Raw genomic sequence first — 72,089 nt, 5'->3', positions numbered from 1 at the left:
GTCCAGAAGGTCCACGACGCCGAGAAGATGACGCAGAGCGCCCCGCTTGATACGCCCGTCAAGAAGCAGATCGAGCTGGTTATGTCGGAATCCACCAGCTCCTCCATCCCCTGCCTGTTGAAAAGCCCCCACGTGCTCTGCGATGCCGCAACGAACCCTTTCCCGTACGCCGCAATCTAGCACAATCAAGCATCAAGAAAGGAAGAATAACCCCATTTCGTTGAAGATAATTATAAAAAAAGAAGCTTTTGTGATGGAAGAGATGATGATATATATATATGGCTTACATGGACGAACGCCCAGCTGTTGCCGTAGCGGAAAATGGACTCCATGACGCGGAGGCAGCAGTGGGCGCAGGAGAAGAGGAATTCGTCTTCGCCTTCGAGGAGGTTAAGGCCGCGGGCGATGATGCGGAGAGCCTCGATAGTGGGGACGAAGAGGGAGCCGAGGCATGCGCTGCCGAGATTTATTGATGCCGCTCGCTGGAAGGAGAACTGGATGTTGCACTGCATACCTCTCAGGTAGTAGAGCGCGATTACGCGGCTAACTGTTAGATTAGCCACGTTGCGCAACACCTCCGCCGTCCACATGAGGCTCAGCACAAGGGCGAAAATTGTGAGCGGCGGATAGTAGAACTCGAGGGCGCCGATCACCGCGAAGCACCAGAGCGAGATCCACAGGAAGCCGAGTCCCATCATGAGGTAGGCAGGGCCGTTGACGCCGGGGAATTTTTGAACGGGTTGGAGGGATTTGGCGAAGACGCGGCCGGAGAAGGTGGCGCGGCGAGGGACCCAGCAAGCGTAGATACCGGTGCCGATGGAAAAGAGAAGAAGGAAGACGCCGCCGACGTCGGTGTCCGGCATCGAGAAGCAAAGCAGGAGGATACCGGCGGCCATGGTGATGAGGAAACATGCCCAGAGGGCGAAGCTGACCATGAAGACCGGCCAGGCTCGGAACGACGTCTGCCACACGAAGGCTAGGATGATACCGAGCAAGGAGGCTCCCTCGATGGGAGGGAGCCAGAACTTGAGCGCCCGACGCTCCCTCCGCGATTTGCCGGTCTCATGTTCAAGAACACCCTGCACGGCCTTGAAACTGAAGAAACCGGCTGCCGCCACTGCTATAGCGAGGTGGAGGAGGAAGATTAAGAAGGTGATGCGGTTGGTGTACTTCCTCGAGTTCAATGAAGCGATTGAGGTCTGCAGCTATTCGGCTTAGAAATAGCCATGGACAGCATACAAGAATAAAAAAGAAAATTTTCTTACCTGCAGAGGAGGGGTTTGCACGGGCTGGGGAAAGGGAGGAGTGACAGGCGGAGGAGCGGCGGCGTCATGGGAAACGACTTGGATTGGGGGAACTTGAAGCTGTGCGCGCAACCTGGACACCGTTGTGTCTCTCTGTACTGAATCCACCACTACCTCTCCTCCTCTCATAACTTCTCCGGCGGGCACCGCTTGGTTCTCCATCTTCTCGTCCTCTGTTGCTCCTCTTGCTGTTCTTGCCTGCAATCGTTTGTTGTTGGGGACGATCACCAAAAACGCGAAACACGAGGTTCACGTTAAAATAAACAACTTTAAAAATAAAAAAACGAACTGTGCGTGCGTTGTCTTCAGCCGTGAGGTTATCCAAGCCGCCCATCGGGAATGCTCACGGCGGTGGTGGCGGTCTTGTTCTCCGGATGTCGTCGTGTTCGCCGGCAAGTAGATTCCCTTATTTAATTCAAGAAAGGGTTCACGAGGCGTGAAGGCACTGAATTGAAAAGCTTTCGGGAGCCGAAAAGGAAATTGCTTGTAACTGCTGATCTCTTCTCCTGTTTCGTTTTGGCTTAATTTCTCTTCTTTACTGTTACTCTTCTGCGTTTACCAAGTGGCCTTCTTGACTCGCTGACGCACTCGATCTCCACTGTCACCAAAATTGGAGCCATTATTGATTGTTTATTGTTTCTTTTAGATCCGCATGCGTTAATCTGAGGTTCTGGAAAAGAAGATCAAGAGATGGACGGCTGAGACGTTGAGATGGTTGAAAGTCATTGGTGCAAAGGAGAAAAGACCAGAGGGTACGTGAGGTCACATCAATGGTGGCGACACGTCAGCATCTGTTCGTGGTGTACCTCTTATCCTCTTTGGAACGATCTGGGATTTCCGGTGGCCAGCACCACCGAGGATGAATATCCTATGGGTTTCTTTTACACCGCATCGTACAACTCGACTCCTTATTTATATGAATCAATTAAAATAAAATGATGATACTCTCATTCACTTTAATCAAAATTAATAAAATCTATTATTTATTTATTTTTAAATATACTTAATATATAATTTTGAACTAAAATATTTAACTTATGATCTGAATAAATATATTATTCAATGAGTGTTTAAATTTTGTTTGAATCATATTCGAACATTATTTAAATGTTGTTTAAAAAATATTTTAATAAGGTACTACTAATGTTTGAATGATAGTAGAACGTGATTTGAACAAGTTTCAAACATGTCTAATAGTCATGGATATAGTAGGCTGTGTTCTACTAACTATAATAGTTGTTGATTCGATAGAATGCAATTACAGCAGTTTTGACAAAATTAAGTATAACATAAATACAACAAAATAATTCAAAAATAATATGGATTTTAGAAACTAGGCACAATAGGGGAATATATGGATTTCAGAGAGCTATAATAACATATATGTCACACCAAATTTTTTATGATAGTTATTGTATAAAACCAAAGCTATAATGCATTACAAAGTCAATCAATATATCATTCATGTTATTATAGAAGTATTTATAATACTATTATTAGAATGATAAGAATAAAATATAGTTTTTTTTAAGATGCTAATGTTGTTCATACCAACCCATTTTAAAGATCCTTTATGAATATCTCCTAATAATATCTCAATAGTTTGATTTTTTCTTCTCTTTAAAATCTATGCATACATGTTGATAATTTGCCTAAAGTGATATTTGGGCTAGGTTTACAAAGTACGATGAATTCATGCTAGTCCTCACATATTAGAAAATTTTCTTCTTGAGATTCAGAAGTTATTATATAATCAAATAATAATGTTTGTTCAAAATAAATTTACCCTTTTTTTCACTCTTGATAAAGAATTCCATTGAAGTCCAACTGTGGCTCACCATCTATGCTTGGATGCTGCCTTATAATGTGCTTGTAATATTATTAAGTCTCATATAAATGTTTTGTAAACCAACTAAATATTGAGTTATCTTGATAAACTTGTTATATATTGTCAACCTCACTTTTAGTTGAGGTCACTTGATCCATATCTACCTGATCACCTTGATCTATAGTCACTTCATTTACATCTCTTTGATCACAATCAATCAATCTACATCCAATCAATCAAACAACCAACACTCAATTATAATCATCAATAAAATCCACCTAAACCCATGCAAATGGCTCTTAGGAGCTCCCAACAGCCCATCCTAGGTGGCTTGGCCACTTTGACTATTCAACATGGCCAAAATTACCAAAATGCCCTTCCATGGTCAAAATAGTCAACTTCATGCAACTCCTAAAACCTCTCTACATCAGCCCTAAAGGCCTTCCTAAACTCGTTTAGGATGTTTCACAAGCCTCCCTAAACTTGACTCAAAGCTTTGGCTTAACCAAATTGAGCACCCAAATATCCACCAATGAAAAGTGATCAATGGTTTTCCTAACTTTCCAATAACTCTCCCTACCCAAAGCTGAGCTATGTCCAATTGGCAACCAACCATAATGTGAGCCAATCAATCCCAACCCTTCCTTGGGATGGAGGGACTTAGAATAGGGAAAAACTTGGGAAAACCCCTCACATCCATTCCAACCCAAGTTTCAGTCTACCTTCAGTTTCCCTTACTGAAGAGAAGTTTCTCTTAGAGCTCTAAGGAGGAGAAATAGCCATCCCATACATTATGGTGTCCATTTTATAGAGATAAAACTTAAACCCTAGCTCCTAGATCTATGATTGAATGTTCTCTGTGTGTGATGTGTTTTTGAACCTTAAAATAGGCTCCCCTATCTTCTTTAGCCAAGTTTTAAAGTTTTCTAAAGTTTTATGACATTTAACCTACATGCATTAAGTTTTAAGAAGATTTTTTAGTTTAGGTTTTCAGTCATTATTGGGTAAAAGACAAAATCACAGCCGTCAATTTCTTCTGCTTTGATCAAATAGCCATTATTTCATTTTAGATTGTGTAAAATCATACTATATGATCACCAGTACAATTCCCACTCAAAGTGCATGTTGTTTGCCTCAACTGATGATTAAGGTTTCATGCAGTACAATCTTTAACTTTAAAAAAATGACTAAAACTTTGCAAAATAACCAAAAAATCATTTCTCATCCAACTTTGATGTTTTTGGGTTCGTTGGAATCGTCTTGAGCCCAAGTTTACTTTAAGTTTAATTTAATTAGATTTAGATAATGAGAATGTGAGAAATTCAATTTTGAGATTAAATTTACACAGGGTATAATTGGGGATATTCCTAACATACCTCAATTTTCTTGTCCCCTGATGAAGGTTGGATTTTCATAGATGGAATTTGCAATAATCCGTATTTTAACTTTGCTAAATTTTTTTTGGAGTCATTATAACTCCAAATCACAAATGGTCTCCTCCTTATTTTTATTATAATATTTTACTTACACGATTTGTTTCTTAATTTTTGGGCACCAGTGAAAATCCTTAAGAAATTTGTACCTATCGGTACAAGCAGTGGCATAGCCAGAAAATATATTTAGGTGGGGCCTAATATATATATATACTAGATTATAATGGCTATAGAGAGAGAGAGAGAGAGATGGTGGAGTTCCTTAACATGCATTTTTTTTAGGGGGGGGGCACGTGTCCCCCTTGCCCCCCTCCCTCCGCCAATGGGTACAAGTGAGAATTTCAGGATCGTTAAGTGTTAGTTTTACAAACCAATTTTATTGATATTCTTTAAATATTATGCTTTATTTTATAGATATTTTTTGTAATTTTTGTTGTCCTAAAATCAATTATTTGAATTTTATACTAAAGAATTGATTTCATTAAATATTAAATGAATATTATATCATTATATTATTACAAATATCTTCATGCATTAGTTAAGGTTCCTTTCCCTTAAGTAAACGGTTAACAGAGAGTTGATTTGAGAAAAATGAGAGAAAAGAGAAGAGAGAGAAAAGAAAAAGTTTGGATTTGGAGATCGGAGTGTGATTTTCGTCCATCGGGCTAGTTGGGAAATTTGCTCATCTCGATGTAAGGAACCTTTACCCTAATTTTGATTTTAAGGATTTTGTGTTTTTAATATTTTTTCACTCAAATTTGTGTTTTAATTATCAAAAAATGTGAATAACTTTGTATTGGTAAAACTTTCACCACACAACTTTTATGTTATAGAGATCATGATTAAGAACATTTTGAGTATTTATTTGAGATTTTTCACTGGATGATTTTAAAAATATAGTAATTTTTATATATCTCAAAATTTATTTTGATGTCTAAAAATAGTAGTGTAGTACAATAAATGTCTTAAAACATCATTTTATATAATTTATGGTATTTTGATAATTTTCTAAAAATGTACATTTTTAGAAAATTATCAAAATACCATAAATTATATTTTCTAAAAATGTACATTTTTGCCTAATAAGATTTTTTTTATATAGTTTTGACATTTTGACACATTCTTAATTAAGCTAAAGTATGCTTTATTTATTGCAATATATTAAAAATGGATGTGGATACGTGCATGAGTAATAGCTAGTCGAAATTACTATTATAGTAATAATATGCGTGTGTGAAGTAAATAAGTAAAGACTAGTTGACCCGTTGGTTGGAGACTGATTGTCCTGTACATGATGGTGGGCCGACAAACTTTCCTTTAAATATTATTATTTGGTGTTATCCTCTACTAATTCACATTATACACTGATTGGGAGTTATAAGGGGATTATTACTGTATAAATGTGTAAAGAGTGAAGACTCTATTTACTGAGCCAACAGTTTACTAACACTAAAAAATACCATAATAATCAGGACTTCTTACTTGTTTGGTCTGACTACTAAAATACAGGTTATTAAGTCATTGTTCTTATTTTTGTATAGATTTATTATGACTATATAGATTTACTATTATTGCATTATTCGACTACTCCTACCACTAGATTGTTACCATTACTAATATAGACATTGATACCACTAATTCACTATACTGATATTAAGCATGTGATATAGAATGTATGGATAACATGTGTATATTCATATATGATTATAATATATTTATTTAATTTTTACAGTCTTTATTTTTTATTTGATATTTTATTTGATTATAAAGACATAATTAATTTATAGATTTAACACTCGTATTGGTTTACTAGATTTTGTAATGTAGTATTTTATTGTTTGTAGATTCTACTACTACTACATTTGAGTTTTATTATTATTGCACTGATTCAATGATCACATGAATGCAACTGTCATAATTTAACTGTTGACATATATATTGCTCCTTTTATGTGCTTTGAATTTAGTTATAGGTTTTGGTGACATGTTGTGCTTTTAAAGTTCATTATATATAGTTAAATGATTTCAGGATAGGACATGAGAACAGAAGTGTGAGGCTGGTCCAGATTCTTCAAGTTCTGTTTGTTTTTATTATAGTCCTGAGTAGTGTATATAATTTTTTGGAATAAATATAGATGTGTTGATTGATGTTTTAAATTATAGAATATATTGCATAGTTTATTACTAATAGATGATATTAGATAGCTCTTATTGTTATTTATTTAAAGGACTAATGAATAACTCTTTTAATTTAGATTCTAGGGCATCACCGAATTTCCAATGTTCTGGGTCAAATTTTAATCGAAAACTTCAAAAATTCATTTTTCTTAAAATACATAGAATTTAGTTTTGAAAATTTTATGGCTTGTGTGTTTAGTTGTAAGGGTTAGACAAGTTGATTTTAAAACCCAATTGAACCTTAATGACATCTAGGTAAAATAATTAAGGTTTTTATCTATTAAACTTAGAAAAACCTAACAAATTCATATACATATCCAACATAAATAAAACTTTAAACTAATAAACTTAGACATATTACACAAAAAAGGAATTAAATTCACCTTTATTTGACATTAATTGACCATATAACAAAATTACTCAAAATCAACCCTTAATTTAAGGGCTTATTTTTACAAAAAATATAATAAATAATAAAAATTCATAAAAATGCAAAATCACCTTTAATCAACTCTAAATCAATCATACAATAATTAAAAAATAAATCTAAGATCTAAATTTAATTAAATTTGTATTAATAATTAATTAACTCTTAATTAAATATTAATGAAATAAAATCTTTAAAAAATAAAATATAAATCTAATTAATTTTAAACTTGCTGATATTGATACATTGGTCATATCATTATTTGATGTTATCAATTTCATAAAGTTTAGAGTTAATTTGAGATCAAAATCAAATAACTCCTCTTATTGATAATAATAAATTTATTTAAATAATTCATCGAAGGCCTTAATTTTTTATATAATTAAATAAATATAATAAATGTAAATCAAATATACATAGCATATTGAAATAAAATAAAATTCAGATATCAATAAGTTGAATTTAAATAAAATTGTTCAAAAAATAATCATAATTCATTAATAATTAATTAAGATTCATAAAAATTCTATAATTCATTAAAATTTTCCAAATAATTCAATTAAAATTTTTAAGAATTCAACAAAATTCAAAACATAAAAATAAAGTTAATATGATGATTTATTTGATTAAAATTTATTTTTAATCAAATAGATTTGATAATTAATCTCAATTAAAATAATAAAGTCCTTCATGCTTAATATTTGCTTCCCTTTGGAGGGCATTTAGCATTAATTTCCAAGGTCCTTAATCATTAATCACCCAATAATCCTTTTATGTGGTGCATGATTCCTTCTAGGAGGGTGCACAAATATTCTTGTAAGGTATTTATAAAATTTTAAAAATAAATTAAGGGTTTATGCACCATGCTGGCCTCCACTTATGGAAGGCATGGTTGTATAAAATTTACAACCCTTAATCCAACCTTAATAATACATTGACCTTATACATCATGCTTGATTTCACTAGGAGGGCATGTACATTGATTTGAAAGGTCCCTCATTTATCCCTTAATGAATCATTAATAAATCTTTAAAGGGTTCATGTGATTATCTATCCAATCATTCACTAATCTACCCAATAAGCGCTTTTACCTTTTCTTTTGTCGTCTTCTACATGTGTAGGATGTTGACCTCGATTTTGCCCAGACTCCTGGTCAAAGAGGCTAACTTCGTCAAATTGACCAAGCCAGACCACATGACCCTCTCCAATGGGTTCAGTGAGTCGAGTCGAGTCTGTTGAACCCTGACTTGGACCCTGGGTCAACCCAGTTGACCAAGTCAACCAGGGTTGACCAATTTGCACACTTTAAGCCTAAAATCAATTCTAAAATTAATTTCATGGATTTTATGACTCAATCTCTCATTCTCCTTGACTCTCTTGACTGATTTGACCAAGTCAATCGTTGACTTGGTCAAACCAAGTCTTTAATAGGTTAAAATAACTTATTTAGAGCCCATTAAGATCTCATTCAATGAAATTGATACCTCCTTAATGGCTTAAATTCAAAATCCCGTGGGTTTAAACCTATTTTCCCTCCTAATTTCATCTGGATTCGATCCTAGCCGTCCCTTGGTCGTTTAGGAGTTTAAATAGGGAGAAAATTAGGTTTAAAATGATATTTTTACTCTTGCTCGATCGAGAGACCACCTCAGGCTCTGAGATTCTGTGAGAGTGCTCCTACATCCTTCTTCCACCTTCCCCCATCGAATCCCGACGGCCAAACCTCGCCGGCGGCGAGATTCCGGCAACCCGAAGGCTTGGACGTTCAAGGCTTTGATCCCACCAATCCAGAGCTCGTTTGTTCGTGATTTCAACTAGGAAAACTTACGAGGACAGTCTAATAACCGAATCATATGATAAAACAGAAAACAGTCAAGACAGCCAAAATCAAGGGCTGGAAATGGTTCCAAATTAAAATAAGCACTTTTCTGAAAAGATCAAGGGGTTACACGTCAAAATCCGACTTAAAACGGCGAAGATACGAATTTCCGAAGTTAAAACATAATAAAAATATTATTTTAAAATAGCCCTATTTCACTGGTTTTTAAATAACAGAAAATACAGACATAATTTTTATCTGAAAATAATTTCAAACTATGCAGAATTCACAGTACATCCAAAACAAGGTGCTGTGCGTCGACAGCGGACTTAAAACGACAAAGTTATGTAATTTCAAAGTTTAAACATAATAAAACAAATATTTGAAAATAATACAGTTTACTGTTTTTCAAAATAAGTACAGAAATAATAAAAATATTTGTGCAATGCAGACTCCAGGATGTGCAGAATCAAAATACGCTCGAAACAAGGGGTTGTGCGCAAAAATCCGATCTAAAACGAATTAGATACGGATTTTACAAGTTTAAAAATAATAAAATAATATTTTAAAATAAAGCAGTTTTACTGTTTTTGAAATAACAGAAAATATGAATATAATTTTTATCTGAAAATAGTTTTAAACAATGCAGAATTCAAAGTACATCCAAAATAAGGTGCTGTGCGTCGACAGCGGGCTTAAAACGACAAAGTTATGTAATTTCAAAGTTTTCTGTCACACTAGATCGTACTGTACGAAATAAATTCGTACAGTACGATGAACAGAAAGATAAAACACACAAAAAAAGTGTTTTTATTCTTTCTTATTATAATAGATCGTACTGTACGAAAAAAATTCGTACAGTACGACTATATCGTACGGTACGAACCAATTCGTACAGTACGATGAACAGAAACTTCATCTTCCTCTGCGCATGCACAGGGAACCGAAACCCTAAAAAGAAAATCGTCTCGTTCTCTCGATTGGGTGGACGAAATTGCACGAAATTTTAGATCTATGTTCTAAAAGTGAAGAGCATTCATGGGGAATAAGTTTTACAAAAAAAATATGCACTCTATATGAAGTTAAATAACTTTGTGTGATCTAACTAGGGTTTGAGATATACCTCAATCCACACGGTGGATTCGGGAGATCTTGGGCTCGTTGGACTCGTGGACTCTCCAGGAACAATTTCCTAGTTGACGTTGAGATCCAACTCACGCTCGATCGACCGGGATTCTTTCTGGAACGCGAAACGTCTCGGATTCGCCGGAGGATCGCCGCCGGCGGGGTCTGGACGTCGGGATTTGGTTCGAGAAAGTAGGGGGAGTATGTGGGAGCTCTCACCGAAAACCTCAAGGCCTCAGGAGGTCTAGAGCAAGAGCAAAATAAAAAAAGATCCTTCCTAACCCTAATTTTCTCCTATTTAAATCTCTAAGCTCTAGGCTAACGGTCCAGATCTCATCAAGGTCGAATTAGGAGGGAATTTAGAGGGAATTGGCCGTGGTTTTGAATTCAAAACGAAGGGGAGGCTTTAATTGCAATTATTGGCCATTAATTTCATTAAAATAGGCTAATTTGACCTATTTAAGACTTGATTTGACCAAGTCAAACTTTGACCTGGTCAAATCAGTCAAGGGAGTCAAAGGGGGGGTGAGATCAAGCCATGGAATCTATGAGATAGATTTAAAATTGATTTTAGGCTTAAAGGGTCCAAACTGGTCAACCCGGGTTGACTCAGTCAACTGGGTTGACTCGGGGTCCAAGTCAGGGCTCGACAGAGTCGACTCGACTCACTGAACCCACTGGAGGGGGTCTCGAGGTCTGACTTGGTCAATTCGACCAAGTCAACCTTTTGACCAAGGTTCTGGGCAAAATCGAGGTCAACAGTGTGTTTACTGCTTTTATATATTTCCCATGCATTATTACCTTGATGGTTAGTGTAAAACTCCATTTAAACACATATAACGTAGTGACACCTTAAGCACAAAAATTAAGGTCTCGTCTAACAAACTTAGAAATTTTCTAGGGGCTAGGATAGACCCCATATTGACATGAAAAATTTTACACTTGAACTTAGTTACATCTTAAACCTCCCAGAATTTTCTAGGAATTTTTAGGAGTCTTTAGACCCCTTAATTAACCAATCCTAATCAACATGTTAAATAAGGCCCCGAGACATTCCGAAAATTACAATAAATACATCTTAGGTCAGAAAATTACCCATAATACCTCAAAATGACTAGAATCTGATCCTTGACTTATGATAAATAGGGCTCCCTAGTTTCACTTCAGGTTGACCCCTAATTTGACTATAGGTGGAAATTATCGTTTTGCCCCTAATAAATTATTAAATATTATTAAAAATCTCAAATTTTCCCCAAACATTTGGGATCACTTTCTCAGGTCATCCATGACCTTTGGGAGTGATTCCAATTAACTTGGAGCTGATTTGGATCAAAATGATAAAATCAGCCCTTTATTAGGAAATTTAGAAAATTTCTTTAAATACCCTGAACTTAGAAAGTTCATAACTAATTGTAGAAAATTCCAAATTAGGCAAACTCACTTGAATTAGACTCAAATTAGGGTCTAGTATTTATTAAAAAATTTAGATCACCAGAAAATGGCATAGATTAGAAAGTCAACTTTTTGGTCAACCGTAGTTCATTTAGGACCCGAAACTTAGAAAATTCATAACTTTGCCTAGAAAACTCCAATTTCAGTGTACTACCTGTCTAACTACTCCTCTTAAGGTATAGTATTTTTATAAAATATTAGGATACCTAGAATTAGCCTATTTCTTATAGTGACTTTTTCGACCCTTAGCTTAGTTCCTAGGAGGACCTAGAACTTTCCAAAATTAGTTAATACCACTTTAACTTTAAATATCATTACCCTAAGCTTTTAAAATTTATCAACCAACTAAATTAACTAAAATGGATCCTAATTCACTAATATTTAAATTTTAGTTAAAATTTCCCTTTCTGGCCTATAACAAATCTGAACTGTATGCAATTTTAACTAACAACCCTGCTTAGGATCTATCCAACAGGTGAAGTTGCTTAGCCCTCATAATTAAGAGCATGGCTTGGCAGAGGTTCAATGGGATGTATTTTATTTTATATATATAATTGCTTGCGAATGATTTTTATTAGGATAAGCATGCATGGCGTCTAGAATTTTTTTTTTCATTTTCATTTGATGTAAAATTTGTAATAATAGTTAAGAGTTGTGAAAATGCACTCTTAGTGAGATATTTTTATCCAACTCGAATTCCAAAAGAAGAAGGCATCCTTAAAGAGGAGAGTCTTCTTCCATTTGGAAGATCGAGTTGGATGGCTTTAGATATCCAAAGAGAAAAGACAATCATCCCCAAAGGGGAGAATTGTCTCTTCGTTTGGATATTCAAGCCACGACGGATACAGGGAGTCCAAGGAGGAGAGATCCAAGAAGTCCAAGGAGGAGAGATCCAAGAAGTCAAAGGAGGAGAGTTCCAAGGAGTCCAAGGAGAAGAAGACACCCAGAAGACTGAAGACCAATATCCCACTCAAAGTCATTTGCGTTTATCATAGGCTTAGAAATTCGGGTTGTTGGCAGTGGTGCTCGGCCACTTTAATTTCTGCATATCTGGGTTGTAATAAGGGCAATTTGCCTATGGCCATTTAGTTGATTATTTTTGGATTTATATTGATGTGTTTACCTGATTGCGCAGTAGAAATTGTCTGTTTTTCTTAGGTTTCTTTCTTGCATGCCGCTTTTGTTTTCGCTTGGATTCTGTTAGGCTCTCTAAGGACTATAAAAATTTTTCTACTCATAACCAAAATTTAATATTTAAGTTTTAAATAATTAGAAACTTAACAAACTTAGGGAATTGTTGGAACCGTCCGGGGTCGCATGCATATTACTGCATTCTTCTTTCCTTGCTATAAGACATCTCCCTGCCTGCGGGTAGAGTCCGGATAATCTGGCCTATGAGGATGAAGTGTCGGACCTAAGGAAACTCTGTCTTTTCTAAAAATTTATTTTCTATAAGCTTATTTTTAAAATTTTGTAGCATTCATGAGCTGATATTTCACCTAGCATGCATTGCATTAGTAACCAACTAAATAAAATTTAATTGCATTAGCTAAGAGCATCTGACCCACTTAAGTCTAGAACCACTTAGGAAATTCTTTAGATGTCGGTCCTACTTCTAGTAACTGTACCACCCACTCATCTCTCATAACTGACTTGATAGCATGATTTTGATTCGATTAGATGGTTAGCTGGCTCCTCAATCCAAACCAAGGTAAGTCTAAGTTTTGCACTGCATTAGGTAGGACATGAGTCTTTGTGTTCGCAGAACACTAAACCCAACCTAAATTTAGGATTCGAGGCTACTACATTCGGTCTCATAGTATGCCTTAAATAGTATGTATGTCCCTTCCTTTCAGGGACTATAAATCATACTTATCCGCGTCACAGGATGACGCCACCTCCATCTCTTTTCTCACGCATGTGATTGATTGCCTGATTTTTTTTTCCAGTTTCTCTCTAGTGCCCTAGAGCTTCCAAATGTTGGTATGAGCCACGCATGTTGATTGAGCCTCTTTGAGACCTTTCTTCCCTTTGAATAGGATTTCCTATTCTCACCCCTGTGCCAATCCCACTTTAGGAGGGGATAATGAATGATCCTTAATCAAGAGTTTTCTTGGGCTCTGGCCTAGGATGTAATTAACAACCACTACAGGAAAACAGCTCATTTCCGGCAAAATTTCCGGCGGAATTAAATTCGTCAGAAATTCCGGCAGATTTTCCGGCGGATTTCCGACGGAAAATTTTCAACCAATTTCCGACATATTTTTTGATTTAATTTTTTTTCTTGAACTTCCGGCGAAAAAAATATCCGCCGGAAATATGTTTCCTGCGAAAAATTCGCCGGAAATCTGCCGGAAATGTTTCCGTCAAATTATTAAGCGCCGGAAGACCTTTTTCAACGCGCATCAAACCGGCGGAAATATTTCCGCCGGAAATCCGTCGGAAATGCTAATTTCCGACGGTTTTTGGGCAATTTTCCGGCGAAAATGTCTGCCGGAAAATGACGTTTTTCCTGTAGTGAACGGGGGCTTGCGCCTGTGAGAAACTCAGTCCCACATCTACTAAACCCCACTCGAGCTCTTACATAAGGTGGGGAAAACCCTTGATTAGGTCGTGTATATTACTACCCATTGAGGTGTGTTGGAGACAGCCTCTATCCTCAATGGTTAGTTGTATGTACGATCCAACCTGTCCCTTCCAATTGACCTGTTCGCACGGTGTTCTTTCGGAGGTCCACATAGGATACACGAGCACTTAGCTTAGGCCATCCTAAATCCTAGGAATTTGTTTGTTTACTATTTTTATGCACTCTTTGCATGATATCTTAAAGGTTAGTGATTGACTTTAATTTTAAATCAACTTAACATAGTGACACCCTAAAGACAATAATTAAGCACCCATCTACCAAACTTAAAAAAATTCTATGATCTAGGGTATATCCTCAAATGACTTGAAACTTCAAATAATTAAACTTAGTGAAATCATAAACCTCCCAAAATTTTTTATGATTTTATAGGACCCTTTAAACCCCTTAATTAAACAACCCTAATTTAACCCATTAATTCTTTCAAAAATTCTAATAAATTCATTTCAACTCCGAAAATTTCCCATAAGACCTCAAACTCTTCAAAATTAAAACCTTAACCTTATATAATTAGGGGCCCTTAATTGGTCTTTAATGTGAGCCTTAATTTAATTTTAATTAAAATTTACCTTTTTGCTTAATTAAATAATAAAAATTATTAAAAATTCCAAATTTTCTTCAAACCCTTGGGAACACTTTTTTAGATCATTTCTAACCTTTGGGTGTGATTCCAAGTAGTTTGGAGATGATTTGAATCAAAATCTCTAAAACACCCATAATTCAATAATTTTGATAATTTAATAATTGCCCTGAATCTTCTAAAATCCATAACTTTATCTAAAAAATTCAAAATCTAGCAAACGGAAAACCTAACTACTCTCATTTAGACCTAATATTTAACTAAAATACTAGAACCCCAAACCTAGCTTATTTCTAATAGTAATCGTTTAGACCTTCCAAAATTGGCTAATATAATTTGAACTTTGAAGATCACTACCCTAAGCATTAAAATGGATCAAAAAACTAAAATTAACTAAAATGGACCATAATCCATTAATATTTAAACTTTAAATAAATGTTCCTTTTTTTAGACCTTCAACAAATTTGAACTCTAGACAACTTGAACTAATTATCCTACATAAGACCAATCCAAAGCCACACAAATATACTACACACACATATAACTGTTTGTTAAGGCACCACTTCTAGCTCTAGGGTTAGGGCCGTTATTTTCCTTTTTCTGCTTTAGTGATGTGATGATTTTACATACGACACGTGTGTTGCTTGAGTTGATTTGATTTAGTTTGACTTGTTGTGATTGCTGTGATGTTTCATTTTATTACTGTACTTTTCTTTGCTTATAATATGATGTGTGTGTTAGACTAATCATGGGCTAGGGTTGCTTTTATACTAATTCAGTCTTATGAAGGTGGCCACGCTCATGCAACGCTAAAATAAAGGGGGCAGTAATAATTAAAAGCTTTAAGACTAACATTGTTTTTTGCAGATGCTCCAGAGACTGCTTAATCCCCTTAAAATTAAAAGAACATGGACAACCATGTTTACTTTCTTTGCACATATATAATTGCTTGTGATGTGGTATATTGAATTACATGTGATTCTTTTATTAGGATAACCATACATGATAGTTTAATTTTTTTTTTTAATTTTCAAATGTAATGTAATTTGTTATATTGAGTTGTGAAAGTATTTAAAGGCATGATATTTCAAATATAAGCTATCCAGAGATAAAAAGAAAGACCTCCTCTCGGGGAATTTCTTACTCATTAGGGTACCCTCTTAGAGGACGGACCATACAGAGCCCAAAAGAGATGATCCGAAGGAAGATGAGCCAGAGAAGGATGATCCACTCAAAGACTGAGACTTAAAGAGAAAATGTCTGGCTTTTAAGACTTATATCATTCATTAAGGTTAGAATACAGGTTGTTATCGGTAGGGCCTGGCCATCATTTTTTTCTGCAGACCTTGGATTGTACTTATACGATACTTGCGTGGACTTTAGGCTTTACTTTACTGTGTTGGTTATTTATATTGATGTGTTTATTTTGTATGCGCAGTAGAACTTGCATGTTTTTTCTAGGTTTCTTTCTTATATGTGCTTGGCCTATTTTCACTAGGCTCTCTAGGATAAAATTATTTTTCTACTCATAATAAAATTCTAAAATTTTAAGAATTAAATAACTTAGAAACTTAACGACCTAGGAAATAGCCGGAATCGTCCGGATCACATGCATATTATTGCATCTCTCTCCCTCCCTTTAATAAGACACCTCTCTGCTTGCGGGTAGAGTCCGAATAATCTGGCCTATGAGGATGAAGTGTCAGATCTGGGGAGGTCAGCCTTTTCTAAAAATTATTTTTATGTACGCCTATTTTTAAAATATTATGCATACTTGATTTGAAACCTTTTAACTAGTATGTATTGAATTAGAAACCAATTAAATTAAATTTTAATTGTATTAGCTCTAGGATAATTCACTCTACATAAGTCTAGGTCAATTAGGAAATTCTCTAGATGTCTCCCCTACTTTCAAAAACTGATCTACCTACCTATCTTTCATAAAGACTGGACAACATGGATTATACGTGCTTAGGAGGTTAGCTGACATTCTTTTTCAAGCAGAATATAAGCCCAGGTGCATTAGTTAGGATATGTGTGTTAATATTGGGTAGAACACTAAACCCACCTTAGATTTAAGGTTCAAGGCTACTATATTCGGGTCTCGTAGTTTGCCCCATCGGTAGGTAAGTTTCTTTTCTTCGAGGACTATAAATCATGTCTATCTGTGACACATGGATGACACCAGTTTCATCTTTCCTCTCTGTGTATTTTGAGTGGATGAGTTTCTCTCTCTCCTCAAATGGCTTAGTCCCTCTGGATGTCAGTGTGAGTCGTTCATGTTGACTAAGCCCACTTGAGCCTTTCTTCCCTTTGAGTAGGAATTTCTTAGTCCCCCTTTGTGTTCCAATCCCCTTTTTGGGAAGAATAATATTGGATCCTTAATCTAGAGTTTTCTCAAGCTTTATGCGTGAGATGTAATTAACCACTGGGGCTTACGCCCATGGGAAACAGATCCACCATCTAATAAATCCCACTCGAGCAAATTTATCAGGTGGGAAAAATTCGTTGTTACGATTAGGTCATATATATATATATTACTACCCATCGGGGTGTACTGGCGAGAACCGCGATCCTCAATGATTAGTCGTATGTACGATCTAATCTGCCCTCCCATTGGGCGCTTGCAAAGAGTGTGGAAGCCTGCAATTGTCTCTATCCCTCGGGATGGAGCGGTCGAATACCCTATGCACTCTGTAACCGTCAATGTCCTTTCGGAGGTTCACATGCTATGTATGTTAGAGCCTAGGAATTTTATGCCAACCGTGGGCAAGGTAGTGGGGCACAAATATATTTTTTACAAATGTATATATAAAAGGAATACAAATGCATTTTTTACAAAATAAAAAAAAATTAAGGAATGATTGGTATTTTCAAAATATAAATAGCAACTTTCTTATGTTTTAAATTCAAAATGAGTATAGTATCCACTTTAATTAAAAGTTTTATCTTCGGAGATGTAATTGACTATAGAGACTTGCCTCTACAGGAACCCAAGATCTCAATACAAAATAAAACATGTCTTAGTTTGCTAAGAGAAAGGAAAAATCTTCTCAACGTTGATTTAAGCTAATCTTTGGTTAATTTCATATTTAATATGATAGGTAAATGTCAATTTTATCCTTCAGGGTAATTGTTACATTCTCTATGCCAAGTTTTAATACAAAAAAAATTATTTCTTTCCTCAAATAGATAATCCAGTGCTAGTTTATCTTTTGGGATAATTAACATTAACTAAACAAATTTATCTAAAGAAATATTAAATATCAAATCGGTTGTACAATCCTTAAATAATTAATTTTGTCCACATATACCAATATGCAACCTAAATTAACTACAAATTTACCACTTGAATCATGTTTGAGAGTAAAGCCTCTACTTGCAACTATAACAATAACTTATCATGCTCCCATATTTAGGAGTGTAAGTGAGCCGAGAAGGTTTATTAGCTAATTTGAGCTAGACTCATTAACGAGCTCATAAGTCAAGCCTATCGAGTTACTCGTGAAGTGTAAGTGAACTATTTTTTTATGCTTATGTGCATTGCATTCATTTTGTGACACACTATACTCTCTTTATGTATGTTGAAAGTTCTACTATCTCTTTGCCTATGTTTTTGAAATTATGTGTGATATGAAAGAGGAATGAAATGCTAATGGCTATTGGTGGATGTTTCACATGTAAGCAAATTGAAGTATAAGAGCCTACATGTTTATGTAATTACCTTGATTTTCATTGATATGCTCAAACAAATGTGATATAATCAATTGTGGGTATAAAGAGGCATTGAGAAATGTGAAATGTGAAATATATATACAACTGGAGGAATAAGTGAAAGTGAAGGTATGAGAATGTATTGAGAAATGTGAAATATGAAGTGTGAAGGTATATATATATATATATATATACACACACACACACACACAAGTGAAGGTATAAGAAGGAATCATGAAATGTGAATGTTATGTTATATGTTATTTCATATTGTACTACATTCTGATATCATGCTCAAGTATATGTTTATGTTATGAAGTTTTTTTGTTCATGTTATGTTACATAATACTACTTATGTTATGAAGTTATGCTTGAGCACTATATATGTTGATACTCTTGGTATGTATATGCTTTTAACGCCTATTTCATTTTGGTATAAAATAGTTATAGTAAATGTGAAAAATGAAATGTGAAATAACAAAGGTGATATGTGAAATGTGCAATGTAAATAAGAAAACATATTTTGCTTCATATGTTGCATATTATGTTTCATCAGGTGTTGTGTTATGATAACAAGTTTATGTTCTTATCACGTTCAAGTTCAAAAAATGTTTTTGTTATTGCTTTTGACATATGCATACTACTAATAATACTATTGTAATCATGTTAGTAATAAAACATTACGTAAATACTATACTGCTTTGTGGATAAACGAAAGCAGAGAGAGGAAGAAGAAAAGATGAAAGTAAAGATAGATTTTCATTAAACAGTTCTTGTTACAGAGGCTATATTTATAAGTAAAATATTACATGGTTTGGCTGAAACAGAATTAATAAGCCAGTGACTGACTGCCACGTGAGCATAGCTAATATGCTTTAGTTGAACTACTTAAATTCTTATTTATCTAATATTTAGCTCTTATATAATTTATTTTAAATTTTGATTTTTGAATTCTTCAATAGGTCAAAATCTAAATCATATACATATTCGAGCCTAGCTTTCCAATGATAGTATCATGTGGAATGGTTGAATTTGCACTCTACTTGATCGCGCTTGCCTGAGATGCAGCAACAACTTTATTTGAATTAAGGATCATACTTTACTTCTCATTTTTTTTATACTCATCGTAATGATCAAATTCTTGTTCATCAAATGTATTTAAATATTTAAAAATAAAATAAAAATTAAATTAGCAAAAAAGATTAAGGCTTTGTTTGGGATGACTTTTTTGTTGCTTCTTAAAGCAGTTTTTTGTATAAAAATTAAAATTTTTATACTTGAAAGCTAATTTAAGAAGCAACAAGAAAGTCATCCCAAACGAAGCCTTATTCTCATGGCTGAGACCCTAAACTCTATAATATTTATCGTCTTGCTGCCTTATATATTTTATATGGAGCTAAAGAGAAGTTGTCGTTTTATATGGGCCAGATTACTACTACTGATGGGCATTTTACCAATTTTAGTGACATTTCTAATGCTATTGTTAAACATTTTGAGGGCTTGTTTAACACTACCCACTCCAATCTTGTTTTGCCTTTGGAAATTCCTCTTGGAAATTTGGTTCCTTCTCATTTTAATGACATATTGGTGGCTCCTTTAACTTTTGGGGAAGTGAAAACAACGGTTTTTGATGGGAATGAGAACACAACACCTGGTCATGACGGGTTTACCTATGCGTTTTATAGAAAATCTTGGCATCTTCTTGGGATGCAAGCCTTCAATGCGGTAAACAATTTTTTTACTACTGGTTCTCTTCCTAAAGGGGTTAAGGCGACGTCTATTGCTTTAATCCCTAAGTGCTCTCATGCTTCAAACATCAATGATTTTAGGCCATTATCACTTTGCAAGCAAAATAGTGGCTAAAATCATTGCTAATATAATGAAACTGGTTCTTCCCTTTATTGTTCATGAAAGCCAATCTGATTTTATTGCAAATAGATGCTCTACGAATAACATCATCATTGCATCCGAAATTCTTAGAGATTTCAAGGGTTCCAATAAAAAATTATGTGCTAAGTTGGACATTAAAAAGGCATTTGACTCTGTTTCTAGGGATTTCCTTATTGATAGATTGCTTCAAAAGGGATTCCCGAAAGTTTTTGTGGCTTGGATCAAAGGTTGCATTACTAATGTTTATTTCTCTGTTTGTCTTAATGGTTCTCTTAAGGGCTTCTTTAAATCTACTACTGGTCTACGACAAGGTTGCCCCCTTTCTCCTTTGTTATTCTGCATTGTTATGGATGGCTTATCCAATATTCTCACCAACAATTCTGACTCCTTCAGCTTTCAAGGTATCAATTGCAAAGACTTTTACATCAATCATTTGATGTATGCTGATGATCTTTTGATAGTTGGAGATTCTTCTAGAGATAATGTGTTCATCTTAAAAGATATTTACACTTTTTTGGCTCTTTATCTGGCCTCCACATTAATGCCAATAAAAGTGCAATTATTTTATCTAAAAGTGGTAATGAAAATCAATCTATTTGTGATGAGCTTGGAATCCAACATGTCAACCATTATCTCACATATTTGGGTCTTCCCATCTCCTCAAAAAGACATAAATCCTCACACTTCCAACCACTACTAAGCAAAATTATTGATCTACTCGCTGGTACTATGGGAGATCGATTTCTGAGGCTTTTAATTACCAAGGATTTGATGATATGTTGGTTAGAGATTTCATTATTAATGGCATTTGGCATTTACCATTGACTATTCCCACGGTTATCTCTAACTCCATTGAGGCTGTGAACATTATGGTTAAAAATGAGATTCTTTGTAATGGCAGTTCTAACTAGAATTTTAAAAACTTTATTGAGTTTTTTTACTCTACTACTACTATGGTAGATTGGCATTCCTCTATCTGGCACAAAAATCACACGCTCAAATTTGCTTCTATCCTATTACTAAAATGAGTAGAATTATTTGATGTGGTCTCAATTTTTGAAGACCTATTTGAAAGGAAATGAAAAGATAAATCACCTCCTTGGGATAGGACCAAAAGAGGAAGATCATAATTTTTGGGCATGGGGTGAAGAAGACTCCATGATCATGTTATGGTTGTGGAATTCCATAACTCTAGAAATTATCGATACTTTCATGTTCTTATCTATTGCAAAGACACATGGGATGCCGCCAGACAAACCTTCTCAAAAGTTCAGGATGCTGCATAAATCTTTGAAATTAAAGTCAATGTGGTAAGCACAAAATAAGGAAGCAAGACCGTGATTGAATATGCCAATCTATATATATATAATCTAGACACTTTACATTTACATTTGACTCTTGCACATACATTTGCACCTAGGTACATTTTACTTTGAATCTTTTTTTACAAGCATCCTAGGTACAGTCTACTTTACACCTCTTTTTTTTACATTAAAGAAAATAACATGAAAATTCATATGTTATGTATATATGGTACACTCTATAAATACCCTTAAAACTATAGAAGAAGGGTTATATGTTTTAATTCAAATAGACTCACCTTAAGTTCCTTTTTTAGTCCAAAACTCCCTACAGGTCTAGACTCCTTTCCAATTCAATTTGACCAAGCTCTATCCATTCTTTCTGACCAAAGATCCAACATTTTATCCATTGCTCTACAGTCTTTGACATCAGATGGTGGGTTTCTCTTTAGGACAAGACAACATTACCTACACAAAAATCCCCATTAATTCCCCTCTAAATCAAGCATTTTTCAATTTTGAGCTTAGTTTCATGTAGGCTTGGTCAAGTGTGAAGTAAACTTCAAATACATGGAAAAGCAGCTATTCGATTTGAAGTTTACATCCAGATGATGCTCTTGGATGAATTGGAGCATGATCCACCAGGTAGATCCTTTGGCAAGAACTTGATCACTACAGATGCATATAAACTAAGTGTTTAGAAGAAGTGGCTATCCTAAAAAGCTTTTGTTGAGAAAGATAGAGTGAATGACTTTCTTGCAGGATTAAATATAGAGTTTGACCAAAATAGAGTTCAGATCCTTGGCAAAGAGGAGACACCCTCACTGAATGAGACCATTCTCTTATTCGTGCTGAGGAAAGCCGACAAGGCGTAATGCTAGAACCAAAGATTGTTGAAGGTTCAACAATGTTGATAGCAAAAGAGGCGTCATGGAAGAAAACATGTAAGGATTTCTCAAATCCTAGAGACAAAGACTCCCTTTGGTGCAACTATTGCAAGAAATCAAGACATACAAATGAGACATGCTGGAAGTTATATGGAAAGACCCCAAGTAATGAGTGAAATCAAAGAAATAGACAAAAGGGAACATCACAAGCTGATGCGGGCAACTGGATAGAAAGAGCCAAGAGAAAAGAAAACCAGAACTAGTAAAACATGACTCGATTCAACATTTAGAATACCAACATCCAAGCAAACTTCAAACAAACAAAAGTCAAAACAAACGAAACAAAATTAAAATTAAAAACAACTACCGGCAAGCGGTTTCCTCACATGCAACAAAAAATAGACAATATAAAAGAAGTGCTTAAGGGCTTGCAAACCAAGGGTCCACCACTACTACAAGGTCCAACGTCCACCAAAACTCCTCCGGCAAATGCTACCAAATCAGCCAACAAACAACTCCAATAGCTCAAGAAGAAAGATACAAGTGGAGTGGAACTTACGGAGAGAAGAAAGAGGTTAGAAGCCGAGACGAAGGGGAGGACAAGCTTGCAAGTTTTCCCAAGAAGAAGAGAGGAATGAAACAAGCTCTGAAGCTTTTCCAAAGAAGAAACCCTCAGATTTTTTAAGAGACTTTGCTCAAATAATCAACAATCTCTTATGCTTCAAAACACCTCAATTTTATAGGAGAAAAGGGGAAATTGAATGCCAACATTTAGTTTAGAAACAACACCCGAACAGTCACACAGAAAATCAGAAATAACAGCCAAGGGGGAAGGAACGGACGACCAGGGGAACCAGGACAGGCAGCCAAGGGAACCGGAACAGCAGCTAGGGGAATCGGAGTAGGCAGCCAGGCAGGTAAAATTGAAGGGCCATAGAGAAGGGGAAAGGGAAAGAGACACTCCACATAATTAGCTAAAAAGGAGGATAACTTCCCATCATAATGAGCTGAAAAATTGCAGCTCAAACATTAATGAGCTGACACATAGTAGCTCAAAAAAACACAGCAAAAAACCGAGTAGCCAAGCCCAACCCGAGAGCAACCAACAGCCCAAGAACCAAGGAACCCAAATAGCTAGCACACTCAAAGTTTGTCAAGCCCAAGAACTACCTACTCATAATCATTGGATGCTTTGCATCATAGGGTAGTATATTAAAAAAAAAAAACTATAGCATTCAAATTACAATAAAAAAACTAAAATAAACTGAAATTTGCATGCATCAATTTTCCCCTGGTGGGAGAATCTCATCTCCTGATGAGAAGGCTTCAACAAATTTTCGATAGAGATCCGGATGACGATTTTTAAGCTCAACTGCATCTATTCATGTATAGTCAGTCAATGGACGATTGCTCCATTTAACCAAGAACCTTTTGTGCTCGTCATGTTTAGTATTAGTAATCTTGATATCAATAACATCTTCAATTGGATCTTGATCAGATTTATCTCCATTTTCCCCACAATTGTGACTAAAACACCTAAAATTTATTTATTCTCAATCAAGAGTTATCTCTTACGTGTTATGAGAGATAATTAACTATGAATGCTTATTCTTATGAGGACCTAAATCTAAGTAAACCCTGACACTACTTCTTTGGAGATATCTGATTATTACAATATGACTTAAGAGGAATTGTATCCTACAACTGTAAAGTGGGATTCATGTTGACGTGCCATTTTTCTTGAGCCAATTGCAAATCCTTTACAAGAATCATTAATAATGCAAATATAGCATATGCTCATAGTTTGAAGGAAATAACTCCTAGCTTTTACTTCATCTGACTCCATTTCTTCACAAATCATTGGCCCTCCCTTTGGTGAGATTGCATAAGTTTTTCAAGCAATATATTTAGCCTATTACTCGGGTAGTATTTCCTTACAGTTAAAAAAAGTTGTTGACCATCAAGGACAAGATGTCGATTTTAACCTTGAAGTCGCTATATCCTTGCTCCTACCAATGTCATCTTTGGGTCGGGTTGTTGGGCTTCAACATTGAATTCCCAACTGGAGTACACATCCCTTCGATGAGGAATTTAATCTTAATTGGAATTAAATCCCTATATGGATCAAATTAACAAGAACACCTCGATGCACTGTAACTGTCTTGCTAGATGTTGTTATGGTTGCCAGTTCTAATGGTGTGGCTCCAGGTGAAGTTACCATCATTCTTGTGTGGATAAACGAAAGCAGAGAGAGGAAGAAGAAAAGATGAAAGTAAAGATGGATTTTCATTAACCAGTTCTTGTTACAGATGCTATATTTATAAGTAAAATATTACATGGTTTGGCTGAAACAGAATTAATAAGCCAGTGACTGACTGCCACGTGAGCATAGCTAATACCCCCCCTCAAACTTATGTCTACGGTTTAGATGTAAGTTTGTCTGCAAGTGTGCGAAAGCGCGAAGCGCTCAACGGTTTGGTGAAGAGATCTGCGAGTTGTTCATTTGTGCAGATGTGGTGAACCGTAAGCTGATGCTTGGAGATGCAGTCGCAGATAAAATGACAGTCGACGTCGATGTGTTTGGTTCTGGCGTGGAATATGGGGTTGTTGGCGAGGGCAATCGCCGAAGTGTTGTCACAGTAGATGACAGTTGGTTGTGTTTGTGGGATATGGAAATCTGACAGAATACGGCGAAGCCATAAGACTTCGGAGGCTTCCGATGCAAGGGCACGATATTCTGCTTCCGTAGATGAGCGAGCTATGGTGTTCTGCTTCTTGGCTTGCCAGGAAATAGGAGAATCACCGAGAAAATTGCAGTAGCCTGAGACCGATTTTTGGTCCTGCGTGTTGGTAGCCCAGTCAGCATCAACGAATCCACAAAGGATCAAGTTGGTTCGTTGGAGCGGGAGGCCTGTGTCTGTGGTGCCTTGAATGTATCGTAGAAGTCGCTTGAGGGACTCATGGTGCGAGTTGAGAGGCTGATGCATGTGCTGCGATAGTTGATGAACGGCGAACTAGATGTCTGGTCGGGTGAGTGTGAGATATTGTAGAGAGCCCACTAGTTGCCGATATAGGATCGGGTTGCTGAATTCTACGTTGGAGTTGTCCCGAACGCTGTGTTTGCACGCCATAGGTGTTGATACGGGCTTTGAGTTGCTCATTCCGGCGCGTTCTATAATTTTGCGGGCGTATGATTGCTGGTGTAACAAGAGGCCGGTGCTTGTTTTGATCGTTTGAATGCCCAGAAATTGGGATAGGGAGCCGAGATTTTTCATCTGAAATGTGGATTGAAGATTAGAAAATAGACGATTGATTTCAGTAGGAGAGTTACCTGTTATGAGTATGTCGTCAACGTATATCAGAACGTAGAGTTGGACGTTGCCGGAGTTGTAGGTAAGCAGGGAGTAGTCGGATGTGCTGATGGTGAACCCATACCGAGTAAGATGATTTGAAAGCGTTGAGTACCATTCTCGGGGAGATTGTTTGAGTCCGTACAGAGCTTTCTTTAATTTGCATACGTAGTTCGGATGAAGGGCATCTTGAAAACCTTGAGGTTGCTGCATGTAGACTATATCCGAGAGTGAGCCGTGGAGAAAGGCGTTTGATACATCGAGTTGGTGAATTGTCCAGTTATAATGAAGTGCTATAAGGATTAGAATTCTGACGGTGGGCATTTTGGCGACGGGGCTGAAAGTCTCGGTATAATCGATTCCGTGTTCTTGATTGTATCCTTTGGCAACCAGACGAGCTTTGTATCGAGCTACCGTTCCATCCGAGTTATATTTAGTTCGAAAAGTCCATTTGCAACCCAATATGTTTTGATGTTTTGCTGGAGGTACTAGCTCCCACGTACCCTGTGTTTGCAATGCTTGAAACTCTTGTGACATTGCCTGTCTCCATTTTTCCGATTTGGCTGCTTGTGTATAGGTGGTAGGTTCGTCCGTGTGAGTTGAGTGGAGCAGATCAAAGATTTGTTTTGGTTTAGAGTTCCCGCTTTTGAGCCGTGTTATCATGTGATGGGTTGGTTGACCGCTGTTATCAGCGGGCTGCGCAGCTTGTGAGATGTTTGTATTTGGAGCGGTGTTAGTAATAGAGGCAGTATTGCTGTGGGAATCGGGAGTGGTGGGGAAAGTGGAATCAGTCGTAGAAGATGTGTTGGGGGGATGGTATGTAGCGTGTTGTGTTGGTTTGAGATGTGAAGGTAAATGAGTAGTGGGAACCAGAAGAAGTGGCGGTGTGACAGTATGGTTGTCTGAATGAGAGTTTGTGCCTTGTGCTGTGTTGGAGAAGGGAAACTGGGTTTCATCAAAGATAACATTGCAAGATGTATAAACCTTGTTAGAGATCGGGTCAAGACAGCGATATCCTTTTTGGGATATAGGGTAGCCGATAAAGACGCAGGGTGTGGAAATTCTGGATAATTTGTTGTTTGAGTATGGTTTTAACCATGGGTAGCAGAGGCATCCAAACACTCGGAGGTGAGTGTAGTCGGGAGTTCTGTTGAACAGAATTTTGTAGGGAGATTTTTGATGTGTGTTCGGAGATGGGAGCCGGTTGATCAGGTAAGTGGCAGTGAGCAATGTATCAACCCAAAGAGCTTGAGGTACCGAGGCTTGTAGGAGCAGAGCACGCGTAGTCTCGATGAGATGTCGATGCTTTCGTTCTGCGACACCGTTCTGAGAGGGAGTGTGCGGGCAAGAGGTTTGGTGGATGATGCCGTTGTGATTGCAAAGAGTCTTGAATTTGTTGTTGATGTATTCGCCGCCATTGTCGGTTCGTAGAATATGAATCCTTCGGCTGAATTGGCGTTCTGCGTAGTTTTGAAATTCAATAAATTTAGAGAAAACGTCTGATTTATGAATCAATGGATAAACCCATGTAAATTTGGAGAAATCATCAATAAACGAAACGTAGTAAAAATAGCCTTGATTGGAACCCGTTTGGACAGGACCCCAAACATCAGAATGAATCAAATACAATGGTGAATGCATAATAGTTTGTGAAATGCTAGTAGGTAAGCGATGGCTCTTGGCCATTTTACAAGAATCACAAGAAAAAATTTTCGGTGAGATATGAACACTGCTGTGAGCATGAGCAATAGTTGCTAAGGTGTATCTGGACGGGTGGCCTAGCCTTTGGTGCCATAAGTCCGGAATATGTTGTATGGAGAGCAAGGCGAGTTGCTTGTTCCTATCTTGCGGAGAACCTTTGAGCTGCAGCGGATATAGTCCGTTAATACACGGACCCGTGAGAAGAGGGCATTGGGTCTTCCGATCCTTAATTGTGTAACCAGAGGAGGAAAAGATTATATCACAGTTGTTATCCGATGTAAGCTTATGAACCGAAAGTAAATTGAAAGCAAGATTAAGAACAAGATTGAGGTGAGAAAGTTTTAGACTACCTGCGGGCGTAGGAAGGATTCCTTTGCACGTGGTGTGTATAGGGATTGTATTACCATTGCCGAGAGTGACTTGAGTAGAGCCGAGATATGGTTGCGGGTGAAGAACATTGGTAGGATCAGATGCTAGATGCGAAGAAGCTCCACTGTCCAAGAACCATTCTGCCGCCGGTTGAGTAGTAGGCGACGTGAAAAGAGCGGAGGCAGGTTCGGTGTTGTAGGTGTCGTCGTGACGATGCCAACATTTAATCGCAGAGTGACCGTTCTTGCCGCAAATTTGGCTGGTGATTAGCGGTCGGGAAGCCTTTCCAGTGCGGGAATTCGGATTGGAGTTCCGATTATCAACGCGATTTCTGTTGGCCGAAGTTCTGCCTCGGCCACGCCCTCTAGTGGCAGTAAGGGCAGTAGAGTGACCTGATAACTGTAAAGATTGGAGTTCTTTGGCCGTTTCGTGAGCCAAATTTAGCTCTTCGCTGCAAAGAAGAGTGTAGAGTTCGTCTAAGGTGACAGGTCGGAGGTTTGTGCGTATGGCCGTCTTGAAAGCTTGGTATGTGCTGGGTAATCCATTAAGGGTATAGTGAATCACTTCTTCCGCATCTAGATGGGATCCGGCAGCGGCGAGTGCGTCAACTTTGGATTTTACATCAAGAAGATACTGGCTCATGGTTTTATCCTTCATAGTCAGAACATACAGTTCGTTCTTGATCTGACTGATTCTAGATCTAGTGGATGATTGAAGACGATGATCCAAGATCGCCCAGATATCACTGCAATGTTCCGCCGAGAGCACGTAGGGTAAGATTGCAGGCGAGATAACTGAGTATAGCGCAGCAGCAAGATTCTGATCGATCAAGATCCAGGTGCTATGCGGGGATTGCTGCGTCGCCGTTGAGGAGATAGTGGAAGATTCTTGGGCCGGACATGTGGTGATACCAGTCAAGAAACCTTCGTAGCCATTTGCGCGAAAGAGTTTGAGGATTTGAGCCCTCCACAGAGCATGGTTGTCCGCTGTAAGGGGTTGAGCAACGACATGTTTGACATTGCTCATGAGAAATTTGAGAGATGAGGGAATTTGAGGATTGAAGAACTCAGCTGTTGGGAGGGTGGAAGCAGCTTGATCGACGTAAGAGGATGCCGCCGTTGAGTTTGGCATGACTGGAGGATCAATGCCGGACTTCTGATACCATGTGGATAAACGAAAGCAGAGAGAGGAAGAAGAAAAGATGAAAGTAAAGATAGATTTTCATTAAACAGTTCTTGTTACAGAGGCTATATTTATAAGTAAAATATTACATGATTTGGCTGAAACAGAATTAATAAGCCAGTGACTGACTGCCACGTGAGCATAGCTAATATGCTTTAGTTGAACTACTTAAATTCTTATTTATCTAATATTTAGCTCTTATATAATTTCTTTTAAATTTTGATTTTTGAATTCTTCAATAGGTCAAAATCTAAATCATATACATATTCGAGCCTAGCTTTCCAATGATAGTATCATGTGGACTGGTTGAATTTGCACTCTACTTGATCGCGCTTGCCTGAGATGCAGCAACAACTTTATTTGAATTAAGGATCATACTTTACTTCTCATTTTTTTTATACTCATCGTAATGATCAAATTCTTGTTCATCAAATGTATTTAAATATTTAAAAATAAAATAAAAATTAAATTAGCAAAAAAGATTAAGGCTTTGTTTGGGATGACTTTTTTGTTGCTTCTTAAAGCAGTTTTTTGTATAAAAATTAAAATTTTTATACTTGAAAGCTAATTTAAGAAGCAACAAGAAAGTCATCCCAAACGAAACCTAAGTCACCACTCTTATAGTCATGTGGAAAATCATCATTGATGTGCTAACTTGATCTATTTACTAATTTAAATTTTCTTCTATTTTTAAGATTTCTTTTTTGGGACATTTAGTCCAAGTAAGGTAAACTCCTAAGCACATACATAGGCAAGATTCAAATTCAAGACATCTTCGTTGATAGTTAAAACTTTCAACCAACAGACCAATATTAGCTACCTTATTTAAATTTATATATAATATTTTTTCAAAAAATTTCCCTTTTCTTTTTTGGGAGTATTGGCTCTATTAGGAGCAAGTTGGTAGCAAACAGAAGTACAGGCAAAACTATGAAATCAACTAAATTCTTTCAAGGAGAGACCACTACCATTAGCCACCAACCACTACATTGGCAATCCCCTGTAAAGACAACTCTCTCCTTTAACCAACATCTCATTAATTAGCCCAAGAAACTATTGTGTTTTCTCTTTATTCTCCACATTTCTTATTGAAGAACTTGCAGGGTCGTCATGGACGACGACAACGTGAGTGCTCCGCCTCTAGTAGATATTTGGGCGAATAGAGGCAAAAAGATTGTAACTGATGGCTCCTTCGATTTGCCAGATCTGGATTTCGCAGGTGTTTCAACAATATGCTTGGATACTGATGATGAACGCAGTTCGATAATTTACTCGTTCGAAACATTTTTGGAGAACCCCTTCACCTTCTCCCTCCCCACCGTTGTATTGCAGATCATCCTTATCACCCTCATGTCTCGTGTCATCTACTACATCTTTCGTCCTATCAAGCAGCCCCGCATCATTTGTGATATTTTAGTAAGAATAAGTGATTGTATCTTATGCGTTTTTTATATGTTATCATCTTATAGCCATTAAAAATTTTGATTTATATTTTTTTTTTTCTATGGAAAAAATTTAGTTTTCTTCATCCCCTTTTGCTAATAACGGAGGCATCCATTTTCAGGCCGGAATCCTCCTAAGCCCCCGCCTCATCGGCCGCCTATACCCAAAGTACGTGTACATTATTTACCCCCAAAAAGAAATGGCCATCAACCGAACCCTAGCCGCCTTCGGCCTCATGTTCTACCTCTTCCTGATCGGCGTCAAAATGGATCCAAAAATCGTCCTAAAGTCCGGCAAAAAGGCCCTCTTTATTGGATTAGTCAGCTCAATCATCCCTTTCATTCTAGTCGGGACTGCCACTTACTTCCTCCGCACGTTCATCGGCGCCAGCATTGCCCGCGGCAAATTTCTCATATTTCTTGTCGCCACCCTAACCATCACCGCCTTCCCCGTCGTCTCTGACATCCTCACCGAACTCAATCTCCTCAACTCCGAGCTCGGTCGCCTCGCGATGTCGGTCTCGATGGTCCACGGCATCTTGGGGTGGTTCTTCATGGCGCTGTTCACGATGTTGAACCAAAGCCAGGGCGGGCTGCGCAAAGCTGCCTGGGCGTTGGGGTCTATACTGCTTATGGTGTGCGTTATCGTGTTCGGTTTCCGGCCGTGGATGCTTTGGATCGCACGGCGGACGCCGAAGGGCGGGAGAGTGAGCAGCCTGCTGCTGCATGCGATCGTGGTTAGCGTGATCGTGATGGGCCTGGTGAGCGAGATGATGGGGGCGTCATTTGCATACGGGCCGTTGATAATGGGGTTAATGGTGCCGGATGGTCCGCCTTTGGGGACTGATTTGGTGGAGATGATTGGGAATATGGTGAATGAGGTGTTAATGCCGCTGGTGTTTACAGTGGCGGGAGCGGCCGTGACGCCGTTGGTGGTGCTGCATTTGAGGGGTTGGATTGTGCTGATTATGCTGGCTTTGATAGCCTATGGTTCAAAGTTGCTGGCGACTATGGGGCCGGCGATCTACTGCGGGATTTCCTTTCGGAAGGGATTCATATTGGGGCTTATGATGAATTTTCAGGGCGTGATAGAGTTGATTACTTACATGAATTTCGAGAATGGATCAGTAAGTTTTTGTCTTTTTAGTAAAATTGATTGCACAAATTTCTTTTAGTAAAATTACTTGATGCAGCTGCTGGACGACGAGAGCTACACCTTGCTGGTATTCACCATCATCATCATCACCTCCGTCGCTACTCCGCTCGTAAAGCATCTGTACAGCCCCCTCGGCCATGATCTCATCGGCAGAAGAGACATTCAACACCTCAGACCCGACGCAGAGATGCGCGTCTTAGCTTGCCTGCTCAACGAGGACCACATCCCCAGCATATTAGGGCTCCTCGAAGCCGCCTGCCCGACCCAAGAGACTCCAATGTGCGTCTACGTTCTCCACCTCGTAGAGCTGACGGGTCGAGCTAACTCCGCTCTCATAGCCCACAAGAACAAGAAGGGGTTCATCAATCCCAGCAACATGGACCGCCTCCACAACGCCTTCATCCACTATGAGCAGGATAAGCAGGGGATCGTCGCCGTCCAGCCCTTCACGGCCATCGCGCCTTTCAAGGCCATGCATCAGGACATCTGCTCGCTCGCCGGTGATAAAAGCGTCGCTATCATTATCCTCCCTTTGCCTGGCAAGGATGCCTCCGGTGGCTTCAGCGAACAGGACCAGGCCTTCCGAACCAACATCCCCCATATCCTTTCAAAGGTAACTTGATTATTGTTATTATTCCAATATCATGAAAACATATTTCTTATATGATAAATGGTGCAGGCGCCATGCTCGGTGGGGCTTCTGGTGCACATGGGCCTGACCGTTACAGTGCTTTCTACGCCGGCCAACTTCCAGCATCACATCGGACTACTCTTCTGGGGCGGACCGGATGACCGCGAGTCTCTTTCCTATGCGGCGCGCATGGTGCGACACACCGGCGTAACTCTAACGATCACCAGGTTCCTCTCATCCAGCTCCACGATGTCGAATGGAAAAGAGGCGGAAATGGACAACGATGTAATCGAGGCTTTTCGGAAGGAGAACTCCGACAATCTACGCGCCTCTATGAACGAGGTCTTTGTGAACGACATGGAGCAGACAATCTCGGCTATCCGCAACTTCAGCCGCGTCGGCTACGACCTCATCATGGTTGGGCGCCGGCTTTCATGGAATTCGATACTTAATGATGAGCTGGAGGAGTGGAGCGAGTTCCCGGAGCTGGGGGTTGTCGGCGACATGATTGCATCGTCGGATTTTGAGTCGGAGTTTTTGATTCTCGTCGTGCAGCAGGGGCCGTGATTCCGTGAATGCTTTTTGGATTGGCAGTGCAATACAGTGCAGTGAGACTCCCGCTCCCGTAGTTGAGATCTCTTCACAATTGGCCTTTCCTTTTGACTATTGTAGTAGACGGTAGATGTGAATATGGTGATAGTTCTGCTGTAAATATTATGTTTTTTTTTTTTTTCTTTTTTATAACCTAACGGTCAATATTATTTAAATTTTAATCTTTAATGTGTATAGTTAGTATATATATATATATCTTAAACTTTTGGTGGGGTTATTTTTGTGAAATTATATTTGGTTCGCCCTAGTGTGAACAAAAAGTTAGCGAACTTCAATCTTTCATTTCAAAATGAAAATAAAGCATATATAACGAACATGCCAATTTTATCTTAAACACGAACTTCATTTTGTCGTGGAAGTTTGTTATTAAAAAAAAAAAAGCTCTTACCATAGAAGTATTTTGTACTGCAATATTAAATTGGTGTGCTTTAAGATTAGTACTCACACTAATGATATTGACCTTTGCAAATTTGATTTAGTTATGTGGAAATATTTGGCATGGCTTCTGGACACTTGGTCCTTGATCAATGAAGTTATTGATGTCAACGGGCAACGAACTAATTTTCATAGTTAATGGAAGCACATTTTAAAGGTGATATTTTAAAACTAATATCAACATTTTTTAAACACATTGTTCATCTAAGACGATCAAATGGGCCATTAAAGTTCGAATACTCGACAGAACAGACGATTTTATAAGATGCGAAAGCATAGGAAGGTAATTATTTGAATCAAAGAATGCAAGGGGCATAGAATGGTAATGATTTGGATCAAAGAAAATTATGCTTATTATATTAAGCATAATTTGTAGTAGAATTATATTTGAAATACTTGATTATGCGCTCTGTAAAATTTGATTGATATAACTAAAAGTGAAAATACATATGCCTATGCATACGAGAATTTTACAAGTTACATGGAAGCAGACTAAGGTTTTGTTTGGGACAGCTTTCTTACTGCTTCTTAAAGCAGCTTTTTTATACAAAATTAAAATTTTTATATAAGAAAACAGCTTTAAAAAGCAATAAGAAAGCCGTCCTAAACAAACTCTATATAATAACAAGGAAATTTCTAAAAACTTAAATCAAAACAGCTTAAACACGCACAAAAAAGGGAGTTGTTTAATCACTATCGAACTCCAAAGAGTGTACAATGCAAAAAATTCCTCAGCCAATCATACCAATTCCATCAGAAGAGGGTCACCTGAAGCCATGACTTGTACGAGCTTTACAAAATCTGGCTCATTTAGCACCTTCAAAGGGTACACAGCAGATGCTTTGGCTGTATAATAACTAAAGGAAGAGCCATTGGATGGTAATGTTGTCTGATAAACAATTCTGGCAAGGGCATCTGAATCAAAATTCTGTTGAGAATCCATAGCTAAGAAAAACAATGGTACCGCAACCTTGTGATGTATATTTAGGTCTCCCACAAGTCCCACTAGGTCCACAAAGTCATTGACGAAGTGACGAGGAACATAGAAAACCTCACTGCTGCAGATAATGAGTTTATCTTCATTCGTGCCCTCTTTGTAACTAACCTGAAGGTGCACAGGTAGAGTGTCCACAACCTTCTTCACCATGGCCGCTTGCTCCACAAACCATTTTGAGCTCTTACTATCAATGGAGACCGATACCCAAGATTGCGGGACCTGGATAAAGGAGGCAAGATAATATGGAATGTTCAGCAGATTTTATCAAGGTAGAGGAAAGAAAATAAGGGCCAAGAGCCTTGAAATTGATTGACCTTGTTAGTAATCCAAAGCCTGGCCTTGTCAGCCTGCAGAAGGTTCCAATAATTAAGAACCATGCTATCCTGAAGGAACAGGAAGCCTTCAGCATTATCAAATTGTGCAAATACCCTAGGAAGGTGCCTGTGCTAAAAGAACATAATTCAGTAGAAAGTTTAAGTATTTACAGGTTATCTAACTTATATGTGTAAGTGAGCACCGTGAATATAATAAATATCATGACAAAAACTTGAAACAAAACATTATGGTCTTAGGGATGCTGTATATGACAGTTTTTTCTGCATTTTTCAAGAGAAATACTCCAATATATTAATGTCGACTGGTACATCAAACAAAAATACTAGGATTATTGATAAAATCTTTGCATTTATTCGAATCAACATGATGCAGTGGGGATCGTTGAGAAGGAGCTGCTAGAATAAGAACATAAACCAAATAACACAAGCTCAGTGCTCAAATAACATAATATTCTTTATATCTCCCCTTTCCTACTGTAACTAATATATATAACATATTCTAGAATATTCTAGAACTTTCTAGAAAGCTAGTACAAAGGTAGATAAATTATTCCTAAGATGTGCTATAACTAAAATGTTCCACATCACATATCACATCAAAGATAATTTTTTATGCAATTTATGTGTTTTCTTTCATTTGTTGGTTTCTTTTCATCAACTGATTTTCGTTCATTTTATTATTTTATTTCAAGAACATGCTGGTGATGGTGGCCAAAAAGAGTAGAATTAAACAAGAAAGGGTATTTATCTAAGGACATGCTGCTGCTATGGTTTAGTAGTCTTTCATAACTTCTGGTTAGTTTATTTGGTTGGCATAATTTCAATTTTAATTTATTTTATGTTAATTTCACAAAAAAAAATTGTGTGGATTGTTCAATTCGTTGGAATTGAACTTTTATTAAGTCAGTCGGATTGATGCAGTGGCTGTTTTGGAAGCATCGGTGGTCTGGGACATTATTCCTTCAACCAAAAAGAGAATGGAATACTAGTGGCGTGACTGGAAGAGGCAGTGTATTAAAATACATTGCACCAAACAAAACTTGAAACAAAATTTTAAGAAATCAAATGATGAAGAGATTGCAAAATCGATACCCTTTCAACGTATTGAAAATACATTCCATATATCATAATCTAAACACAGCCAGATTTTGCAAGAACATGAAACAGCTGACATCCAAAAGTAAGCAGGAGTATGTTACAAATGCAAAGCCTCTTGAGTATAATGGTTAAACTTCTTTAGCTCCCAACTAATAATGGTTGATGTGATATTAATTTCTAATCTTTCAAATTCTATCATCTTATCTTATGCAATTTTATATTTTAATTGTTTTATTTACTCCTAAAATCTATACATAATTATTACTTTTTGTTGTGGGTCAAATTTCTTATAAAACATCCTTATAATCTTTGTAAAAAAGTTCTTTCCTTCCAAGTAAAAACTGTATTTAAGAGTTAGTAGCTTCATTTTTTAAAATAATTGAGTGATCTTCTTGATTCTTTAAATATTTATTCAATATATGCAACTATGAAATCATGTATAACTTCCATAGCAAGCCTATCTGCTCCTATTCGATACCCTCATAGATCCTTTCATTGCCCATCTTATTAGAATCTGTATACTTGTTCAAGTCAGTTCTAATAGATATCATTTACTATTCAGGTATCAGTTGTAATTGTTTATCCATCTTATTCCAAAATTCAAATTTTGAACTATTTTATAATCCTACTTGTGGAGCATAAATGTTAACACATTTCTAATATCATCATCACTGTTAACTAATTTAATGAGTAAACAACCACAATGATTCTTAAAAATTTTAAGTGTGCCCATTTAATCCCCATTTTTCTTTTCCTTTTTAGGTGTTCAATTTAATCTCTTAGCTCATCAAATTTTACTCAATTTAATCATACTGACAATTTTGTTGTTTCTTTGGATGAAAAATTGGAGAAGGAAATCTTTCTAAAATAGCATTTGGGATTTTTATGAGTAAATCCCATTAGTTTTGAGTTAATACGGAGTGTTATATAATATTAACCATTATATCACATGGAAGCTTAAGAAGATTTGTATTCTCTAAATGCCAAGCTAAGATTTGCATTCACATTAAATATCAAAATCTCACTAGAAGATGAATCATCTATTTAGTAAAATTCAAAAATGGCTTTTAACATTTATTAATTTTTTAATCATGATTATGTTTATGCATAAAATCATAATTATTTGTTGATGGGACGAATGAGAAAGGTTGGTGATTGTTGCTGAGCACAAAGTACAACCGATCATTAAACCATGCGAAACTTCTAAAATTAATCAAAATATAAATTTTTGTTAGTGCAAAGGTGTTCCAAAAGTGAAGCATCATTGCCTAACTTGATTGTGGTGAAAAGTATACAAAAGCTTGTTAGGATGTCACCCATTAGTGATGCACCATAATTTAATCTGGTCTACAAAAAGTAGGCAAGAGTTGGCTACGATATATCACCAAAAATGATGTGCCAAAAATTAACTTAATTTTGATGAAAAATGTGAACGAGTTGATGAGGTCTTAAAGTATGATTAGGCTTACTATATGAAATTTGGAAACTCAGAATTAGAAAAATGAGAATAGTGGACAAAATGGTTAAAAGATGAATAAATATTGCTTTTTTATCAAGAAACTAAACTGAAAGACAAACATCCAAGAGCAATAAAAGAAAGTTTTCAAGTTTTTGTATGTTGGAAAGGTTGACACTATAAATGTGACACAGATGGCAGCAGATAGAGACTTGAAAAATAAATTAATGAGCTGAATAAGATTAATGCTAGAATGATAGCTATTAAGTTAAGAGTAAATGTTAAAATGGTCCTCAGCCTTATTAGGTGTATTTATTTTAGTCCTTTTTTGGAGTTCAATTAAGTGCTCAACTCACTAAATCGGAACCAACTTTATATTTTTTTTTAATAAAACTTGGTGGGGAGAAGCTTTTTATTAGGGCATTTTTTGACTTAATAGGACTTCTTAAAGCCTATCTCACCACTTTATATTAGCACAAACTAATGGAATTGATCCCCAAAAATCCCAAATGTGATTAACAACCTTGTCTTCACCAGTTTTCATCCAAAGAAATAACAAAATTGATGATATGATTTAATTGATTAAGATTTGAAGAGTTTAGAGACTAAGTTGCCCACTTGAAAAAAACTTGGGATTAAGTGGGCACACTTAAGAAATTTAAAGATCATTTTGGTCATTTAAATGTTAAATACTAGTGATGATGATATTAGAAATGTGGTCAATATTTTTGCTCCACAAGTTTGATTATAAAATAGTATTAAATTTTGAATTTTGAAAAATGATGCATAAACACTTATACCTTATGAACAAAATAATACCTATTATGAGTAACTTAAACAAGTACATAGGTTTTAATAAGTGGCTAATGAAAGGATATATGATGGTGTGGAACAGGAGATATTCTTGCCATGGGATATACTTTTGATTTCATAGTTTCATATGATCTTATAAAATTGAATAAATATTTAAAGAATCAAGATTAGTTAATTATTTTCAAAAAAGAAGCTACTAAGTCATAAATATACATTTTACTTAAAATGAAATAATTTTTTTATAGAGATCATAAGACTATTTTAAAAGAAGTTTGGCCCACAACATGAAACAATAATTAAGGTTATACATCTTAGGATATAAAGAAAATAATTAAAACATAACATTGCTTAAGATAAAATGATAGAACTTGAAAGATCAGAAATTAATCTTTCAAGATAGGTTTTTAAGAGAGAAAAATTTTAACTTTTTAGCTAAGAGCCATACATGATGTAAGACAAAATGGTTGGTAAAAAGATTATCAAAGAAATTTGATGGACCGGTTCACCCGGTCCATCTCCCTGGACCCACGCGGGTCTACGAACGGAGAAGAGGGGGCGGGCGAAGCCGCTGGGAGCAAGGAGAAACCACGGTGGGCCCCATGGGCCCACCAATTTGATCATGCGGCATCAAGGGGGGCGATGGAAATCGGGAGGGAGGATGGATGGCTGATTGGGAGGGATAATTTAGGGATGTGTGAGGAATTTCGGATTGTATTAAGGGGGCAATTAGGGTTCAGTTTTTCTTTATGCTAATTGAAACTTTTCTCTTATTTTCTTCTTGCTTTTTCTAAGGTTTATATTGGGAGACATTGTCCTTCTCGAATTGGACAAACTTAGCTTGTTTTCTCTTGAATTTCAATGCAATTGTTTTTGTTCTTCATCCCACTTCTCTTGTGATTGCTTTTCTTTGGATTTGGTGGATAAATTCTCTTCATTTGAGGGGAATTAGGGTAAAACCGAAATTAAGAAACCCTAGGGCGTATCAATTTGGTATCAGAGCACTCGATCCTATACGGCATGGCATCGAAGAAGGTAGAACTTTTGGAGGGGGAGATGGGCCACTTGAAGGAGGAAGTGGGTGAGAAATTGTCGTCGTTGGAGGGAAAATTCTTAACCCTAGAGGAGAGATTTGAGGGAATGGAAGAGATGATCCGTAAATTGGTAGAAGCCCAAGTGGTTCAATCAAATCCTACGGAAAAAGGGAAATCGCCGGTGCCGAACCCTAACCCTAACCCTAATTTTTCAATTAGGGAAGGAGTAATCCAGATTGAAGATGGCGTGCAGGGGCAATGGTCAAAGGAAGGGGGAGAAGGGTCTGGAGTGGGCGGCCCTTGGGGGATGACCGGCGGCCAAGGGAGCCGGCCATACATGGGCTCGGTGGGCCACCACGACACACGTAAGGGGTGGCCGAATCAGGTAGGGGGATTTCCGGAAGGGAACCGTGCCATATGGGAGCAAGGGGGACCCACGATGCACATGGGAGGAGGCTAAAAAATACAACTTTCAGTGGGGATAGAAGGCAGAGGAGGCCATGAAGAATCTGAAGGAAGCCATGACTAGTGCTCCGGTTTTGGCACTTCCTGATTTCACCCAGCAGTTTGTGGTTGAGACTGACGCTTTAGGAGTGGGTTTGGGAGCGGTACTCATGCAGAATCATAGGTCGACTGCCTTCTTTAGCCGGATCTTATCAGCTAGGGCACGGCTGAAATCAGTTTATGAGCGGGAACTGATGGCCATTGTGTTGGCTATTCAAAAATGGTGACCTTATCTGTTGGGACAACGATTCATAGTTCATACTGATCAGCGGAGTCTCAAGTACTTACTAGAGCAGAGATTGGTGGCAGAAGAACATCAGAAGTGGCTAGCCAAACTCTTGGGGTATGAGTTTGAGATTCAGTATAAGCGAGGGGTTCAAAACAAGGCGGCAGATGCTCTTTCCCGAGTGGAGTACTCACAGCTTATGGCACTATCTGTACCACAGTTGGTAGACTGGGGTGAATTGGTGAAGGAAAATCAACATGCAGAGGAGCTAGAGAGAATTCGGGCGGCTATCCAGAAGGGAGAAGGAGGGTTCAAAGGGTATCACCTGGAGAACTCTCTTTTGTTATACAAGGGGAGGTTGTCCCCATTCTTCTACGGGAATATCACGATAGCAGTATTGGTGGACATTCAGGGGTGGAGAAGACTTATCGGCGGGTGAAAGCCGAATTCTTTTGGAAAGGGCTAAGAGGTGACGTCGAAGACATGGTGAGAAAATGTGATATTTGTCAGCGGAACAAGTATCAAGCTTGTGCCCCTAGTGGTTTGCTGCAGCCCTTGGTGCTTCCAAACAAGATTTGGGAGGAAGTCACCATGGATTTCATTGAGGGATTACCCAAGTCTGATGGGTATACGGTCATCATGGTGGTAGTTGACCGGTTGAGCAAGTATAGTCATTTCATTCCACTACGACACCCGTTCTCAGCTCCTACTGTAGCCTCTACTTTCATCAGAGAGGTGGTTCGATTGCATGGGGTCCCCACTTCTATTATCTCAGATCGGGACAAAGTATTCTTGAGCTCTTTTTGGAAGGAGATCTTCAAGATGCAGGGCACATTCTTGAAGCGCAGTACAGCATACCACCCACAGACAGACGGACAGTCCGAGGTGGTGAACCAGAGCGCGGAGACTTACTTGAGATGCTTCGTTGGGGAAAGGCCTAAGCATTGGGTCAAATGGCTATCATGGGCAGAATATTGGTACAACACTTGCTACCATACCGCATCTCAGTTCACACCTTTCAAGATTCTTTATGGGAGGGATCCACCACCGTTGGTGAATTATCAGAAGGGGACGACCCCTGTATATCTAGTGGATCAATACTTGGAGGAGAGGGATAGGGTGTTGGGAGAGTTGAGGGAACACCTATTGCGAGCCCAGCAGATCATGAAGACCAAGGCGGATGCTCACCGTAAGGATGTGACATTTGAGGTGGGAGAGATGGTATATCTGAAGCTACGGCCTTATCGACAGAAGACTTTAGCTAGCAGAAGGAGTGAGAAGCTCTCTCCACGATACTATGGGCCTTTCGAGATTGAAGGGAAAGTTGGGATGGTGGCCTACCGTCTCAAGTTGCCTCCTCATTCCTCCATCCACCCTGTATTCCATGCATCACTATTGAAGAAGAGCATAGGTGATCATACTATGGACACTCCTACTATACCCCAAGGCCTCACAGAAGATATGCAATTCTTACTAGAACCACTACAGGTGAAGGAAGTGAGGAAGAATGATCAAGGCAAGAGAGAGGTGCTCATCGAGTAGAAGGACTTACCAACACATGAGGCTACTTGGGAGATATACGAAGCCATGCAGGAGCAATTTCCAAACTTCAACCTTGAGGACAAGGTTCATCTTCTAGAGGGCGGTATTGATGGACCGGTTCACCCGGTCCATCTCCCTGGACCCACGCGGGTCTACGAACGGAGAAGAGGGGGCAGCCGCTGGGAGCAAGGAGAAACCACGGTGGGCCCCATGGGCCCACCAATTTGATCAGGCGGCATCAAGGGGGGCGACGGAAATCGAGAGGGAGGATGGATGGCTGATTGGGAGGGGTAATTTAGGGATGTGTGAGGAATTTCGGATTGTATTAAGGGGGCAATTAGGGTTCAGTTTTTCTTTATGCTGATTGAAACTTTTCTCTTGTTTTCTTCTTGCTTTTTCTAGGGTTTATATTGGGAGACCTTGTCCTTCTCGAATTGGACAAACTTATCTTGTTTTCTCTTGAATTTCAATGCAATTGTTTTTGTTCTTCATCCCACTTCTCTTGTGATTGCTTTTTCTTTGGATTTGGTGGATAAATTCTCTTCATTTGAGGGGAATTAGGGTAAAACCGAAATTGAGAAACCCTAGGGCATATCAAAATTTTAATAAAGTCTAGAACTGGATTGTGCATAAGCAAGGACTTGGTGATGCAGTAAGAAGACAAGCTTATTAAGAAAAAAAGAACACTACTAAAAAGTGGAAAAATAAATACTATAGAGAACTATAATATTAATGGTGCAGCACCAGGAAATAACAAAGAGAGAGAAACAACAACAACAACAACATTAAACCTTTATCCCACTAGGTGTTGGTTATACGAATCATTCTTCCCCATTGTGTCCTATTAAGAGTTGAACCAAATTCTTTTTTAGATGATAATTGCAAGCTAGTTCTATTTCTCCTAGGCAGTGGCTAACAAATAGCCTTTACAACTCACACAAAATGACAAAATTATAATTAACTATAAATGAAGCTTAAAATTATAAAGTATATAGTTATACAGATAGAGCAGAGTATATAAGTAACTAGATCAAATTGGTGAAGGGTGCTACATCCAAAGGCCCTCTTCTTTAAAAGAAAACGTGTCAAGTTCAATCAACTCAATATCATCATCATCAAGGACTTTGTAGAGGTAAATATCTAGCAAATTAAAGATTGGAGAAATATGAAGGTTTGTTGGAAGATCAACAATATAGATAGTCGCTATTTTTTTTTGTTTCCCTAATTTATTTTGCTTTAATTTGACATAAGTGGCTACATGGTGTCATTACCAAGTCTGCCACTTCAAAAACCTTGGCACGCTTATGCATATCTACTTCTTATTTATATTTCTGCGATAAATATTGCAAATTCTATTTAACGCTCTAGAGCATATCAGTGAAGTCATTAATGAGATTGGATGCCATCTAGTTATGACACTAAGGAATCAATGCAAGGTCCACTATGAGTTTGGGTTGTTTAGTGTAGAAGATCAAGGTTGTGAACATCCAACTGGATATAAAATCAAAAAAATAAGAGGTCTAAGGTTCAATAATTTGATCGGGGTTGAAATGAATGATGTAATAAATATAAAAATTAATTAAATGTCATCTAAATAATATAATAATTATACAATAATATAAATTTGTAGCTTAAAAATAAATAATGTATTCTATAATTTTAAATTTAAACATATTCAATCTTTAAATTTAATTCATATTTAATATAAAATTAGTTTACATATAAGTTTATAAATTTAATATAAATAATTTTTAATTTATGTCATAGGTTTAGATACAATTTATACCTCTAATTTGTATACAAAATTTACATTATAAAACTATATATATAAATTCATGTTATATCATTTATTATTAAAAAATAAATAAATAAAGTACTTTTATATTATATAATTAAATAAGTAGATAAAATAGCTTTATTTGTTTTGTAATAAATGAAAAAAATTTAGGACAACTACGCTCAACTTAATAAGTATTGATATAAATTATAATTTAAATTTAAAACCCTAAGAAAAAATGTGCACCATTTGCACCTTGCGTCATGCACTATCCATGCACTATTGCTCATATATGACACAAATAGGCACGCTATTTTGAACTAGTGTATTGCGTCGCGCCATACATCATGACGTGTGACATTTTATGCAATTGGGTCAGCATGAATAACATCGATCCTGATGATGAATCTCACGAAGTGGACTTGTCTAGCATAAATTCAAACTTAGGACTAATGAACAAGTTGTGTTATCATAGTTTTGTTGAAAAGCATTGTAAGATGAGGTAAATGGTCAAAAAGTGAGATGATAAAGACAAAAAAAGTCATCAAAATACACAGCACAAACTTTTCCAAGGGAGGGTTTCAATACCTCATTCATGAGACGCATGAATGTGTTGGGCGCATTACAGAGTTTAAAAGGTATAATACACCATTGTGCATTTGAAAGGCACTGTCCCACTCATCCCCCACTCGTATATAGAATTGTTGATAGCAACTTTGAAGATCCAATTGGGTAAATTTTGTTGCCCCATGCAACTTATCAAGAAGATCTTCCAATCGTGGCATTGGAAATCAATATTTAACAATTATCTTTTTAATTGAATGACTATCCAATCACATCCTCCATTTCCCATCTTTTTTTGAAACAATCAAAGCAAGAACTACACAAGGGCTCATACTATACTTAATAAATTGTTTGAATGAGAGCTTGTCAACAATTTCTTGCAGGATTATATGTTCCTGTTCCTCAGGACCCATTTAATAATGACCCAAATTTGGGAGCACCAAGTCAGGAATGAGATGAATTTGATGAAAGATATTGCGATCAGGTGGTACTTGATTAGGCAATTATAAAAGGATAGAATCTGAAAAATATTTCAATAATTTTGGACTTCTATGGGAATTTCATCAAAGCCTCTACTTATAGAACATGATAGTCATGATTAATGAATTAATTTTGCATGTTAAAATGGGCTGCGGTCCAATTACACTCAAGAAGACCGAACCGTTAACATGTGAGCTTCAGAATTACGTGCAGTAAGCTATAAACGAAGCTTCTTTCCATTCCAATCTATAACGTAGATGTTGGCACAACAATCATAACAAGCACCCATGTCATATTTCCATGGCCTTCCCAAGATTAAGCAGCATACACTCATATCAAGAACATAAAAAAAAAACATCACACATCAATCTTTTACCAATTGAAAATATTAACTTGCATACATCAGTGATAGTGATGAGGACATCCAACCGTGAAAAGTTTATCAGAGAAAGAATCGGAGATTGACGGCCACGATTAGGCCACTTTATATTTTTATCTATTATTTGTATTTGATTTTATTTATGTCACTTTTCTGTTTTTACCCTCACTTGAGGGAGTAGGCTAATTTAACCCCAGGGCGTACTTTTGTCTTTAAAAACATTATTGTATTTTGGCTACTTATAGCTCTTTCTCCTCCTTTGAGAGGATGATAATTATTATGAAGAAAATTTCATGCACTTGTGTTTTGGTGAGTTTGAGAGCTCTTGTGAGAGTTTAAGTCCCTAGGTGAGAACAACGTACAACCCATCAGCCGCAGGAAGCGTTTGGGCTCGTGGTTCACCTCCTCCAAATTCCTCCCCTCTCTTCTCCCCAACCCGCCGGCCCACACCGCCACCCCCTCCCCTCTTTCCTAAGTTGTTGGCCAACCCTCCTCCTGAAACCGCCACCCAAACACCCCCCCTCCCCTTAACCGCCGGCCAAGCCCCACCATCTAGCCGCCGGCCATCCTTCCTCCCCTTAAACCCCAAAGTTTCAACCTTCCTTTTTTTTTCTTTCCAAATATAGCTCATAATATTTTTTTGAAGGTTTAAATTCAGAGTTCAAATCATTCAAAATCTGAAATTCCCTTCCTTAAATAAGGTGATTTAATTTAGGAAAGTCACACCATTCAAGTTGATTTGAATTTTGAAAGTTTTTTCTATTTGCTAGATAAATTAATTTTGGAAAGTTTCTTTATTCAATCCACATTTAATTTGAAGTAGAAAGAAGAGATTTGTAATAACATCTCTTTCCTAACCAAGTTGGCCAAGATTGGTAACCACTTTAAGTCCCAATCAAAGCACCATTAAAAGGGCCGGCCCCTTCCTCTCCCATTTCCCCTTTTTGCTCCATCCAATTAAGTCTCCCAAATCAATTACTCCAAATTAATTCCAAATTTGGAGATTTGATTTAATTCTTATCTCCTTAATTGAGAGATCATGATTGACAACTCTATTAAATCAACAATCCCACCCCAATCATGGCTAGCCGCCCCCTTCCCCTTGCCCCTTTCATCGTTTCCTTAGGTTCTATCTTCCTAAATAGCTTCTACTCTAGGATTTTAGTCTTCCAAAGCTGCTGTCCAGATTTCCAGAACATTTTAAGGTTGCTGTCCAGAAATTCCAGCACGCATAAACTTGTTGTCCCACTGTCCAGACCTTCTTAGTTGTGGCCCGGAACGTTCCAGCTTGCTATCCGGAGTTACCAGCACAAGCTAACTTGCTGTCCAGATTTCCAGAACTTGTTCGACTGCTGCCTACACTTTTGAAAGGAGCTAGATTGTTGTTCGGACTTGAGAGAAGATGATGTGAAACGTAAATGCCATTTACTTTCCTAGGTGGCAAGATTAATTAAATCTCAAATCAATTTGGGGAGAGAGAATGAAAATCTGAAATTAAATTTCAGATTAAGTGGAATTGGCGGGATGAATTTGAATTTAAATTCAAATTTAATGGGGCAAATTAAATTGGATGAGAGGGAATTGTGGGAGGTAATTATGGAGGCTTAATGAGGGGGGCTATTAATGAGATAGGAGAGAGATTATGCCCAATGAGGGGGCAGACCACATAGAGAGAGGGAGGAGATTATTTGTCATAAGTAGAGTGGGGCCCACATTACTAATCAAAGATTTAATAAAATCTGAATTTTGAAAGGAAAGTTTCTAATAATAAGGCTATCAATTAGAATTAATTTGAATTTCAAATTCACATTGACATCCAATTAATATGAAAGCCTTAAATCAAGGAACTATTTTAGGAAAATCTTCAATGCCTCTTGGAAACAAATTTGAATTTCAAATTTGAAATTCCCAAGAAGGAGGCCGGTGGCTTGGCCGTCCCAAGAAGGCCGGCGGAGCCGCCGGTGGCGGGATTGGCCTGGGGTGGCCGGCAGTGGACTTATGGGGGCCGGTGGAGGGGATTTGGGAGGAAGAGAGTTTGGTTAGGTAGAGAAGAAATAAATTGGGTTTAGGAAAAAGAAAATGCGGAGCTACACACCTCGAGCAACACCTCCAATAGTACTCACAAAGAGATCTACAAGCGCCACTTCCTCAAGAACTCACAAAGAGATATTGGGAATCTCGGAACTCACAAAGAGATCATTCTCCTCTCATGAACTCACTAAGAGATCAAACAAGTAGAATAAAATTTCATTATCAATTCATCATCCCATTACATAAGAAAGGGCCTCTATATATAGGCCTAAGAAATTAAAACAAGACACATATGCCCCTAAGGCTTACATAGGACGACCCTCTTAAGTGAGGGTAAAAACGGAAAATTCATAATAAAAATTTAAAAATTACAAATAAAATATAAGATAACGTGGGACGATGACAGCCGTTGATCTTCAGCTCCTCGGATAGACATGGACGGTTGGATGTCCGCATCAGAAGAAGTCGTATTGCTACCCTTATTTCAGAAACAGACAACACTACCACTGTTGCTTCATATCTCCTACTTTGTCGGTAAACTCTCTCCCTTCTTCGCTCCTTCTAATCCTCCCTCAATCATGGTATCGTTTAACCATGAAGATTTATCCGCATAGCCCCAAATTATGAGTGTAAGTTAGTGGAACCTTATAGTAACTATTCTAATTGTTAAATTGGGGATTCTCTTTTGAAACCCCAACATTAGCATGATCTAAATTGATGTGACTATTTTATGATTCTAATCTTTTCTTATGTAATTGATTGTCTAAGCTTAATCATTATCTTGTTGGCTTAGAACTTTGTTAAGAAATGCGAGAAGATTAATTAATTGAAAAGCTCTACTCATGTATGGGTAATTTTCTAATCAATTGCATTTGCCTTTGCACGTAGCCCTACATCAGATAGGCACTTCTACCTCATTTTTTATCCATTAGATTTGGTCATAGTGTGTGTGTGTGTTTTAAAGTATTCAAGTTGAGCGCATTGACAACCTTTACTAAAATTATATTTCTCGTGCAACCATTGTCAACCGACAAATCACACATCTTTCAGCTACTTGTGCATCAAGTACAATGACTTTGTCTATAGGTTGTTTTGGTGCAATTAGTACTTTTTAAAGCGCATATGAAAGGAAATCACCTTTATCACCAGGTAAATCTTTAGCCTCTTCAATTTCAAGGATTGGTGTCTCGAAATTATTTTTGTCTGATTCCCTATCCAGGTTTTTGCTTGCTTTCTATCTCAACATTCATTTGATCTATGTTCCGGATTGAAACGCCAGAAGAATTTGGCTGGACCTGGTCAGTTATATATATTATCACGGTAACTCCCAATCTTTGGAGGTGCCTTAGCATCTTGCAAACCAATAGCAGTCGCATTGTTTTGTGATTGAAGGATGTTTCCTTAACAGTTTAGGTGGTTGCTTTCGTTTGTTTGGAGTTTTGCCCAGGAGTAACGCGTAGGGAGTTAGAAGTCCGGTGGCCATGTTTGAATTGAAGTTCAGAATTGTAAGCATAAATCATTGTTTGTGACAAGCGCCAGATTGCACTCATTTCCAACATAACTTGTATGGATTCTTTTAGCCCTCCAATATACCTAGCCACCAACTTCGGTTCCTTTCTAAGTCAACAAAATTCTTCTGAGTAAGAACTAGCAAAGTATACCAGAGTGCATCTCTGATATTGTAAATATAATAGCTGCTCATAATTTGATGGAAGTAAGTGAACCTCATAATAGTTGTTTCATTCTGCTCTAGCTTCTAACATACTCTTTTCTTCCCATCATCCCAATTGAGCAAGCTACACCCACCACCCACCAAACCGTGGTGGCTAGCGGTGTCAAAATAAGTTTTCGAGTCGAGTTCAAGTCAAACCCGGAATTGACCCACTCTTAACACGCCCGACCCGAACCCGACCCGTTTGTCCAAACGGATTAAAAATCTAGACCCAACACCAACCCGACCTGACCCGACCCACCCCGCTAACTCGATTGAGTGTGAGTGGTCGAGGGGGAGGGAGAAGAGGCGAGTGCAAGTGCGAGCAGACAAAGTCGAGCAGCGAGCTCAAGCAAGATGCGACCGACCGAGCATTCGAGTCAAACGGAACATCAACAATAATCAGTAAAGGTTTAAGAAATTAAAATAATAGAGAAAATTTATAGAAGATAAATGGTTTAAGAAAGAATAAAATAAAGAATAAGTAAATAAAATGCAATATTAGTGTATTGGACATCAACAATAATCAGTCAATAGTACTAGAAGATAATAATATTAGATCTATTATATAAAAAATGGATATATATATATATATATAATGAAGTTATGGGTAGATGGTAAGTATAAAAAAATGCCTTAGAAGTATTATGCAATGAAAAAAAATATCGAAAAGACTCGAGATAAATTTTATAAAATTGTTAGATCCATCATGTTTTGTGCTCTAAAGTGCTAGGCAGTAAAAAAAGTGTTGGTAATGGAAAAGTTAAGCTTTGGGGAAATGAGAATGTTAAGAGGAATATATGAAAAAATTAGAAAGGATAAATTAAGAATGAATATATCAGAAAGATGGTAAAGAGTTAACATCTATTAAGAAAAGATCATGGAAAATAGAAATAGGTGGATTGGCCAGGTAAAATAAAGAGCAAAAAATATTCCATCAAACATGTGGATAAATTATTAATGTAAGATTAGAAAAAAAAATAGGTAAACTTAACGTAACACAAATAAAATTTTTTAAAAAATATTTATAAACAATAAGTTAACACCTAATGCAGTTGCACTTAGCAAGAAGGAAAAAAATAAAAAACCAAAAAGTCGAGCCCAAATAGTTGGAATAAAGTGAATTATGATGATGATTCTGTTTATGCCTAACTTTATAGCATCCTCATCCTAAGTACATTTGAAATGAGTGATCAAACATCTTATTACATGGTTAATCCAACAATAATACTATACATTTTTGTCACTTAATTAGCCAACCATTAAGATTTGACCAAGCAAAGCAGTACATAAATCACCATGCTAGCACTAATTCGATAAAGTTGCCTAAGAAAGATATATAAAGATCCGTCAAGCAAAAAATAAAGTTCTAATACAAAACAAAAATAAAGTGCAATCGAATGCAGCTATAAACTTAAATAGAACTAAGTACTATCGAATATGGAAGCACTCTAATGCACAAACAATTTATCAACTATCATACAAAAATTGAATCAGTGTGTTTGTTATAGTTTGGTTGATCAGCATCAAATGATCCCAGATTTTACCAGTGTACATTTGCAAAGATGGGTAATACAGTATTCAGCAAATCATTTAACAAGCATAACAACTTAGAATTCTAATCAGGTATATTTTCCTAGGATTGACTGTGTAATGATATACACATGCAATGATGGGTAATTTAGTATTTCAGTGAATCATTTAACAAATCCAGTCCGGTATATTTTCTTATAATTGATTGTAACATAATATACTAAGTTGGTATTTAAAATTATGCATAGACAAAGCTTTTAATAAGAAAAAAGAATATTAATAAATCTATATTTGATATAGGAAAGGATAAATTGCTAATACACCTGGTAATGTTACCATAGCAAGAACTTTGAGAAGGCCATTTCAAGTGTACTGCAGCACAATCTTATTAAATAAACATTCTGAATCTCATTCAAATCTCTTGCATTGAATCTTGACTGGTGAAACGTATATCATCCAGAAAACTTTGAACCTTGCCCATCACCTATTTTCTCTGTTTAGGTTTCTCCCTCACAGATAACCAAGCAAAACTAATCCCCGCTGCTACAGAAACTGCAAATCTAATTTTGGATTCACGCATTAGTACCCAGATCCCGACCTTATCACTACCCCCATAACATGTTTTCTTCAAGGGACCTCCCAAGATCGTTACGATGCTCAGAATTTACATTACTATACTAGAAGTCATCTACATGTCTCTTGCAAAATGAATCAGACCACAAGATAAAACTTTTATAAATATTCTATGGCGATTTTCTATGGCTATAGTAAGTTTATTGCATTCAGATTTTCTTCATTTAATGCCTGGCGGGTGTGTCTGATGGTGCCGATCAATTAAGTTGTATTGTCGACTGAAAACTTTGAAAAAAAAAATTGTCTATACATCCATACAACGCCGCAACATTATATGCTAGAGAACTGCAGCGCTTCAAGTTCAAGTTGAAGACAGAGACATAAACGTTGTGGCACTCCATCCCTAGCGTCATGCCAGAGTCGAGCTGATCAGTTTTCTTCCCTCTTCTTTTTATTTCACTTGAAAGGGTTGTGCCTTTGAATGTTTTTCAAGTGCATCTCTTATCTGCTTTAAGAAGATAACTATGTGTGAAGTGAAGTGAGGCAAGGAGAGAGTGAGAGAAGAACGGTCTGTACAATTTCCCTCATTTTCATAGTGAATTTCTTGGTGTGGTGTGGCTCAATGATTTTTTCCTAATTTTGAGTTTTTCCCGGTTAAATTTTGGTGTACTTTTCTGCTGTTTACTTTTTCTTGTTTGTCTTTTTGTTGTTGCGTGGTTTCACATCCCAACATATGTTTCCAACTTCATAAAGTCATTTGCAAAAGCTCTAAAACATTCATCCCTAGCATTCAAGAAACAAATCCACCCCAAAAGACTGAGCACCTTAATAGCATCCACAATGCCGTTGTGCTATTAGATTTATATAAACTGGAAATATTGCAAACAAGACCCATCGGATGATAATTCCCTCACTGACCAAAAAGGTCAAAAGCCTAAATAACATGAAGCGCAAACAGCTATTGCTAACAATGGATGCTGGACTAAACTGAGATAAAGACATGGAGATTAAATTCATTTAAAACAAACAAATAATAATAATTCAAAATATGTCATTTAAATTAGATTATAACTAAGCATCGGATGCAGGAATTTAGCTACACTGCAGGTAAAAATTTTCTGTTTCTATGGTACTTGGATAAGAACGTCCAGAAAACTTACTTGTAAACTATTGATAGCTCTCCATATTCTACAGCCAAATCAGTGCTATTGTGTTCTGACAGAATGACTACAGTCTTAAAAATCCTCCCATACAGCAACCTCCATTCAAGAGCTGTGCGCTCCACAGGACCACTGCAGTGCATAATGAGCACCACATTCCCGAAGCTCCTCCTCCACCGTATGAGATTCCCAATCTCATAATTCACACTGCCAGATTCATCTACACCAAGATGGATCGAAGAAATTTTCCTAGGTACAAACTCCCTCCGATCTCCTAGCCTGCTGGCCTCCTTCACCTGGTTCAGCTCCGGCGAAATCATCCTTGGTTGTTGATACCCAATAGAAATCAAATCCTGAAGCCAGGCAGCTGTGAGCAACATATCCTTCTCTGCCCAAAAACCCTCGTTTGCCATAGCATAGCTCAAGTCCAAAATTCTATCAAAAATAGTTGGCTTGGCTGATCTCCAAGAGACCAAAAATTTAATCAGCCTAGCAACATTGACATGAAGATCCTTCTCCTCTGAAAATGGGTATGCCTCCGCCTTGTCCTGCCTGTGAATAGTAGGTGGATAGACTGCCACATAGCCTCCAATTTCCCACATAATCCTCTGCGCAAAATAACCCCTGATTACATCAGACGCCATGGAGCTCACCGAGACAGGGAGCATGAGGCTCCAGAAAGCCTGGGAGTGGAAGATGGTGTTGAAGGAATTAACAGGAACCATTAAGCCCTGTGGCAATGCAACCTTGGGAGCATCCTCGTCGAAAAGAATGTCGTAAGGCTCCGACCGTGACGACTTTCGTGTGAAGTAGAAGATGGAGTCGACGTCAGGGAGACCATTAGAGAGCCCTTGTTGGATAAATTGCCCACCGCCACGGATCTCCGAGTAGAACTCCTCGTGGCTGACCTCCTTAACGCTCTCTAGTGGAAGGCCCCTCGGCCACACCGAACGTTGGCCAAAGTGCACGTAGGGGTTTACGATAGTTCGGTTGTTGTCAGCAGTGCGGCTGTATTGGAGAAGGACAGGGTAACCGGAAGCAGCACCGGCGGCTGCACCAAGGTCGAGGTCGAAATGCTTGGAGAGGTCCCCGCCAAGGATGTCGGACCGGTCGTCGGCATCATAGATGATCTTCGCGCCATGCTGGATGGCGAAGAGATACCCGATGGATTTGCGGACATACGAGGCATAAGGGAGGAAGTCGACGGTGCGGAAGCCGAGGCGAGACTGGAGATCCAGGGAGAGAAAGATAGCACCTTTGAGGGACCAGTCGACCGGTGTATGGGAGTTACCGACGGCGAGAAGTTGCCAGCCTCGGGTTTTAACTAGGAGGCGGAGTGAATCTGTGGGAGGAGCGGACACTGAGACGACGATCCATCGTTCTGAGCGAAAGGAGGCAAAGGGAGCGACGGCGGCCGGGTCGACGGCGTGGATTGCGGGGACGGTGGACCAGGAGATATCGGGATAAGTGATGGTTGCGGGGAGGGAACGAGCCGGGCGGTTGTCAAGGCAAAGAAGAGCGGCTCCATCACTAGTACCTCGAAGGAAAAAGAGGGCAGCAATGGAGGCGATGAGGATAAAGAGGGCGAACAGCTTGTACGTGTTGCAGGAGGAAGGCGAGGAAGCGAATGAGAGATCTCGGCTCTTCTTGCCGCGGATTGGGGAGTCCAGATAGGTGAGAGGACGGGGAAAGGGTTTTGAGATATTAGCGGCCCCGTCGGCGGTGCCACGCTCTTGGATTTGCATCGTTTGCCTCAATTCCGAAAGAAAAGAGACTAGTACAGTAATTGAGAAAGCAGTCCTCAGTTACGTCTACTTGCACTCCTGCTATTGATCTGGTTCATTGTTCCCTTCCTTCCTCCAATGCGAAGGGATCGACGAGCAATGCGATTGGTAATCCCAACGCACATTCTTCGATTCAGTTGAGGTTTCGCTTTCTTGGCCTTGAGTGGCAATGAAGTGATCGATCCGCTGGTTTTTTAAACCAATGCAGTTGAAATAAAAATGGCGAAGAGGTCAGGAAGGCCGAGGTAGGGGAAGGAACCGGGCAAATACCTCCACTGTGGGAAAGATTAATAAGTGCGGAGTACGGTTACATATATTTTTAAAAGTTTATGCCTAAATTTTACGTACCTAATATTCAAAATATCTTTATTTACTTATATAATACCTAAATTTTAGTTTTTACCTTTTTACCATCGTAAAGACTCAGCCCTCATCAAATATAACACTCTTACACTCCATCTGCTCCATCAAAACCAATTCGCAAAAACAGAATTTTGCATGCGGGAAACATCTCTGAGCAACTCTTTTTCGCGTTGAATTGAACCTCCATTTTGAGAAACAAAGCAGCTCCCCTTCTCTCCTTCCCATCGAACCAATGCTCATATTACCACACCGATGCAAACGTCTGAATATCTCTCCAAAATTTCTTGCAAATCTTGTCATGCCGGTTATCTTTAGGTAATTTTTGTATTCATTATGCAAATACGACATTCTGTTGTTGTTGTGGTGGAGATTGGAGAAATTTTACATAAAAGAAAAAAATTTGTTTGAACTTATTCTTCTGCAGAGATTGTAAACATTCTCTAGTTATGCTTCTATTTTCGTGTTCTCCAACTTGTTCATGTTTATTGCTTGAAATTTTTTTCATTAATAACTGGACTCACAGATATGGACTGTAACAATTTATGTTCTACTGTCTTCAAATAAGGAGGATATTGGGTTGCTGTGAAGGGTTAAAGCAGGATGAAATATATTAGTAAAAATAAAAAAAAAAACTTTGAAGTTTGAAAGATGTGATATTAATGTGTTATTATTGAAAGAACAAACCAAAGCACTTTATCGTTGGCTTAGGGGTCAGGTCATGGTCAAGCCTATATGACCTACCTATCATATTAATGGAACATCGCCTTTTACATGCTAATTAGTAATTATATAGATGTGATGAACATGCTAACATGTTCCTGTAATGGTAATAAAGTGAAGATGGTGGTTGTAGTGAAAGATCTTGAAAAAGATTTGAGTAATGTTGGTGATATTTAGTATGGTAATATGCAATATTTAAGTGTGAATAGCAGGGTGACCAATGACATAATAGTAGATGGGTTATGTGATGGTGGCTTTGCTGCTTAGGTTGAAGAAATGCATTCTTTATGTGTTGGTTCGCATTTTTAGGATTCATCAAGTTTAAAACATATTATTCACTCAAAAGCAAGTTTGCAAAACTTTGATATCAAGATTAAAGCTAGTGACAAATCAATAGTTATTGCTATATGCACATATCGTGGATGTCCATGACGAATAAGTACTTTATTATATTCAGATGGTCATCGAGTTAGAAAATTAAATTTGACACATTTATGTCCAGGGGTTAATAGAGCTAGTAACAGACAAGCAAGTGCTACTTGGATTACTAATGAAATCATGGATATTGTAAAAAGGAATTATGATATTGAAATAAAGTATGTAGGTAATAACTTGGAGACCACTTTTAGTTTGTCTTTACCATACATGAAAATATGGCATGCAAGGGAATTAGCAAGAAAACAACTGTTTGGTTCAATAAATAATAACTACAAGTGGGTGCCCACACTTAAATCGACGTTAATCAATAGGAACCCGAACTAACATATAATGTATCTATGTGACAACCAAAACCATTCATTTAAGCGATTTTTTATTAGTTTCAAGATTTGCATTGATGGCTTCTTCGTCGGATGTTGATATTTAATCGACATTGATGCTTGTCATCTAAAATCTAAGTATTTATGTCTACTACTTTCCACGAATTGTTTGGGTGGGGATAATGGTATCTTTACTATTACATTTATCATTATGGAATCTAATTAAAGAGAAGCATGGAATTGTTTCTTTTGAATTTGTCCAAAGCTTTTAGTATTGAAGTATAGTATATAGCCATTATATCAGATATGGAGAAGGGGCTAGGTGAAGCTATTAAAATTGTCTTTCCTAATGTTGGCCACAGAGTTTGCATGTGACACCTTTGGAATAATATTAAGAAACATTTTTGTTGTGATAATAGCCACAAATTGTAGAAGCTGGTGTAAACAGCTGGAAATTATTACGACCAACATGAGTTTAATGCTAAGGTTAATGAAATATATCACATCAGTCTAGAAATTCATTCCTATCTAAGTTCTTTGAAATTTAGGTGGTCCAAAGCAACTTTCTCAAAGATTATTAAGGGTATGTTTGGGACGGCGGCACAGTTACTTTGCTTTATAAAAATTTATTAAATCGGCGTTTGGGGCATTGCGGCACAACCACGTTAGAAAAAATTTTGCGGCACCTAGTTGCTTTCCGAGACCTTTCCCGTGGTCCCGCGGTCCGCTGCTTTCCTAGAAAAATGACGTAAATTCTCCCCTGCAAATATTCACGACCGTCGTCCGAAGCCTTCAGCACTGCTTTCGACTACAATTTTTCGCCATGGCAGACGTCGCAGAGGAGATGCAGTCATTACAGGAGAAAGCGTCGGTGTGGAGTGGCGTCGCGGCGAGCGACGCCTTTGCGATGGACGAAACCAATGTCTTCAATGCTGTTGACGATGACATTAAGCCTTTTCTTAACTTGTCCACTAATTTCTACAACCGGGTTTATGATGACGAGGAATGGTTTCGATCGATCTTCGCATGGTCGAGAAAGGAGGATGGGATTAGGAATCAGTATGACTTCTTTGTGCAGAGAATGGGAGGCCCTCCTCTTTACTCCCAAAGAAAAGGTCATTCTGCCCTAATTGGGTGCCATCGTCCATTTCCTGTATTCTTCAAGCAGCATAGAGATGATTACACCATATGCAGTAGGCATTAGATATTAGTATATTACCCCAAGCATTGACCTCGATTCAAAAATAAAAATGATGAATTTCTTCAGGCATACTGCGTTCTTTCTTGTGGATGGGAATGAGATAACCAGGCAAGCTCAATAAGCCCCTTTGCGACAGGATAGAAGAATGCTGGTATGCTTGTAGGATTAATTTTCTTGAAGAAAAGTATATACTATATGGTTAAACTTTATTGTCCCTAAAGCTATTATTATTTCCCGGACTCGCTGAATCCAGACCAGTGCAAAGCTCACGAGGCAATTCTTCCTGCAAAGACTCAAACTTAACTTACAGACATGGAGCTTGACGAGAGTGAAGAGACGATATTGCATGATGTGAATGTGGAGCAGGAGATGAGGATGAAGCAGCAAACTCAAGCTGAAATGCACAAGTCTAACCATCTTCCAAAGCTAAAAATTCCATAGTCAAAGAGAAAACTAGATTATTAGAAGAGGCGAAGAAAAAAATTATATTTTTAAAAAAATTATTTTCTCTTTATATACATAAGGATACGAACGTAATTTATTCCCATGCAGCTGCAGCACAGCAGTTTTGTAGTTATACTATCCAAACAAAATATAATGATTTTTATACAACAACTTCAGAAAGCAACTTTATGTACACCAATTTCACATCCTGCTTTACCGACAGCTGCAGCCATCCCAAACGCACCCTAAGAACCACTCTTTGACATGTAAGACTCAAGCTTGGTTTTCAGGTGATTGAGATCAACTTAAGAATCAGTTATCAAGTCGACCTTCTGAACTAACTCATTTACACCCTTACCTTATATTTTCTTAATGATTTGCCATCTTTTGAAATGGTCTATTAGTTGAGACTTTCTCATTATCAGTTAGGATAAAAGTAATATTGTTCAACCAGATTATTGGATTAGCCTTCTTAGAATACTCTCATGGAGTAATGTCATTAATTGTAAAGAAATTAAGAAGAGAAAAAAGACAAAAGGGAAATGATGCTAAAACATTTGAGACTTGAAGTCACTATAGGTTATCTCAGATTGATTTCTATTATTTAATGTATATCTGTATTTATAGTACTCTAGCATATATATGTGTGCCTATGATTTATTTCTTCTCTGTACATGTATATGGAGCAGATGGTGAGCATGTGGTTTGTTGTAAGTCGGCTGAGTTCATCTGTCCTTTTTATCCCCCTACAAGATGATGGTTTTCGTAAACCTTCAGCTTGGCTCGAAGTAAATGAAAGTTGGGAGTATAAAAATGCTTTGTGAAGATGTAGGTGATCTGGTCCCAGGTGTTGATCGATTGAACTCGAATGATGTTCGATGTTTGAGTGAATCTAGTGTCGTATGAAGTGATGATCGATCTCGATGTGTTTCGTTCTTGCATGTAACACTAGGTTTTTGTCCAGGGCGATGGTAGAAGTGTTGTCACAATGAAGATCCGTCAGATGCGAGATGGGTATTTTGAAATCTTGTAGTAGTTGTCGTAGCCATATGTTGTAATGGTATATTGTTTCTTGATGCTCCATGATATCGATGTGGTCCTGACAAATGAGCAATAGCCTGAGGTAGATTTCCTTATCTCTATGTCGCTTGCCCAGTCTGCATCTAAGTATGAATGTAGTTGAAGTGGTCCCGATGAAATTGGTACATCGTAGTATGTTGTGCCTTTGATGTATCTGAGTAGCCTCTTGAGGAGGTATGCATGATATGGTTGTGGGTTGTGCATGTGCTGACAAAGGAGGTTTACATGAAATGTAATGTTGGGTTGTGTGATGGTTAGGTATTGAAGAGATCATATTATTTATCTATATGTGTATAGGTCTGTGAGAATGGGGTTGGGTGCTATTTATTGTGGTGATTTGGTGCAAGATGGGTTCGAGAGGGGTTTGCATGTATTGAGTCCTGCACTTTGAAGTAGGGATATGGCGTATTGAGTTTGAGATAGAAAAAATGAGTTTTTACGGGTGGTGATGTTGATGGAAAAAAAAATTATTGGATGTGCCTAAATGTTTCATAGAAATGTGTTATGCAATTTCAATATGATGCTAGAGATAGAGAGATGAGTTGTTACTTGTGAGTAAACTGTCGTCAACAAATGTTAGGAGGTACACCTGGGAGTCGTCTTGCGAGAGTATGAGTAATGAGGGATCATTTTTATTTGGATGAAATCCTATTTGTTGTAGGAATGTTGAGAAGCTTGTAAACCATTGTGCCTGTTTAAGACTGTAAATTTCCTTGTGAAGGAGGCAGACATGGTCTAGATGTTAATTGTCTTCATAGCCTAGGGGTTGTCTCATGTATATAGTGTCAGTCAGTTTGTTGTGTAAGAAAGAATTAGCCACATCTAGTTTTTGTACTTCCCAATTCTTGTTAAAAACAATGATGAGTAATATCTGAATGGTTGGAAATTTTGTCACTGGACTTAATTTTCTAGATAATTAATCTCGTATTGTTGTTTATGTCCCTGAGCTACTATTCTTTCCTTGTATCTGGCAATTGAGCTATCATAATGGAGATTGATTTTGTATGTCCATTTGCATTCCAGGATGGGGCTATTTTTCGATGGTGGAACCAGAGACCAGGTTGTTTGCTGTTGCAATGCAAGGAATTCTGTTACCATTGATTGCCTCCAGTGTTGGTGTTTGGATGCCTCTTGATATATAATTGGATATGGGTTGGGTTTTGTTGGGTCTGAAAATATTGGTGTAATAGGTTTAGGATTATTTTTTGTTTGAGAGATCCTATTTTTAATCTTGTTATCATCAGGTGGTTGCTATGGGTTGCGGTACAAGTGATTGGGGTGTGAGGGAGGCTGTGGTGGGTTGGGTGGTGGATGTAAGAAGAAATGGGTTGTTTGGAACGGTGGATTGTGGTGATGAGGGTATGTTGGTTTAAGAAAATGAAAATGTGTTTTCATGAAAGATTACATGGCGTGAGATGGTTATGTGATTGGTAGTTGTTAGACATTTGTAACCTTTGTAAGATGTTGAATAACCTCTAAAAATGCATGTAGTAGCTATTGGGGTCAATTTGTGTCTGTTGTGTGGGGGAATTCAGGGGAAGCACTCACATCCAAAAGTTCTTAGTATGGAGTACTCATGGATTTTGTTATATAGCATATGTAATGGAGTACTGTTGTGAGTCGTATAAGATGGCATCCGGTTGATTAGATATGATGTAGTGAGAACTGCGTCTGGCCAGTATGAGTATGGTACATATGTTGTATTTAGCATAGTTTTTGTTATTTTAATGAGGTGTATGTGCTTCCTTTCGGCCATACCATTCTGTTCTGGGGTGTATGGACATGATATTTGGTGTATAATCCCCTATTTTTGTAAGTATGTTTGTAATATTGGATTTACATATTATGTTCCACCATCTGATCTAAATTATTTGAGTTTATGTGGTATTTATTTTTCAATCATTGTATGGAATATGATGAAGATTGACGACACTTCTGATTTGCATTTCATGGGAAATATCCATATAAACCGAGAAAAATTATCTTTGAAAATAACATAATAACGAAATTCTTGATATGATGTGATTGGGGCTGGACCCCATACATATGAGTGAATAAGTTCTAATGGGAATTTGGAACGGGAAACAAAAATAAGAAATTTCAACTTATGACCTTTAGCGACCTTACAAGCAGTACATAAAACAGAGGATGTTGGTATTTTTAGTTGGTTGTTGGTGTTGGAGATGATTTCCATGGTTCGAATGTGGGGATGTCCAAGTCTGTCGTGCCATGTAGCTGCAGCTTGGTGATTGTTGATAGCATGAAAGGCTGGTCGATGTATACATGTGGAGGTTGGGATTGGGTAGAGTTCATTACATCTTGGACCCTGAAGCAGAGTTTTGTTTGTCTTGATATCTTTGACAATGAAACCAAAAGCATCAAATGAAATGGTAATGTTATTATCTTTGGTTAGATGATAAATGGAAAGAAGGTTGTGAGAGAGATTTGGGATGTGAAGGAGTTGAGATAATTGGAACTTACGGTTGGGGGTTGGGAGAAGCCCAACTCCTGCGTGGGCTATGGGAAGTGTGCTAACATCTCCAATTTGTATGGTGTCTGTTCCATTGTATGGTATGGTATCACATAACGTGAGACTGTTAATATCATTTATGAGATGAGCTGTGGCACCTGAATCCAGATACTAGTCCGGGTTAGGATTGTCATTAGTGGTTGTAAGATCTGTGTCTTTTTGTGGTTAAGGAATGTCCTTTCTTATTCATAGTTGATACTATTGTGCTGGTTGAGTGTTTGGTTGAGTATTCTGGAAATTGAATCGACCTCTTCCTTTTCTTCCTCTGCCTCTGGTAGAATATATTGTTGTATTTTGATGTGGGGGATTGTATTGTCTTGCTGCTTCCGCATTGAGGTTAATTTCCTCACTGATCAAAAACGCATGTAGGTCATCAAGGCTGATTGGTTGTATCATAGTACGAATGGTGCTTTTGAATGACTGATATGATGGAGGTAAATCATTTAATGTGTATAGAATTATGTCCTCTTTGTCAAGGCTGGCTCCTACCGCTGCTATTTTATCAACCAGTGTTTTTACTTTATTTAGATACTCAGTCATAGTGTGTTGTCTCATTAAGACATTATGTAATTCATTTTTGAGTTGAATAACTCATGATCTGTTTGAAACTTGTAATCTTCTTTCAATAGTGGTCCAAATTGCAGCAGATGATTCAAGGTGGATGACATATGGTAAAATGGCTGGAGATATAGTGGAGCAAAGAACTGCTGCTAGGTTCTGATCAATCATAACCCATTCGGTGTATTTTGGTGATTTGAAGTCACTATAGGCTATCTCAGATTGATTTCTGTTGTTTACTGTACATCTGTATTTATAGTACTCTAGTGTATACATGTATGACTATGATTTATTTCTTATGTGTACACGTGGATGGAGCTGATGGTGAGCATGTGGTTTGTTGTAAATCGGCTGAGTTCGTCTATCCTTTTTAGATTGGAGTCCTCAGTTGTAGACAAAATGGAGCTCCTCAAGTATTAATCTTCTCTCTCTCTCTTTGTGGTTTTAATATCAAAACAACTTCAGGTGGGGGGAAACACTCCATTACTTGTTTAAAAAACGTTGGACGAAAAACAGTAATTTATGCATACAAAGCGATCGCAAATACTGAGGAAGCAAGTGGATAGTTGCTACAGTATATCCCACCACATCCCTCTACTACTCGCCTCCCGAGCTCCAAATTCTCCCCCAAGCAAGCAACCACTTCACCGACCCCCCATGTGCTCGACGTAATGCCCGCCCGCTGCACCCTGCCTTACGTACTTAACTCCATATGCGGAAGCTCATCCGCCCATTCCTCCATCTCCTTTCTCCAATACGATGAAACGAATTCGTTCATAATGGGAGACTCAGATGACATCGGCGGCGGAGGAACCCCTGCCTCCTTTCCTCCTCCATTTTCGTCCTCCTCCTCCTCCGACTTCGAGTTCTCAATCATCCGTTCACCTTCGTCCAAGAACTCCGCCGCGCAACTCTGCCCTGCGGACGAGCTCTTCTATAAGGGACAACTCCTTCCCCTGCATCTCTCCCCGCGTCTGTCCTTAGTGCGCACCCTCCTCCTCTCCTCCTCCTCCACTTCATCCTCCGACGCCACGAGCGCCACCGTCTCCCGCGACTCGAACAGCAGCACCTCCTCCGCCGACTCTCTCGGCCTCCTCCAGGGTCCCGTCGAATCGGACTCCTCCCGCCCAAGCTCCGTAACCGAAGAAGACTACTCAGCCACCAAGCGCCGCAACTTCTACTCCTTCACCAGCCGCTTCTCCTCTTTCTTTCTCAACCGCGGCAACAAGAAAGATCCCACCTTTGTTGCAAATCATAACGCTACTCCATCCTCCAAGAAACCCACCACCTACTCCTCCTCAGCCAAGGAAATGATAAAGAAGTATGTGGAGAAAGTAAAGCCGCTCTATGAGAAATTCTCCTCTCTGCAACACAGGCCGAGCCAGCATCAGAAAAAGAAAGCATTTTCCCTTCCTCGCTCCGGCGGCCGAACAGAGATATTTTCTTCCTCGCACTCTTATTCCCACTCTTTCGCCGGAAACCTGCGAAGCCCATATCGAATGAAGAGCACCGCCAGCTGCCCGTCTTCCATGCGGTCGTCGCCAAGCCATTCTGGTCTTCTATGCTCTGATCTGCTGTCAGCGCCGAATTCATCTTCTTCATCAATGGAGGAGCTTCAAAGCGCAATTCAAGCTGCCATTGCCCATTGTAAGAGCACTATGGTCAAGCAGAAGAAGTTGAATAGCTTCAACGATGATCTCAGTGTATTTTGAATTTGTAATTATTTGCCCAGCCAAAAATTCAACATCACTCATCATAGAAGTAAAAATATATATATTGAGGTTGAATTTTTATATATGTGGGTAAAATATTTCTTTACTTGAAATATTAGACTAATAGAATGAAAAAAAAAATGCTTTGATTTCCTCAGAGTAAATTTTTTTCTGGATGAATTTTATGGTTTTGGATTTGTTAATTAACCTCTGTTTCATATACATGTCATTCAATATTAGCAAGATCAAGTTTGGGAAAAAATAGAATTGCCTCCATAGTGAGAAATTATTTGGTACATACGCCGGACGCAGCTCTATCTTCGGAGACGAATCAGGTGCAATCACGTCAGTGGTACCGAGCAACGGTACAGAGCAAAGGAGAGACGTTTCGCATTCCGGTTGGTCTCTTGACGACGTTGGACATCCGCACATAATAATTTTTGTCAAAGCTCAGGATGTAACTGGAGTCCTAATAGTACTCAAGTTGGACTCAATAAATGGTTATTAAGTAAAATTTTATGAGATAACAACTCAAGTTTGAGCCAACACGAACTCAACTCATTAGGAGCAAACTCCTTTAAATTATGGTAATATGAAGCAGACTTACAATATGTAAAAAAATTCAATAAATTTAGTTTAAATTTACTAAAATTATGTAAAAACTATATTTCTCTTCCTTATTTCAAATGATTTATTATTATTTCTAGTTTAATTTTATGTTCTTTTTATCATGTCGGTATAATAATTGTTTAAATAAAATTATTTTTTCTATTTTATTGTAAATGAGTCACATCAAATTCGAAAAATTAAGCTCGAATTTGAACCGAAACTTGATTAATTAATCAAACTCAATTTCAAATCAATGGTGACTTGAGCTCAACTCTACTTGTTTAACTACTACTTCGTATATGCATACCTTTAGTTTCCTTATTGAAATAAGCTAGTATGACACAGCTCACCTTAATCTATTGGTTAAGAGCTTTGACTACTTATCAAAATGTCTTAGGTTCGAACCTTACGTATGTAATGTGTGTACGAATTTGCTTTCAATTGGCTCAAAAGTCCCTAAAATAAAAATTTTATGTTTTTTTTTTCTTTTAAAAACTTCATTTTCATCTACAATTTCAAAATGCTTTCCAAAAACAAATTTTTAAAGGCAAAACTCTGAAAAAACAGTAAGAAATTTATCTTTCAAATACACATTAGTTTTTACTAAGGTTTTGGTTGGGACAACTTTCTTAGTGCTTTATAAAGCAGCTTTCTAGTACAAAAATTAAAAATTTTATACTAGAAAACTCCTTTAAGAAGCAAAAAGAAAGTCGTCCCAAACGAAGCCTAAATATTTTTCTTACCTTAAAATTAGTCAAAAACCTATTCCAAATAACTATCCAAATGAAAATGTGAAGATTATAGATCTTTTTTATTTTCTGATCAGACTCAACCTGATTCATTTGCCTCTACAATAGTCATTTTTATTTTATGTTATAATTAATGACCTCATTGGAAACGGAATCTCTGAATTAAATTGGTCTTCTTCCTTCGTAATGGCTCACTGCGAAGGAAAATTTGGATATAATTTAAAAGCATTGGATCCTCTTCCTCGCCATAGATCTGAGAGATAACTAACCAATAAGACTTCTTTAAAGACTGTATTATGTTTTGATTATTTGCTGTTGTCTGATGCTTCATGTGGCTTTTGCCTTTTATATTCTCTTAGCAACTGCAGGTGTCTGTAGTTTGCTTTCAGTTAGGAAATTAGTTTCAAGTAGGGTTAGAAGCTGAAGCAGTCAGTTAATGTTATTTCTTAGCTGGAGGCAGCTGCTTAGGCTTCTTTTGAGGCTTATTTCTTTTTAAAGCAGTTTTTTTAGTACAATTTTTCGTTCGATAAATTTTGTATTACAAAATTATTTTAGAAAGTAATAAAAAAGTTATTCAAAACGAAGCCTTAATTATCTTGCAATTATCCCTTTGTTAGGTTTCATTTGACAGAGAAATTCTGTACGGAATCTGGACGAGAAGAACCATCCGGATATGTGAGTGTACACATTGTGTACAAATTTGTACACAATGTGTATCAAATTTTTATACACACTACATGTACACGATGTGTACATTCACAGTCTGGACGGTTCTTCTCTTCCGAACTCCGCACAAAATAATTACTCCATTTGAAAAACCTTTCTTATTACTTTTTTTTTCAGACCGCAATAGCAATTTATTTAATCGTTGCATTTTCACTGCTTTTAAGAAATCTATGTGCTAGGAAGCTACTTTCTATTGAAGATTTTAAAAATATTACTTCCTCTACAACAAATTTACAGTCACATTTATAAAAAATTGTAGCCATCTTCTCATAAGTACCCTTGATCATAAAAATTCAATTTATGAATTGAAATTAAAGTCTTTGTTTGTGACAGTTTTTTTACTGCTTTTTAAAACAGTAAGAAACTTATCTCAAACGAAACTTAAGACTTCGTTTAGGATAGTTTTCTTCCTGCTTTCTAAATCAATTTTTTAGTAACCAAATTTCTTGAAATTTTTGTACTAAAAAATTATTTTAAAAAACATTAAAGAAGCTGCCCCCATACGAAAGCTTAAGGCTTCGTTTGAGACAGCTTTCTAGTTGCTTTTTGAAGCAACTTTATAGTGCAAAAATTTAAACTTTTGTAGTAAAAAGCTGCTAATTTAAGAAGCATCAAGAAAGCCGTCCCAAACAAAGCTGAAGTCTCATGGCGCTTGAATGAGTTACCTATGCATTCATGGAGAGCAATTTGTTTACTAAATTAGCTCAAGTCACTTATAAATTAATGTCATGTCAGACAATTATTTATTTGACATGTGGCGTGATATTTTATTCAAATTAATAAAGTTGATATCTTAATGTACCTTAAGCTTGATTAATCCTCCGGCTTAGTAGCTGGGAGCATGGCCCCTAAGTGTTCAGGCTATAATGTTCAAGGATTTATTTAAGGCAACTACATTTTTTTATAAAATTAATTGTGAAGTTGTTGTATAAAAGATCGATAATTTAATTTTTTTTAGTTATAAAAAATAGTTTTTATCATAAAATTTTTTAAGAAATAGTATGAAAGTAATAAATAATAATCAAATAAAATTATGATTGCTGATTGAAAAGAAAAATAAAACTGATTAAATAAAAAAAAATTATTCATAGAATTTCTCATGACTAAAAATAGATTTAAGTCTGAAATTGATATCTCATAAAATTGAATGATTTTTTTTTTTTTCATAAGCCGTCTTCTCTATATATTAATTCTAAATTGGCATTTTTTTGGGTAAATAGTTTCTTGTTAATAAAATATTTTAATTTTGGATTGTGAAAGATGGGAGTCAACAATTATCATGATAAAAAAATAAATGTAAAAGTGGAATCAATCCTAGCCGTCAATCATGGATTGGTCGGTTGGGATTTTCTAACTTCTAAGTTTGCTAAAGCATATATGTAACTTTCAATTGATTAAAAAAAAACACACACACAAAAGTTTGAACATTTAAAAGAAATATGTAACTTTTATTTTATAAAACTTCTTTATTCATAATGTTAAGATCTTATTTGATAAATAAGAATAAATATTGATGATTAAAAAATTATTAATATATTCAAGCAAAACCACAAGACCAATAATGCATTGACTATTTTAATGAATATTATATCAATAGGTTTTATTTGGGATGATTTTCTGACTACTTCTTAAAGCATATTTTTATTACTAAAGTTAAATTTTTGTACTATAAAGCTGCTTTAAGAAATAATAATAAAGTCATCTCAAACGGGCTCCGTTTGGGACGGCTTTCTTACTGCTTCTTAAAACAGTTTTTTAGTTCAAAATTTTTAATTTTTACACTAAAAAACTAATTTAAGAAGGATCTAGCAAGCCGTCCCTCCCCGAAGTTAACGGTCACTAAATTAAATTCTATGCAGCCTGCAATACGTTTAAATGAGACCGAAATTTGTTTGACTAAAAGGTGATCAAACGCCATCTAACTGAGGTGAACTACTCTTAACTAATCTGGACTTTTCACAGGGAATCGAGCTATAGATTTGATGAACATAGCTTCAAATAAGCTTCCATCATCTTCGCCGGTGAAGTATCTATTTTTCTCTCCAACCACTATCAACCTGCATTTAAATTTCTATTTTGAGGCGTCTAATAGCAAATCACTACAGATTTTTTTATTTTCATGACAGAATTGGTTGTTGAGTAGATGAAGTTCATTGTTGGGATGAAATATCAGAATCGAAATCATCCCAAGGGACCATTTAAGCGAGGGAATCGTTTCAGGAGATGTTGACAGCCGCTTGCGTACTGTCCTGGTACTCATCAATGATGAAGGGAAATTGAGGGATGATAAATGCTTCTTTGCCATTAGTTGTACGAAGTATAGAAGATGGATGATATCATACTCAAAATATTTGAAATACGTGTAAATATGAATATGTTCTAAATTAATTGTTAATAATGTTATTATTATTTTTTATATATTATTTGTGTATTTCATTGATTCTAGTTCATTAGTAGTGGTTATATTGCAGGAAAGAAGAATGAGCCAGTAAGGCACTAGGCTAAAAAGGCTAACTATTCTTTTTGGTGTACATACATTTTGAGTGTACAAAGGGATCTGAGTGATAGCTGTACAGATTTTTGGGTATGTAAGTAAATTTTAAAGGTTTTTTTGTAAAGCTCTATATTTCATTTGAGATGTACAATTTATTTGAGGTATATATTATATATGAATCCTATTATGAAAACTTTGATGTGTTATGATTAGTAATGTTAGAATAGTTTGAATAAACAACTTTTTACTTATCTAATTCTAATAGCATAATTTCATAATGGGGTTTGTTAAGAAGAATGTCTATTCAGATTCTCCTTCTCATGTCACACTCTAGATTGACTAAGGGGGTGCCAAAATGGGATGTGACAAGTGACATATTGTTATTGTTGGGCTAATGCAATACTAGCCAAAGACAGTAATAGAAGATAAATTATCATAGTATTGGATTATTAGCAGTCATTAAAAGTTATACTAGGGGGGAAGCAACCTTCTTCCAACTAGAAGCTTAATTCCTTCGACACTTTAAAAATAAAACTAGTAAGGATTGATGGCTTTGAATCAACAAAATATTGGTCATTATAAAACAGTAAGACAAGCTGGATTCAGCGTGGTCTAAATCAGTTCAATCTCTAAGGACTCTTGAATAGTTACAACAACTCATTTTAGGGAGAAATTATTTGGTGCGAAGTCCGGACGGGAAGATGAACTCCTGAAGAACCGTCCGGACTGTGAGTGTACACACTGTGTACAAATATTATGTATAAAAACTTAATACATATAATTTGTACACATTGTGTACACTCATATGTTAGGACGGTTCTTCGCGTCCGAACTCTCGCATCGATTAATCTCTACATTTCAGGATACATCCCATTCTTCTATGGCCTCCAGTACAAATTTCAAAGCTTGCATGAATTTGTCTGATCTTCGTGACTTCATGTGATGAAATGTCATGAATTTGAGTCTAATATTCATAAAAAATAGGTCAGATTCATCCGCAACAAATTAAAAGATCAAATTCATCATGGCAAGATCAATTTTATTGCTACAAAGACAAGGACAAGATTACTTGGTTCTTTACTCCTTGAGCATACTAAAATAAAACATTTGTACCCCTATCAACATCAACAAATTCCTCAGATAAGTACATACAAAAGGAAGTATAAAAAAATATATATTAATCATTTGGCAACAACAACATATTCCTTGCATAGATACATAAAAATGGAAGTTTATAGGAAAAAAAAGAGTAGCATCATCCTCTCAGAGGGAGATAAGATTAGTTCATGGATCAAAATTTAGCTGCTTAGGGGGATTATTGGAGCTAAATGAATAAGGTTTTTAATTTTAAAGGCGTTTAAAGGATGAAGATGAGAAGAAAGTTGTAGTAAATATGCATTATGGTTGATCCTTTCAATGATTTCAACAAGTCCAATTTTGCAGCTAACAAGTTTATCGTATTCATGAGATGGAAATTGCTGCTTGGTAAAATAACCCTACTTGATATTCAGGGTAGTGATTTTTTGTTTATTCATAAACACTTTATGTTTTGTTATCAAAGGAGAAAAATTATCCAGTGTTGCCACTAAGTGAAGAATGTCATGCATAGTGATTAAGTTAGAAGGAAGATGAAGAACAAAGAAGATAAGTTTTACTGTAGCACATTCATTTCATATAAGTGTAGTTTACATGAGAGGTAATATATAAAGTGGAACATGTGCTGAAGGGAATAAGTGGCAGAGGCCATTGAGTGCCAGACTAAGAAAACAGGGAATGTGGAGTGAGCTTGCGGCTATAGCAGGTGGTCCACAAGTAGTTGATTTCCTCAATTTCATGTGTGCTAATACTGAGAGTGTCGAAGGTCAGCAATAAGATCATTAGTTATACCATTTGGTTGACCCAAATTAGGGAATTGAGGAAAATTAAAGGGTCATGAGGTGCATAACCATTGACCACTTGAAAAGGGATGAAGCTCTTGCTTCTACCAACTGGATGATTTTTTTCATTAGCTTAATATCCCAATATTTCACATTTGTGCCCACTAGATGATGGAACAAGTCTTAACTAATCTCCATAAGATGCACAAAAAATGACTAATGTAGTGCATCACTATTAGAAACATCATAACTTATGTAGCAAGTGCAACTAATCTACTTCACAAAAAAACTTGTGTTGAAACATGGATGACATTAGTGATACATGTGTAGGAAATGAACAATTTTTTAGAAATGATTCATGAAAATAAGATTAAATACATGGCAAAGCTTGTTAAGCTCATTTTTGAATGAGGTCAATTTCTTATATCAAATGCCAAATCTTCATATATCAAACATTAAACTGTACTTCAAACTCTAAATCAAACTCTGTGTTGTGCATTGACATAGTGCCTTGATCATTAACATACATAAATCATCACTTGAAAATTACCCTTGTCTATCATGTGATCATCTGATCTATCACCTAATAATCACCAAATGATTGTCAATGATATAATCATTACAAAGATTAAGTTTCTTCAATCATTGATCTACATTGATCAATTCAAAACCAAAATAAAAATCAAGCCCTAAATCCATCAATTGAATGTCTCTAGTGATAATCAATTGATCTTATGTTCAATCATTGATGATCATCTATGATTGACAATGATCTGAGCATTTCAAACCTTAAATCCTTCGAAGTCATTGTCTAAATCAAATCTAAATTCAATCCAATCATTAAACGCATTGATCAAATTAAAACTCCATATTTCAGTGTTTAAAGCTAACCCAAAAAACCCTTGATCCATAACTTGTTTTTGGAGAAATTTTGGTCAATTCAAAACCCAACCAAATGATCTCATATTCATAATATTTCAATTGGATATTGATTAGGCATGTCCCTAGAGTCAACCACATAAATTTGAAGCTATTCCAAGGCTCTTAGCCCCATAAATTGAAAGTGTTTTCAAACCTTCAAATATTTATAGCTCATGCCACCGAACATACCATATTGTGAAACTTGACCTTAGAAGCTTCACCAAATCCATTGAACATCATCATTGACCTAAATATAATGCATTGACCAAACATTAAACCTTGGTTGAGCATGGTTGATCATGCTTGACCACAAAACCCTAAAACCCTAACCTTAGAAACTGAATTTTTCTTAAACCTCAATATGGCTCAATCAAATTAAACCCTAAAAACTCCTCCAATTCAAATACAATTTGGAGCTCATTCAACCAAACCCCAACCCTTGGTCAACTATGATTGCTCAGTTAACTTAGGTTAACTAAAAGAGACATATTGAATCCTATACTTACATGTCATTGATTTGAACATCACCATTGCATGGAACTTAGTCTAACATGTCCGAACCTAGGTTGACCAAAATGCACTATTTACCCCTTAAACTACATTACAAGTATGGAGACCCCACCAAACCATGGGACCACCTCCAACAAACCTAAAGCATCATTTAAAATGCATTGAACTAAATTTTACCCTTGGTCAAACCTGGTAGACCAAATTGTCCCTTAAACCCTTAAAATTTTTATTTTTGCACTAAATGACCTCATCAATACATGGGACGACTTCCAACAAGTCCAAAACACCATTTGGAATGAGCTAAACCCACATTTGACCCATGGTTAAACATGGTTGACCAGGACAACACTAGTTGATCAAAATCACCACATACACTTAAAAAATTCATTTCTCAAGACTTTGATCAAATTATTGAACCAAACTCTAGGGGACAGCTCTTTCGACCCTCATGAGTTTTCTAAAAAAATTTTGAATCATGTCCGTACTTGGATTTGACCATTTGGGTTGAACTAAGAAGACCGAAAGGGGTTCTTGAGAGCCAAAATCTACCCCTTATAGAATTAAATTTTCTAAATGGTTATAGTATGTGCGTATTAAACATGTTACCATGAGGCCCAAACCGTGATTTAACCTGAGTCTAGTATTTGGGTTGAACCAAACCATTTAAAACAAAATTTTTTTGGTCCATTATTGATCCAACCCAATCTAAATACAACCAATCACTTGCATACACTCTAGAATATTCTCTCTACAAGTCATGTCAAGCTCAGGCCACAGAGGCTACTAATGTGGAAATAACTACCAAAATAATCTCTCTTTAATGATTGGTTCAAGCTTAACTCCCTCAACAACCAAACATGTGGAACCAAACTCTCCAGAACTTCCCCTTGGCTTGCATTGGTCATTCCATAACTGAAATGGCCGCTGGCCTTGGCTTAGATTGCAAGATCTTGGCCATTGAACTTAATTTCTCTCTCATAGGATTGGTTCAAGTATAACTTCCTTGCCACTTGGGCCAATGAGCTAAAACTTTCCAAAATGATACATTGGCTCCTATTGGTTAGTCCCAAGGTGCCTTGGAGTAGTGACATGGCATGCATGTGACCAACTTAATGGGTAGGATCATTTTCTTTCTCCTATATATACCCCCATTCCAAATGCCCAAGGGTTGATCAACTGAATTCCCTATCTCCTTAGCAACCTCCCTAGCATTCCCAAGTCCTTCACATCCTTATACAGTTTAAAAATCTTCTAAATTATCAAGAGAGAGAAGGAGAGAGAAAGAATAATCTCAATCCATCTCTTAATCTAATGACATAATCACAATTACAATCACTTTACTCATTTTTAGTAGCCTGTAGTTTGGCAATACTTTTAATGATTA

General features: G+C 37.2%; 4 protein-coding genes, 1 long non-coding RNA gene and 1 pseudogene across 5 annotated transcripts in view; 4 read left to right on the top strand and 2 right to left on the bottom strand.

The window, feature by feature from the left end:
• LOC110114069 (protein PNS1) overlaps nucleotides 1-1,935 on the bottom strand; it is a 2,640-nt gene extending 705 nt beyond the window's left edge. The window contains exons 1-4 of the mRNA XM_020846824.2: nucleotides 1,594-1,935; nucleotides 1,266-1,502; nucleotides 288-1,199; nucleotides 1-176 (exon numbers count right to left, since the gene is read on the bottom strand). The exon at nucleotides 1-176 is cut by the window's left edge and continues 705 nt beyond it. Coding sequence (XP_020702483.1) covers nucleotides 1-176; nucleotides 288-1,199; nucleotides 1,266-1,502; nucleotides 1,594-1,638 — 1,370 coding nt within the window. The 5' untranslated portion in view covers nucleotides 1,639-1,935. The remainder of the gene's footprint in view (nucleotides 177-287; nucleotides 1,200-1,265; nucleotides 1,503-1,593) is intronic.
• Nucleotides 1,649-2,240, top strand: LOC114581143. The gene is made up of 2 exons (XR_003702986.1): nucleotides 1,649-1,790; nucleotides 1,951-2,240. It is a non-coding gene; the product is annotated as an uncharacterized LOC114581143 (long non-coding RNA).
• A 27,908-nt stretch (nucleotides 2,241-30,148) lies between these two features.
• Nucleotides 30,149-33,161, top strand: LOC110113964 (cation/H(+) antiporter 15). The gene is made up of 3 exons (XM_028700587.1): nucleotides 30,149-31,752; nucleotides 31,819-32,394; nucleotides 32,461-33,161. The coding sequence occupies exons 1-3, from the start codon at nucleotides 30,826-30,828 to the stop codon at nucleotides 32,977-32,979; spliced, it is 2,022 nt and encodes a 673-aa protein (XP_028556420.1). The 5' UTR covers nucleotides 30,149-30,825; the 3' UTR covers nucleotides 32,980-33,161.
• Nucleotides 33,162-33,859: 698 nt separating this feature from the next.
• Nucleotides 33,860-53,743, bottom strand: LOC110114076 (probable glycosyltransferase STELLO1). Its single transcript, XM_020846837.2, has 3 exons — nucleotides 51,670-53,743; nucleotides 34,771-34,897; nucleotides 33,860-34,675 (listed from the first exon to the last, which is right to left on the bottom strand). Exons 1-3 carry the CDS (start codon nucleotides 53,412-53,414, stop codon nucleotides 34,199-34,201), a joined length of 2,349 nt encoding a protein of 782 aa, XP_020702496.1. The 5' UTR covers nucleotides 53,415-53,743; the 3' UTR covers nucleotides 33,860-34,198.
• A 2,395-nt stretch (nucleotides 53,744-56,138) lies between these two features.
• LOC110113956 lies at nucleotides 56,139-56,674 on the top strand (annotated as a pseudogene).
• Nucleotides 56,675-61,814: 5,140 nt separating this feature from the next.
• Nucleotides 61,815-62,863, top strand: LOC110114041 (probable membrane-associated kinase regulator 1). The gene has a single exon (XM_020846792.2). It carries the CDS (start codon nucleotides 61,887-61,889, stop codon nucleotides 62,817-62,819), a length of 933 nt encoding a protein of 310 aa, XP_020702451.1. The 5' UTR covers nucleotides 61,815-61,886; the 3' UTR covers nucleotides 62,820-62,863.
• The last annotated feature ends 9,226 nt before the right edge of the window (nucleotides 62,864-72,089 follow it).

This window comes from Dendrobium catenatum, unplaced genomic scaffold (genome assembly GCF_001605985.2).
Source record: "Dendrobium catenatum unplaced genomic scaffold, ASM160598v2 fragScaff_scaffold_1557, whole genome shotgun sequence".
NCBI lineage: Eukaryota > Viridiplantae > Streptophyta > Magnoliopsida > Asparagales > Orchidaceae > Dendrobium > Dendrobium catenatum.
Note: the sequence above shows the minus strand (reverse complement) of the source record. Positions and strands in the feature narration are given on the sequence as shown.

What these genes read in the sequence shown, in the direction of transcription:
- LOC110113964 (XM_028700587.1), top strand. Translation starts at nt 30,826, where the DNA reads ATGGCCATCAACCGAACCCTAGCCGCCTTCGGCCTCATGTTCTACCTC. An exon ending in TGAATTTCGAGAATGGATCA is followed by an intron (nt 31,753 to 31,818) that starts GTAAGTTTTTGT and finishes TACTTGATGCAG; the next exon opens with CTGCTGGACGACGAGAGCTA. An exon ending in TCCCCCATATCCTTTCAAAG is followed by an intron (nt 32,395 to 32,460) that starts GTAACTTGATTA and finishes TAAATGGTGCAG; the next exon opens with GCGCCATGCTCGGTGGGGCT.
- LOC110114076 (XM_020846837.2), bottom strand. Translation starts at nt 53,414, where the DNA reads ATGCAAATCCAAGAGCGTGGCACCGCCGACGGGGCCGCTAATATCTCA. An exon ending in GAGCTATCAATAGTTTACAA is followed by an intron (nt 34,898 to 51,669) that starts GTAAGTTTTCTG and finishes CTTTTAGCACAG; the next exon opens with GCACCTTCCTAGGGTATTTG. An exon ending in GGCTTTGGATTACTAACAAG is followed by an intron (nt 34,676 to 34,770) that starts GTCAATCAATTT and finishes TCCTTTATCCAG; the next exon opens with GTCCCGCAATCTTGGGTATC.
- LOC110114041 (XM_020846792.2), top strand. Translation starts at nt 61,887, where the DNA reads ATGGGAGACTCAGATGACATCGGCGGCGGAGGAACCCCTGCCTCCTTT.